General features: G+C 38.6%; 3 protein-coding genes across 3 annotated transcripts; all 3 read right to left on the bottom strand.

Annotated features, from left to right (window-relative positions):
• Window positions 1-17931: 17931 nt before the first annotated feature.
• Window positions 17932-22106, bottom strand: LOC140229683 (uncharacterized protein F54H12.2-like). The gene is made up of 2 exons (XM_072309926.1): window positions 21861-22106; window positions 17932-19281 (listed from the first exon to the last, which is right to left on the bottom strand). The coding sequence occupies exons 1-2, from the start codon at window positions 22104-22106 to the stop codon at window positions 17932-17934; spliced, it is 1596 nt and encodes a 531-aa protein (XP_072166027.1).
• A 25943-nt stretch (window positions 22107-48049) lies between these two features.
• On the bottom strand, window positions 48050-48595 carry LOC140229682 (uncharacterized). Its single transcript, XM_072309925.1, has one exon. It carries the CDS (start codon window positions 48593-48595, stop codon window positions 48050-48052), a length of 546 nt encoding a protein of 181 aa, XP_072166026.1.
• Window positions 48596-59607: 11012 nt separating this feature from the next.
• LOC140229681 (uncharacterized) lies at window positions 59608-60246 on the bottom strand. The gene has a single exon (XM_072309924.1). The coding sequence runs from the start codon at window positions 60244-60246 to the stop codon at window positions 59608-59610; it is 639 nt and encodes a 212-aa protein (XP_072166025.1).
• Window positions 60247-72089: the final 11843 nt, after the last annotated feature.

Here is a 72089-nt window from a genome sequence, read left to right as displayed (position 1 = left end):
AGGTACAGCATAGTAAGCAGGTATCTTTGGCTACATGGGGCGGTTCTTTTATGTTGAAATGGATATTTCGTGGGTGTTGGTTCTTATTCTAAAGGATTCGGATGTGTGTGACTTTGCAGCGCTCTTTAATCCATTATCATAATTATGATTTTATTTTCGAGTGTAATGGTAGTTAGATATGGATTAAATTTCGTTTGATTCTTCTCGTCGGTTTCTTTATTGCAAAATCATGTAAAATAAAATAATAATTAGTGCAGTGTCTCTCAATATTTTCCTATGATATAAACCTACTATTTCTACTATCATCTCAAGTTATTATCTGTTTATTCCTTAGATTCGACACTTTCATGTCATTTCTGTAACATCAACGGCTATTCTTCTTCCTTGAATTAGATTGTATAAGTCCGTACCACAGCCAACAACCCGCACAAATACTCAAAGGTGATGATGAAGATGAGTTGATGACTTCATCAATATTATGAATTTGTCATTCGTTTGCACACACACACACACATACATGACTAGGAAATAGAACCTGCGTGAAATCCTTTGCGCACACGGTGAAAATGACACCACCACTGATCTCTATTATAGAAAATCTTAAACAGAGATCAGTGGACACTACCGAGCGCCATCTTGTTTTATTCCCGTGGAGCAAAGTAATTTTCACATAATCAAAGAGCAGTGATTATTGGCCCTTCTGAGGGGAGGAGGGGTAGAAACAACGGATACAGGACTTACATTACGTAACAAAACCAGATTGTCTACATCAGATGCATAGCTTCATTCTATGCAAGTTCTACTTCTTTCAACCTTGTACATTATACCTGTATACCAAAGCCATCCAAAAGCCATTCGGCAGCATTCCATTAACAGCAGCTCACGAAAGCTAGGTGGCACTATGCCACGAATTACAGCTGCGCGTCATCGCGATTCATTACAAGACTTAGTGTACCCGCAATTGCAGTTCAAGAAATTATAAATGAAATTTGGAAAGGATGTGCAGGAAATGAATATGACAACTTATTTCTGAACAGGTACAGGATATCTTTTTTTTTTGGGGGGGGGATGGGCAATGAAACCAAACTGCATTAATTTGCTGTATCTTTTACTCTTTTCCCCTCTCTCGCCTTTACTATCTACGACTTCATTAGGATGTATAATAGTACGCATTAAATGACGTTTTTTGATGATTTTTGATGATTGATTCATCGCGGTCGTGAACAGACTGTAGGAGCAAAAACATATGCTCACTAGTAGAAGCCAGCCATCTAGCCAGCAACTGCCAAGAATGGCAGGACATCATGAAGCGGATGCCACCACTCAACCCTTTGTCAAGGTTTGTTGGAGTGAAAGGCATGGGTCAAGGCAGTATTTACATGAGAAATACAGTTACTCTTCATAGGTGCAGTTTTTTTTTTGTTGTTGTTGTTTTGTTGTGGATTGTGGTTTGACGCTTAAGTTGTTGATTGCTGCCAGTTTACAATAATTCTCAAGTACCTCATTTCTAAGAGTGTGTGCATGCAACCGTTGCGGAAGATATACATGTACTCGTATTCATTTTACAGACGATCGTTCAATGAACTGTATTGTTTGGAACGCGTGCTGGCGCTGCATCCTGAGCGCGGACTCTATCTCGGTCGACAGATTGGTCTTGTCAGTAGAGCATGTCTACGGTCTTGTCAGTTATGTAGAAATGCATATATGTGGTATTATTTCCCTGAAAGGAATGGAGACTTGCGTGTTAGAAAAAAGAAAGAAAGAAAAAGCACATGATAATTTCGTTCAACACAATTTCCTGGGTGAAAAAGATGGAAGAAAACTTATCTAATTGATAATTGCCATAACACATGACTAGAGCACGGTCATTTCTAGCCAAATGATAAGTTTCTTTGCTCTTTTTTCTTTCTTTTCCTTTTGAATCACTGATTGGATCCCTACTCTTGAATTCCTACGCAACATAATTCCTGGTCCGTTTTCAATTATATCCCTACCTCTTTGATGTTGTTGCTATATATTATACTGCCGCAACCGCCTAATAAGATAGAGAATGTTTGGGTATACAGCGCACTCTCGTTATAACGAACACGGTTATTACAAAATTTCGGCTACAACGAAATAAAAATTCACACCGCAAGATTAGCCTCTCTTTGTTTTTTATTGTTTATTTGTTCGGTTATAACGAAATTTCGATATAACGAAAGAAAACTGCCGGTCCCGAGGACTTCGCTATAACGGGAGTCCACTGTAGTAATGTTTTCTTTTAGAAATGTTTTGAGGTTTATCCTTGGACCATTTTTTTCCAATGCTCTCTCTCTCTTTGTTCTCTTTAATCATTTCTTAACGATGTATAATTTGATTCACATAATGTCACGTGCAACAAATAAGTAGAACAATTGATGTCACATGCGCTTGGCACAAGTGCATACCAGCTGATTTTTTTTTTATTAATGTAATAACAATCGTCATGTGATGTATATCATCACTGCGTGCACAACTTCCGACTCTCTACATACGGACAGTATTTTGTTTGTGAACGTGGAGAATTCTATGTTTCGTCAGGGCTCGTTGACAACACCACACACAATTTCACTTATCCTTCATGAATGTAATGTGCATGAGAATGATTTCATTTGATTTCAATTTTGTGCCATGTAAATGCTATTTGTACATACTGCAATTATAACTTATATTTTTTTGTGTTACTTTACATTGTCATGGATGGATGTTGTAAACACAACACTATATGATTTGTGTGGAAACTTGATAAATAAAATGAAATGAAATGAAATGAAATAAAAACACAATTATGTTACAAGAAAAAAGCATTTGCGACGATAAAAACAGTTTGGGAATTTGATTGCAACAGCCCCTCTTTTATAGGAACCACGACAGAACCTAAAATTCGATACGATCGATTAAAAAAAAGCAGAAAAAACCGAAAACATCTACACCCCCTTTTGGCTGTACAGAGCATCTATTGGGCTATTGCTTGTCAGCCGTGCTATACTGTACAGGTCATATATACCATGGTCGTATAAAACCAACTGTCTATTGCTGGATTTCCTCCACTCAGAAGGATGAATAAGCCAACTCATCCTCTGCCATCCCCCCCCCCCCCACACACACACACTCTCAAATTTTTTCTTCCACTTTCACTTAAAAAAAAAAAAAAAAATCTAATATATTTTCCGTTTATAACTCCAATTCCTTTTCTTTCTCCCGCCTTTGTGGGATATCAGCTGTTTCAGGCTGGCTAAAGCTGACATTTGGTTTGACCTTAGTGTCATCACAACGCATTTAAGATATCTCTAACAGCCTTTCTTAGCAAAAGAAAACGCAAATGTTGTATTTCTATTATGTTGTGTTTTTTTTAAAGATGTGAAATAAACTTGAAAACTGAAACTTGAATTACACATTGCATGGTTGTAGTGATAAAATAAAAAAAAATACCCTGATCATCATTTTTGTTATCATTATTGTTGTGTTAAATAGCTACTGCTAGTTAGTGACATTTACTAAATTTTTGTTATTGATATTTTCATATCATTATTCTATCATTCATTTTCATTGATGATCTTGCATTTAGTTAAAAAAAATAAATGAAAATGAAACTGATTGATAATCATGGAAAAAGGAGAGCAAAAATAATGACACTGGACAATTCACCAGCTGGACACTAGTTCCGAACCCCTTCAAAGCATACATAGGTGTTTTTAGTTATTGTACTTAGTGTACATATCATATCTCATAAACTTTATGATTCACATTGCGTTATTTGTGTTTCAAATTTATCAACAATACTGTTTTATGCATGCTTTGTGGGGGAGGGGGGGGGGGGGTTTAAAAAATAAAGTTCTAACTTGCCCTAAAATGTGAACCAGTGGTACTGATTATATTTTGGCATTGCTTGGATTATTTACACATTCATGGCATGATCTGCTTATGAATAGTGAGAGGAGTTAAGTTATTATTTGGGGAGTTTCGGGGATATGTGTTATTATCAATCATGAGATTCCCTCCTACTCACGGGTGCTTAAAGGGACAAGTTCTCTTGTTTCTCTGTGTCTACCATGTAGATGAGGTGGGGGCATAAATAAGGGCTGGGGGAAAACATTGCAGGTGTATCAGAAAATGTGTTATAGGGATGGGGAAGGATATTTTTGTTGTTTTTTTCACTTCTTTGAATGAAAATTATAGAGTGTTACATAGAATGCATATGTTGATAGTATTAAATGCGGGGGGGGGGGGGTTGAATATATATATATTTTTTTTACAACGTCGATACTATAGGGTGCACAGCTATGATTGTGAAAATAACGGCCAAAAATGAAAATGATGGCCAGCTTGTGTGTGTGAAGCATGGTTGCTACAGGGTCCATACTCTTTCTCATGAATTAAATCCCATAACTTTCCATGACCTTTTTAGCCAGAATTCCATGACCTTTCCATGACTTTCACATATTTTTTTAAAAACAAATGAGACTGAAAATCTAATCTCAAATCAAAGCGAAGCAACTTAGGGAATACAAACACATCTCACACAAACAACAGATAAACTTCTATAATTTTCGCAATTCCATGACTTTCCATGCCCTTTTGATGGAAATATAATTTTTTATGACTTTCAAGGCCTGGAAAAAAAAAAACTAGGCCAAATTCCATGACTTTCCAGGTTTTCCATGACCTGTATGAACCCTGTGCTATGAATTGAGGGAAATATGAGAGCCTAAATTTTGAAGTACTTATAACCTATAAGTAAGATGCGAATTCTTCCCCTTGGCCTATAACCTCTTGTCTGTTGTTCTTGTTTCATTTCATTTCATTTCACTTTATTGTTTTTGTATGGTACAATATAATCAACTACGATCACTTTCAGAAATAAACACATGCTTCATAATAATTAATGGCTGATTTTGCACATGAAAGGTAAGCAAATCATTGTGACAAAGAACGGAGGCATAATAATAATAATAATAAAAAAAAGGCAAGGTACCATACAGGAGGATCCCCAGTAAGCCGCGCTTAAATTAATATTTGGTCCACATGCACAAAGAAATGAATTAACAGTTTTAACAAATTATCGACTTACTTAGCTACAACAAAAACAAACTATTTCACACAACAAAACATACACGGTCATGTACACAGGTGATGCTAAGAAAGAAAATCAAAGAAGAAGGGGATGCGATAATCCATGAAAGATGGTGAGAAAGGACAGGAGAGAAAGGAATAGAAAGACTCCTCGTTAATACACTGTACAAATACAACACTATTAATACAACATTAATAATACACTGTACAAATACAACATTATTGCAGGTGCATTCAACCTGTTGCCAGGAAACGGGTGGGTGAAGCAGCGTACGGACCAGTTACTTACATCTGTACATGAAAATAGAGAAAACATTCCATTGTTGTTGTTCTTGTTGTTTTGTAACAGTTGTTGTTGTTGTTGTTGTTGTTTTGGTGGCTGGGCAAAATAGTACGTTATAATACATGAAATGCATGTCTCCGTGTTTTATCATTTTGTACAGGCACTGAGGACTTGCTCCTGTATGTCGTCGCTGGATTAATCCTTGTTTGCTTTTTCTGCTGTCTTTGCTTTACCTACTGGAAAGTCTGCAACAGTTCCAAGGGACTGGGGTGCCTTAAAAAGCAGGTGCCGGAAAGGACTGCAGGCTCTGTCGGAAGAAGAGGGGTGCTGGGGCAGCGGTGGCGGCGGAATGGTCGATGCATTTGAACACAACCTGGTGGTCGTGAGTAGTAAAGGGGTGCTTTTAGCGTCATAAAAATATTATTTTGTTTAGAACAAAAGAATATGATATTAATATTTTGTAGACAAAAGAAATATGAATTATGGAAATATGATTTATGGAAAAATGAAATATGAGTTATGGAAATATGAAATATGGATATTGAAAACAAAAGAAATATGCATTATGGAAATATGAATAATTGAAATATGAATTATGGATGATGAGAACAAAAGAAATATGAATGCTGAAAATATGGATTATGAATTATGGAGATATGAATTATGGATGAAGGGAACAAAAGAAGTATGAAATATGAAAATATGTTTTTCGAGGTATGGAAATATGGATGTATGAAATATGGAAAAATATGCATGATGACAAATGGATTATAGAAATATGAAATATGGACTATTGATTTTTTTTTAAGATGATAATTAAAATGTATAAAACAATAGGGAAAAAAAATGAATTTGTGAAGGTAGATTTTATTAAGCCAGGCTCTATTGTTTTAAGGAGAGTCTATTATTTTCCATCATGACGTCATCGAAATTATGACGTCAGCGAGATTATGACGTCATCGTTCGGACCAGCCCTCTGACCGACGCTTTTGCAATCGAAGACAAAAGAATTTAAGAAATAATCATGACGTCAGCGATATTATGACGTCACCGTTTGGACATCGTTCGGACCAGTCCTCTGACCGACGCTTTTGCAATCGAAGACAAAAGAATCTAAAAAAAATAAAGAAAATAAAAAAAAGTCGGACAAGCACAGACAGGTCGACAGAATAGACACACATACGTCAATATCAGGGAATGACGTCATCAAGCAGAATGAAGTCAGTAGGCAGACCAGTTGGAACATGTTGAGTTTTGACGTCATGAAACCTGAAATAGAAATAGTCGTCACACAAAATTCTCGATACAAAAGCGAAGGGAAGATATAAAAGCCAGCAACATTTTTGAGAAAGCACGATATTTGTTTGAGAGCGAAAGAAATTTGGCGCAAACCAACATGAGTCGACAAAGTCCTGAACGAGCCGAATTATCGTACAAGTCATCACCACCCAAGCCAATGAAGAAGTCAAACTCGCACGTTGAAGACACGGGTTTTCCACCAGAATTTGACGCGGGTATAGACGAAGCCGGGCTTTACAACGGAATTCGGAACCTTCGTTATCAAGACGAGACAGCAAACGATGCATTTGCCCTGACAGGTGTTAAAGGCTCCGAGATGCGACGCCACACATCAGCCCCACCAGGGTTTTACTACGAAGCCGGAAACCTACGCTATCAGGACGAGGCAACCAGCGATGCAACGAAGGCAAACACTAGACCGTACGCTTCAGCTCCCCAGGAACCGTTGCAAATCAACCACGAGGCTGGCCCCGAACCAGCTGAGCCGCAGCGATTTTTACTGGGCATCAAAAACAACAACTTCAAGTACGTCACGGTGTCTACATTCCGAAACAAGATATACATTGATATTCGCGAGTTCTTCAAGGGGAAAAGAGACTCGAAACTTTGCCCGTCGAAGAAGGGCATCGTGCTAACACCACGAGAATTCAGAGCATTGAGATGTGTCTACGAAAATGTCATCAAGGCTGCTCACGCGATGGAAGCAAAATAGTGGATTTCATCCCGAGATACGTGCAAAGTGCATGAAGAATTGAACACGAACTGATGTTTCACTCAAAATTTCTACCTTATTTTGACAAATTTCCATATGTGTTTTTTTATCATGTAAATGTCTAGTAATATGTATCATGTATGTATTCATACGTGAAATAAAAATGAAGGAAAAAACGAAATAGTCGAGCTAGTATCGAAGCGTGTTGTTGTTTGAGTCAGGTTACATTTGGGTCGCAAGTTTCTGATGGTGGAATGTGGAATGTCCGCATCGTGCCTACTCATACACTGTGTGTGTGTGTTTGTGTGTGTGTGTGTGTGTGTGTGTGTGTGTGTGTGTGTGTCTGTGTCTGTGATTCCGAATACTTGAAAAATCAGTATCCTCATTCACGAGACTTTTTATTCACTGCAGACATGAATTTGCAGCAAACTTGCTGTTCACAGCACTTACCCTCCCTATCCATACCAAACACCCCCATGCATATTAGACTCTCCATTCCCAGCAGACTCCCTAATCAATGTAGACTCTCCATTTACTGCAAACGCCCTATTCACAACAAACTCCTCCCATTCACAGCGAACTCCCTCCATGCACAGCAAAGTCTCCATTCGCAGCAAACTCCTCATTCACAACAAACTCCCTATTTAGCAGTGCAGGGGGGTGTTTATGGCATTTGGGAGGGTAGCTAATTATGTCTTTTCAATAGAGATCTCATGCACTTGGCTATTATGAGGCTTGTATTGCTCTGTGTTGTGTGACAGGTCCACACTAGTTGATCACCTCTTTCAAATCGGGTACGATAGGATTTGTATGCCCTGTAGGCCAACGCCCTTGTTAATTAAAACCACTGTTCTACCTCTATTCATATAGGTCTGTACTGGAAGTTTCAACGTGAGTCAAAGCGTACTTGATATTCTATGACAGGTCCAGGCTCGTTGATCCCCTCTTTCATATCGATGACAATAGAATTTGTAAGCCCTGTAGGCCAATGCCCTCGTTAATTAAAGCGTATTGTTCTACTTTTTATTGACATTGGACTCGGACTATCTCAGAAAGCTACTAATCCTCCAGAGGAGTTACACCCTTAACGTGTTCTAACTTGAAACCATTGTTTACGGTTACGGTATAGTGATGCAAGACCCCCAGAGCATGTGGGTGGAAGGGTTATTTAAAGGGGGATCATTTTATCGCATCTCACCACTTTACCTAGAACTTGTGAATTAGTCACGATGTTTCTTCACCATGGCTAGTCCATCTCATTCCCAGCGTACCAAATCTTTCAAAGCTAAATTGCAAAATATTCTGGCTGAAACTTTTGCGTTCACATCATCGCAGTTAGAGAAAGCAGTTGACGAGGCTGTGACCAGCGTCAAGCGAGTCGTCAATCGTTCCCCAGCACCGCAGTCATGGCAACATCACAGCGTAGATTCAACAATCAGAGTAAGTGAACGTGATGTATCTAACCTACACGTTAGACCTGTAGATGTGGGTACTACTAATGTAGCAACTACTGTAAGAGTACTTAATGATGTAACAAACCATGACGTTCCCGGGCCTTCTCACCACAACGGTAGTGACAGTTACGTGTCATCTCATCTCCCGCCACCTCATGTTAATTATTACGAGGAAGAATCGGCTGACGAAGACATGCCCACAGGGGTACCCAGCATGCAATTGGGCGGGGGGAAAAGGGTTCTCCGCGAAATGACCGAATCACCCACCAAAAAAGTGAAAGGGGATGTCGGGGGGAAGGGGAAATCAGATGCTAAAAAAGGGGGCAAGAAAAAGTGCAAAACAAAACACGTTTCGGCTACCGACAAACGGAACGGGGCAAAACCAGTGAACACGTCCAAAAAGAGAAGAAGTTTAGGCAACATAACGAAGAAGGGGGGAGTCAATAACAAAATGAACGGTGTTAGGCATTCCACCAATGACCAAACTCTCAACGATGTACCAGATATTCTCCCATCTTCATCAAAGTGGGAATTTGTAAATCAAAGAATTTCAAGACGGTTTGGTGTGCGTGAAATCTGGTATGATTTCAAAAATGATAAAACAGATTTCAGAACGCTGAAAGAGGGTGTGGATCAAATCTCATCTTGCCTAGAGGAATTGAAGGACTTGTTATTGAAGAATACTTCGGAAAGAGATTACGTTCGACTGGTTCTCATGTCCCCTCAATTAAACGTGCCAGTGGCCTTACCGTGGGCCTTGGTGAGGGACTTTGATATCGCTGCTATCCTACAAAGAATTGAGGAAGTGCTAAACAGCAATCAGAATTTCTTCATGAACCCTGACTTCACTATTCGTTTTTACCATCTGGAAAATCCTGTGGGGGGTGGGTACCGCAAGTTTGACGGTGTTCCCGAAGGGGTGGCAGCAATGAAGAAGAAATCTGTTATCACCATTCCCTCTGGTGATGATGAAATGTGTTTTGCTAAAGCGATTGTCATCGCAAAGTACCACGTGAACAAGGACAATCGATCCAAGCTATGGACTCGCAATGACCGTAAACCAACATCAAGGTTTTTAAGAGAGGCCCGGGAACTTCACAAAAAGGCTGGCGTATCTGTAGGTCCAGTCGACTCAAGCCAATATGGCGCCTTCCAACAGCAACTTCTACCCGACTACCGGTTGTTAATCTATCGTGGGCGTAAGAAGGAGTCGTTGATATTTGCGGGTCCACCCGCACCCAAATGTCTGTATTTGTACCTGTCGGGATCACAACATTATAACGTGATCTCGAATCCATCCGCGTTCCTTTGCGCGCATTACCTGTGCAACCAATGTCACGAAACATATCGAGACCCTCGTTACCACGAATGCACTTCGATGTGTGGCAGTTGTTTTTCAGTAGAGTGTGACAGTAGGGACGCTGATCACGCACCCATCGTGTGCCCGAAGTGCAATATGAATTTCCTAACTCAAAAATGTCACGATCTCCATCTCGTAACCCCTTTTTGTGGCAAGACGGCCTGTCAAACCATGTATAAGTGTTCAAAATGTGAAAGATGCTTTGACAAAGATTTGATCGGCGGCAATGAAAAATTCCACAAATGTTCAGATAGTTACTGCAAAACTTGTAAGCAGTACGTCGATGGCACCAAACACAAGTGCTTTATGAAAGTTACCAAAGATAGCCCATTCTACAAACCTACCCGTCCGCAAAAATCCAAATCAAATTCCAAAACAGCTAGCTCTGCCAACTCTCCAAAATCGAAGAAAGCAAAACCGAAGAAATACATTTTCTTCGATTTTGAATGTATGCAGGAAACGCAGTTACACGTTCCGAACTATGTTCATGTGTCATGGGAGTGCACAGACTGTATGGATGGTCACGACTCTGATTCCGAATGTTCCACATGTGGCCCCAAAGATGATAGGGAAATCAATTTTGAGGGGGATGACACAGTCGAGCGGTTTTGTGACTGGCTATTCGACGAAAAAAATCACAACTCTATCGCAATAGCCCATAATGCAAAATCGTATGATTCATACTTTTTGCTCAATCACTTGGTTTCTAAAGGCATTGTCCCACACGTAATCATGAATGGTGGTAAGATCATTAGCTTGAAGACCCTCGACCCCAAAATTGAAATCAAAGACTCCTTGAATTTTTTTCAAATGGGTCTATCCAAGCTCCCCAAAACGTTTGGACTGAAGGAGCTCAAGAAGGGTTTCTTCCCCCACTATTTCAACACGGAAAGAAATAAAGGTTATGAAGGTCCCCTACCTGACAAGTCATGTTACGGTACATCTGCTATGATGCCCGACACATTGGAAGAATTTAACCGGTGGTATGACGAACAAGTGGCCCAAAATTACATGTTCAATTTGGACAAAGAGCTGAAGGATTATTGTCGAAGCGACGTTCTTATCCTACATGAAAGCTGTAAGATTTTTCGTTCCGTATTCAAAACAATCACAGCCACCACGACAAATCCCCAAGGCATCGACCCGTTGCTCACAAGTCTGACACTCCCAAGCGCTTGCAACTATCTGTTTAGAACAAACTATCTGCGTCCAAACACCATAGCACTAATACCGAGGGATGGGTACCGGCGCGGTAAGCCACAGTCAGTAAAAGCTGGGGAATGGTTACATCTCGAGAGTGAATTGAGTGGCATAGACATCTCTCACGCGTTTAATGGGGGTGAAAGAAGAGTACTGGGACGGTTTTGCGATGGTTTTGGAGAAAACGAAGATGGTAAACATGTCTGGGAATTTCTAGGATGTTTTTTTCATGGTTGTAAAGACTGTCACGACCCCGAGAGTGTAAACCCGAAAGTGAACAAAAAGATGGGTGTCTTGTACAATGACATGATGCACCGCATCAAACTGTTGGAAGAGGCTGGATACAAAGTACACTATATTTGGGAACATGAATGGGATGATATACGTAAAATCCCCGAAGTAAAAGACAAAATTCAAGGACTAGGTCAAAAACTTAGGAAACCTCTTAATCCGCGCGACTCATTCTTCGGCGGTAGAACCGATGGGTGTTCGTTATACTACGAGGCCAAACAGGGAGAAAAGATTCTCTACTATGATTTCACAAGCCTGTACCCCTATATCAATAAAGTTTGCAAATATCCTATAGGACATCCCAAGATAATGTTGTCAAATTTTCCCCCTTTGGACGAGATTTTTGGTTTGGTTAAGTGCACGGTTTGCCCTCCGGATAACTTGTTCCATCCGGTGTTGCCTTACCGCTCTGCTGGTAAACTAACTTTCCCATTGTGTCGGGCATGTGCGGAAAGTTTAAACCAAGGCCCCTGTCTGCACAGTAAGGACGAACGCACCCTCGAGGGTGTATGGGTGTCGGAAGAATTGAAAAAGGCCATTCAAATGGGATACACATACCTAAACATTCAGGAAGTGTGGCATTTCGAACAGTCGGCTCAATACGATCCCAACACGGGGGAAGGGGGTTTGTTTACGGAATATGTCAATGCATGTATGAAACTCAAACAGGAAGCTTCAGGGTATCCAGCGAATATTCAGACGGAAGGCGATCGAGACAAATACATCGAAGAATATTTCCAACGTGAAAAAATTCTGTTAGACAAGTCAAAAATTGCGAAAAACCCTGGTCTCCGACAAATCGCCAAATTGATCGTGAATTGTATATGGGGTAAATTTGCCGAACGAGAAAATCTCAAAAAAACATCTTTCATGAATACCCCCGCAGAATTACTGGATTTTTTTCGAGATTCCTCTATCGATGTCAGAGATATACTTATTCTGAACGAAGATATGATCGAAGTTCATTACGTACAAAACGAGGGTTTCATCGAGCAAAACCTAAATACCAACATTCTCATTGCCAGTTTTACAACTGCCATGGCGCGCTTGAAATTGTATTCCGTTCTGGAAACATTGGGTGATAGGGTCTTATATCACGACACGGACAGTGTAGTCTTTAAGACCGACCCCTCCTTTGCCCCTTCCGATCCACAGACCGGTGCCTACTTAGGTGATTTAACGGACGAGATCGATCCTACCCACAAAGAGTATATACAGACGTGGGTATGTGGTGGACCTAAAAATTACAGTTATAAGACTAACCATGGTAACACCACGTGTAAAATCCGAGGCTTTACGCTGAACGTTACGAATGCTCTCACACTTAACCATGACACATTAAATGAAATGGTTAGGAGTGATCATGGTACGGTTCGTACCATAAAGGAAAACAAAATCGTACGAGATGCGAAAGCGAAAGCTATCTACACTACATCCACGAAAAAAGATTATAGAGTGGTGTTTACCAAACGGGTCAGAGTTGCTGACGGATGTACTCTACCGTACGGCCACAAGGACATTAAATGATTCCTTAAATACCTCGTACTGTGTACCCTGTTTTCATTTTTTACTTTGACCGTCTTTGAAGTCAGCCATACGTGAAAAAATGTCTCTTGCGGTAGATCTGCAATACATGCAACGGATAGTTGCTCGAAAATTTTCTCGCAATAGTACAATTGCAAATGTTTTGCTTTGTCTGACATTCATTTTCATTATCGTAATGTTGTTTTATTTGGACATTACTCTGACTATTAAAGATGATGGTAATCAGACTATATCTTATAGAGAAGAGTCATCGGCTGATGAAAGTTTTTTCGTAGAGGAGAACAGTCCATAAGGAGTTATTTGCCTCATTATTTAATCTCCGGATATGTATTGTAAGTGTCATTTTACGTTTGTCTCTGGACGAGCGATGTCTATGAATTTGGTATGAATGTTTATTCCTTATCGTAATTGCGAATGAGTAGTACCCACATCTTAACATCGCGTTCACTTGCACTCTCTATTATTGTGTTCTTTCCTGTGATTCTTAAAGTGCATGCTGCATGGATGTACGTTTGAGGCATAGTTTTACTTGTATGGTTGTAGGACCAACTTTTTCTGGTAAAACTGAATTCGTGAAAAACATTTTAAAAAACTCTTCATCGATGATTAGTCCTCCTCCGCAGAAAATTGTGTGGTTTTATTCAGAAAACCAGCCTGCTTACGATGAATTGAGGAGAAGTGTTCCACATATCGAATTTCATCAAAATTTACCTTACGATTTTTATGAATTTACACACCCGTCAAAACCTGCCTTATTTGTCATAGACGATTTGATGGATGCGGTCGGGGATAGCGAAAAAGTTTCAGCCCTGTTCACGAAAGGTAGTCATCATCGTAATATAAGCGTCATATACATAACTCAGAATTTGTTTCATAAAGGCAAGAAGGCAAGAACCATATCTTTAAATACGCAGTACTATTGTCTATTTAAGAATACCAGAGACAAGTTACAGATATCGTGTCTCGGTCGACAGATGTACCCTAATAATTCAAAATTCTTTATTGATGCGTATCAGGATGCAACGAAGAATAGGTGGGGGTATTTATTCGTTGATTTGAAACCCGATACTCCCGAAGAATTGCGTCTTAGGACTAATATATTTCCAGGAGAAACTCAATACGCATATGTTTCCAAATAATAAAACGAGTGATCAACTTGTATTTGCTTTAGTATAGACAAAATGTCCCGACGTGTAAAGACCCATGCTGTTGTGCTAAATACTTTAGCCCACTGTTCCCCGAAACAACGGAAATTGCTTTTAAAAACAGCTGACAAGGGGCTCATCAATGCCATTTGCGAGTGTGTAGTCAACCTTTTACGTGGTAATATAAAACTGTCCCCGGCTAATAAGAAAGCATTGGGGAAGCAGAAGAGACATCTCAGAAAACTGGCAGACCGTAAAACCCCGTACAAGACTCGGAAAGACATCATCGTACAACGCGGGGGCTTTTTTATCCCACTGCTCTCGAGACTCATCGGTCCTGTGCTAGGTGTCATCGGTAACCTTGTTGGAGGTCGTAAATAGAGCCTTCAAAGGAGGACGTATCTGATGGAACACGCTCGCAAAATGGTGCTTGTACCACAAAATATGGTACAAACTTTACATCAACCTTCTATGACAACAACTGAGAGACAAATGAACGAGTTGGATGCAGAAATGCAATCTGTCATAAATCGCCACGACTTGAACACTCATGACAAAGCTTTACTGTATACCCAGTATCTACAGAAGTTTCTGAAAACCACAGACTCATTAAAGAAACCATTGTCTCTAGAGATCGTCGACAAGTCTTCTTTGGACTCGATTCCAGACGGCATTACAGATATACCTGGTGTTAAGGAAGGTGATGCCAAAAAGGATGAAAGATTTATTGACAGAGAAATTCTGATGCATGTGCCCAGACCTTTTGTGAACAGAGCTTCGCAGCTCTTAAAAAAGATGAAATACGCACAAATAGTTACGTGGACTGACAATGGACAAGTCATCATACATGGGAAAAAGCTGCCTGGTACAAACATTTGTGACTTGATGTACGATATCTTCCGAGAGCGACGTGGATACACACCCGTCGGAAGCGAACAGTTTATACGTGTGTTGGCAGAAATGAATATCCCAGAAACATTCGTGAGCAACCCTAAGAGAAGGGGCGAACTTCAACGATATAAGAGCATGGTTGAAAAAAACCCCACTTCCCCGACCGACGATGGTGCTACGGACAAAACCCCTACCGCTCTGAAAACCCGACGTCTCACCAAACGTAGGAAGACGTCTAAGTCGGGTTCTCGGATCACTTCTTGGCAATCCTTTTAATCCTCATGACAGCGTGGGTCAGATGTACCATTGCATATTCATATTCACAGCTATTCATCGAATGTATGACACCATATATTGATATGTTTGTAGGTTCTGGTACGCGTATTGCGAATGAGATGGATTAGCCCTCATATATCCTATTAAAGGATACTGTCATTGTTATATTATTGGCGTTTCTCGTATCTATCGAGTTTTTTTTTTCGCTAACTTACAATCAAGCATCAATGTGTGATATAATATGTTGATCTATTTAAAATGTTGCGTGTTTGTTACGCGTATTGGGAATGAGATGGACTAACCTTCGTGTACCCTGTTGAAGGATACAGGCTTTTTTATATTATTGACATTTCATATAACTATCAAGTTTTACAATTATATCAATCACAAACTTGAAATTCACGATGTCTTTATATGAATTTTTGTATAGCAGTCTTTAATTGGTATATATTTGGTTTTTTTATATGTCTGTACAATTTCTAAGTAAGGATGTGATGAAATGCGGGTAAAATGCTGAAGTGTTTAAAAAATGAATCAACAAACCGATACGTTCAAGCGATGAAATGCTGAAATAATGAATCGTTGAAACGTTGAAATGTCGAAATGTTGAACTGTTAAAATGTTGAATCGATGAAATGTTGAATCGATGAAATGTTGAATCGGTGAAATGATAAAACGTTTAAATATCAAACGTACTGACGTTTTCACCAAACACATATGTACAAATTATGAAAATTATATTTTTCAGTTCGAATATTATGTCGTTTATTGCTAATCACGTCGGGTATTACTACATATATATTTGTGTATATACTTGGAGAATACGTAGCAGCAAACTGGGACTAACTAAGGTATTGAATCGTTTGCCAAAGAAATGTGTACAGTTGAGGAAACTGATACCTGACAAACGTCTGAACATTATAACGTATTTAACAGTGCGATGCTTCATACGTATGTATGTATATATATATATATATATATATATATTATTTATTTATTTATTTCTGATAACCGTTACAACACATCTGTAAATAACTTAATGTGTATACATTATGTCATCATTGTGAAGCGTTTAGTGTTTATTTTTAATGGTAATGTTGGGGTTGATGTTTTGTTCATAAAATGTTTGGTTCGTTTAGGGGATGTTCAGTTTCATATTAACGACGTATTCTATTAAAAAAAACAAGATCTTAAGTACAAATTTTAATATCTACGTATGTAAATAAGGATGTACACATGGATGAAACACGTTCAAGAAAAAAAAAACAATATTCACAAAAATTTGTTCTCTTCAACGAAATTTTATTTCAATCAATAAATACACGTACAAAGTGCATACATTCTCATTCATTTATTCCTTCAATTGTGTGCTTTAGGTAAGAAAACAGGACAGTGTGTCTATTCAAATGCTTGAATGTGTATGTGAGTGTGTGTGTCTGTGCATATTACACTGTTTATTTGTGTGTGTGTGTGTGTGTGTGCATATTACATTACTTATTTGAGTTTGTGTGTGTGTGTGTGCATATTACATTACTTGTGTGAGTGTGTGTGTGTGTGGGTGTGTGTGTCTGTGCATATTACATTACTTATTTGAATGTGTGTGTGCCCGTATCTGCAATAGTAAATAATTGTTATACTTTCGTTATCACTTTACAATATGCAAATATAATATGAGACATAAAATTAGTCAGGAAATAATTCAGAATCAAATGTAGACATCATTGTAACAATTACACAATACAAGTCAAACATAGCACATAACGTGAACTTATGTTTGATACAAAAGAGCTCTCACCCGTCATACTACTTCGACAATAACACATCATCAAAACTTCGAGCAATTTGTGAGAGAGTGAGCGTGACATCTTGAATGGGAAATGTGGTGCTGTACTTGAGGTTAAACCAATCATTGATACGGCGGTCATTTCTTCCATAATCTTTACCAAACCCAGAAAGAATGGCCCGATTAGACCACCCCTGACATCTTTTAATGAGATAGTATATACAATATTGACCACACACGGTAGAGAATGTATTTTGAATCCGAGTAGAATTATACGTCCATGATACACTATTTTCGTCTAGAAACTTTTCAAAGTCTCCGCAGTAAGATAAAGGTTCGTTTCCATAAGAATCAAAAAAATCTGCCCTCTGATTACAAAAGTAAAATGCAACCCAATGAGTCCCTGGTTCATCGCTGGGGTCTGTATTGACGACATAGCATGATCGAGGTTGATTAATACGTCGAGGTAGCTGATCCGATGATAACACTCCTTCGAAATAGTCACGGGTTTTGGGGTGGTTCTGCAAAACGTGGCTTATTTGAAAGGTGTTCATGCTGTCCCTCTATAAGCAGGTCACGAACGTGGTACGGTTCAGGACTAACTTTGATATTCATAGATGACGTTGCGGTGTTTGTCGATTTGAATCAGACCTTGGGATTCCGATAGCACGAGACAGTTGACGGTGTTGGTGAGGGGGACATCAAACTGTAACTCCAGACGTAGGTTCCCTTGTTTGACCAGATTAAGGTGACAGCCATCTGATAGGTCCGGTGTGAGATCAAAGGCAAATAGCGTATAGCCCTCGCAGTACTCTTCCCTGCTGATGTTTATCCCTTTATCCGTAAACAAACGATTTGTTCCCATGAAGAGAGAGTTGTAGGCGTGTATGTAATTCTGCGCTGATCCCGTAGCAAAGTTAGGACGGAGGGGTCTCATTGGTATGTTTTCCCCATCCACGGTGACTGAAATGAAGTTGAGGCGAAAATGTTTGAAGTTATAAGGGTTCTTGGCGTATGAACCATTGTATGCGTCATTGTCCACAAATCCCACGATGATTCTGTTAGGTAGATGGCCCAGAAACAGATTATCCTTGTTCACCGACATGCTTCCGGCGGGGATGGAGAAGGAACGGACATCAATTTTATTAATCGGATACTGGGCGTTACTCTTCTCCAACATCTTGGCGTGTGCTACCACGACCGATGGGTTCGTCTTGACTCTTCGGACATAGAGAGCCGCCTTTTCGATTTTAACTTTATATTTAGCGGCTTGGTTTGAAGACATGAGGCAAAAGGCATCCTTGCTTCGGTTCAATTTGATTTTCAAATCGACTCCTGGAAGTAAAAGTTTTTCCTGAAAGAATAGGTCTGCGTAGATAGGAACCAACATGGAGAGAAGTTTACTTCCGCCGATGAATTGACTGCGTTTTTTGAAGCCTCGGTTTCCTTCAGCGTCTGCGGCAGTAGGGTCGACAACATCCATTTTCCCCGCCTCATCTTTGTAATACAATTGTTGGGTTAGTTGCGAATGTTTAGCCTCTTGACCGTAATGTAGCATCGTTTCCATCAGTGCTCTGTAGGGGTAGGTATTTGTTGGTTGTGAGACCAGTTTTTCGTTAAGCATAACGTCGACCTGGCTGAATAGTGATTGTAGAAACAGATTTGCCGGTCCAACGGGGGCGTCTGCTGTGAGTTGCGCGTTATTGCCATCCACCACTCGGACGTCTACCTGTAACATGGTCTGTGACAGATCCACATACTCTTCCGCAGTGCCTGACACGTTGAATTCGACGGGTGCCGAATCTGTAATGCTGCTGACGGGGTGATATTCGACCCATGGTCCTTTTAAAATGCTCATTTGCGTGGATGGGATGGTGAAGAGGTCCAATTCTGACTTGCAACATGGGTCACTTTTTTCGTGTAAGAGAGACATGGTTGATGATGAGACCTGGTAAAGTACGTTGAAAATTGAGTACGGCTAATCAAATATGTCTTGGACGCGACGTCTTTTCGCAGGAGGACTTTTGGAACGAATGACTCTTTTCTTTGATCGTCTCTTCCTTTTAACTTCTCTGAGGACTAACATGCGACTACCCCCAACTTGTTTTCCATTCAACTTGTTTTGGATTTTACCCGCTGCTCTGCGGATTTAAATAAACCCTTCACTAAGCTCCCTAGACCGTGACCTCTCTGAATCACGGCTCCTTTAAAAACAGGTATCCCAGATCCCATTTGGCGGTGAAATATGCGAGGTGGGGGTTTATATCTGAAAACCATTTTGATCAAAATCAATTTATAGATTAGAAGAGCGTTCACGAAAGTGTAGTTTCACGATGACCTTCCCACGTTCAAATGGTACGACTTCGCCCGTTTCAGTCGTTAATATAATATCGATAGTTTCGAACTGGTGTAATTTAAGTGGTACGTAGTGGGGTGGTGTATAAGTGTAAACCATGTTATCCGAATCTTTGTTGGGTATAACAGCAACTGTTCGGAGAAGGGGTACAGCCGCATCACCAACGTGTTGGTATTGAACAATGTCAGAATAGATGTAAAATGTATGAAAACTCATGTGGACGTCCATGGGCATAATACCAAGGGTTGATTCCGTCAAATGGCCTTCCCCTTCAAAACCCATCATCCTTGCTAAAGAAGGTGACATAGTGACGTTGACGTTTTCAGCCAGATGAACGAAGCACTTTCGCATTGTATGTTTATAAAAGAATGAGACTTTGCCTCGTAGTGATGGATCTGTAAAAGCGCTAATAACATTCACGAGATTTTCGCCCGAATCGTAGTAACCAACGGGTATCGTGATCACTCTGGATTTTGTCACTACGTTGCCTTCAAGATCAGGGGAATAAACAGAAATTTTATTATTAGACTCATTCACATTGTTCCAAGTTTTTTGAAATTGTACTTCAACTACCCCTACTTCATAATCTTCCGATAAGGAAAGAGGCGTGTGGAGTTTAGTCGTGTATCGACATGTTTTGTTTTCAGGGTAGTAACTCATCGAACTATTGCTCGGTAAAGTGACGTAAAACTGAGAGTTCATTGTGCCTGTTATCACCTCCTTCGCGTGAAAAGGTTCGAATTATCAATGACGGTCATAACCAGATTATCACACCATTTATTTTGTTTCTAGTCTGTTAACCCAGCTGTCAAATTCTTTTCCGTAACCTTTCCACCTTACGAAATATTGTTTTTTTCCCCTCCTTTTGCGCGTTCGAATAATTTTTTCAATCGTGTACCGCGCATTTTTTGCCTTTTTAATTCCCAAAAGTTCGTGCTCGTAAAAAGTACCGCGTAATGGTTCATGGTTATAGTCCTTTAACCTATAGACTGGCACCCTTTTGCGAATGCGTTCGCTTATTACGAAAATCTCTTCCGACCAGTTTGCTTCGTAACCCTTTTCAAAACGTAGTTTATTTTTGCTGATGCGGACTTGTTCTCCAATTTGATATTTAAAAGGCTTCTTCCTTCGTTTTCTTCCTCTACTCGATTCACCGTAGAGGGCATCGTAGGCCCTGCTCTGATTTTCTATCGTTACTTCTGTCGGTCTCATACCAATGCTAGAGTGCACTGTATTGTTGTAACTCTCAGTCAACTTGTCTAACACATCGAAGTATTTGAACGTGTTCTGAAATGTAAAATACCTCCACATTTTAGTTCGTAATGTCCTATTGAAACGCTCTACTACGCACGCCTTGGTTTCATTTTCGGTTGTAAAAAAAGTAATGTTTTCAGACTTGAGGTATGTTTGAAATTCTTTGTTCAAAAATTCCCTTCCTTTGTCAGTGTGTAGCAAAATCGGGGCTCGTCTCTTGCGCAATATGGTTTTAAAACCAGCCACAATATCTTTGCCCCTTTTATTTTTCAGTGGTACCACCCACGCATATTTGGACAAGACATCGATACACGTTAACAAATAGCGATACCCTTTATTATACTTTGACAAATTCTGTACATCAACCAAGTCTGCCTGCCAATTTTCATCTATTCCACGAACTCTGACCACATTCCTCTTAAACCTTTTCCTAGCAGGAGCGTGTAACGTATAGGTATCTTGCTCAGCCAACCACTCTTTGACGTTTTCAAATTTCACGTCTTTCAACCCCTTTTCTCGCACAGCTTTCCATAGTTTCGTAGCACCACCAAAACTCGGATAGTGACTTGGATCGTAATAAATTTTCTCGAGTATTTCACTCAATGAAGACATAACCACACTTGCTTTCACGGACACAACCCAGTCAAACACTGATGACACATAACCGTTCACACACATTTTATAACTAACGACACAAATTGAATGATTCAATCGTAAACTTTTCTCCAGTTCGTTACATACACATTTATTATTTTCAACAAAGGTTGAGATGAACAAATTTCGTTGGATATTACCTAAACCATTATTCTATTTACATCCACATTCAACATATAATACAAAGTGTGCAGGCAAATGTCAAAAATGTTTCGAGATAGCAGTCCACATGTTCTTTTCGGAGCGTGGTCCGACCAGCGTACTTTGTAGCGTTTAAGTCCTTCAACGAATTGAGCTCGAAATTCAACTTTCCTCTCCTCTGGTAGACAGCAATATTGGTAGACGGTGACGAAATAGCACATGGCCATCAGCGAACGTTTGTACTTGTTGGGATGATCGGGGTCCTCTATACAGTTCTTGAGCAGTGTCCCTACACATTCGTCGAATCTCTCGTCGCCTTGCAGTCTGATACGTTGCACTCGGGAGAACTGCTCGGTGTTCACAATCATCTGACAGGTGCGTAAGATCCTCGCAGTGTCCACGAGGTGGTAGTCTGGGGGATATGTTTCTTTTAGCACCGCTAGAATGAGTCGCTCGTCTAAAGAACGTTCCATTGCGGGTCCGTCAAGACGATATCGGGCAGCCCCGTTTCCAGTCCGAAGGCCCTGTAGACCACTCGCACAGCGGCTTCTATCCCCTCGATGTGTTTCCCGATATTCTGCCTTCTTTCCTCCAACTGCTGCTGGGTCTCACTCCTCAGTATGAATTTGATATAGTGTAGAAACAAGCCACACTCCACCAGGTCAGGCCGCATCCAGAGCACCCTACCAACGTAGGGGTAGACTCTCTCTATAGTAATAGGGTCTAAATGTTGGACCGCTTGGAACACTTTTTGTTGCTGATCTTCGGGAGTACTGTCTATTGGAGAATCTGGCACGTTTTGCACCCTTTTCAAGATTTCGATTAGAGTTAGATACTCCGTCAACATCAGCAGGTCCACCTTCTCTACCGTCCTCTGCATTTCAGGACACCAACTGCTTGTAATGGTCTGCTGCGACATAGTGTAACGTGCGATGCTCTTCTAGAAGGGTCGAATTTGAAATGTGGTTCTCCAACGTTTTCTGCCAGGCTTTATAGGCCTACATCTTCGCTTGGAAAGGACGCCACCATCCTTTTGAATATGTATAAGTCCTCTATTGTTTGTTGTATGATCATATTGTCTCTGCCTGTTGGAGGATGTTAGTAGCGTCACGCGACAAGCGCATGTGTGAGGATAAGTCCGTACTTGTTGAAGACCAATTTTTCTTTATTTTTCTTTATTTTCGGTTCTTTTGTCTGTCATCCCGAACGTGTGGGTAACAGGGGCACGTCCAAACTTGACGGAGGTGCTGAGGTCAATTCTTTTTATTTTCTTTATTTTTTAAATTCTTTTGTCTTTAGTTGCATAACTGTTGACAAGTGGGCACGTCCGAACTTGACGGTGGAGTTAAGGTCATTTCTTTTTTATTTTCTTTATTTTTTTTTAATTCTTTTGTCTTTGATTGCGAAAGCGTCGGTCAGAGGACTGGTCCGAACGATGTCCAAACGGTGACGTCATAATATCGCTGACGTCATGATTATTTCTTAAATTCTTTTTTTAGATTCTTTTGTCTTCGATTGCAAAAGCGTCGGTCAGAGGACTGGTCCGAACGATGTCCAAACGGTGACGTCATAATATCGCTGACGTCATGATTATTTCTTAAATTCTTTTGTCTTCGATTGCAAAAGCGTCGGTCAGAGGGCTGGTCCGAACGATGACGTCATAATCTCGCTGACGTCATAATTTCGATGACGTCATGATGGAAAATAATAGACTCTCCTTAAAACAATAGAGCCTGGCTTAATAAAATCTACCTTCACAAATTCATTTTTTTCCCCTATTGTTTTATACATTTTAATTATCATCTTAAAAAAAATCAATAGTCCATATTTCATATTTCTATAATCCATTTGTCATCATGCATATTTTTCCATATTTCATACATCCATATTTCCATACCTCGAAAAACATATTTTCATATTTCATACTTCTTTTGTTCCCTTCATCCATAATTCATATCTCCATAATTCATAATCCATATTTTCAGCATTCATATTTCTTTTGTTCTCATCATCCATAATTCATATTTCAATTATTCATATTTCCATAATGCATATTTCTTTTGTTTTCAATATCCATATTTCATATTTCCATAACTCATATTTCATTTTTCCATAAATCATATTTCCATAATTCATATTTCTTTTGTCTACAAAATATTAATATCATATTCTTTTGTTCTAAACAAAAGAATATTTTTATGACGCTAAAAGCACCCCTTTACTACTGTCGTGTGAGCCGATCCACCGGCCTTGTATAGCGAAGCACTGCAGTACACAATTCAGAATGAAGACACCAGGCCAAAATACTCTGACACGTATATTTGAATCAGTGTGAAGGACGTATTAGAAAGTATAACATAGACCAAAGAGGAGTCTGCTATGATGTAGTCTGTATGCCCTTAACTTGAGATATGCCTTTTTCAATTGCTCTACTTTGTTTCCATAGAACAAAAGGCGATACATACTGTAGTAATAAAAAGTATATAGAAAAATGGAGAAGAATAAAAACTATGAAGTTTAGTACAACCTGGATATGGGAATGAATAAGTATGAGACAAATAATATAAGGCCTATGCATACTTTGCAGAAATGGCATTAAGAAGTAAATAAATCGATGGAAACTAGTGATTAACTGAAAAGCGGAGCTTGTATAGACATGGATCTCTCGGTAAACAATACGGAAGTAACATATTTATTAAAAAAAAATGTTGAACGTATAGGCCTTTTAGTGATGGGTACGACTATCCTGCTAGGTTCTATGCTAGGCAGTAGGCGACAGGAACTGCAGGCGTCCTGCCTGCGGCGTATAGCGTCAATTCGTCTTAATATTGTATTCCATCACGCGTTACACAACAATAGGCAGTAAAATGTCGCCGCCAGCCTGACCCTACGAGCCAACTCAACACACAATTAGCGATAACGATGCTATGTTAGTCTCAAAGCAAATACCAAGACACCTTGCGTATACAAGGCTTTCACTGAAGATTACAAATAGAAAAGACTGAACTTGAATTCCATTCGGGGGACGGCGCCACACCACCGAGTTGAAAGACATTTTTCAGAAGCGATTTTTTTTTTTTTTTTTTGCTTTCAACCCCTTTCGCTTTATCAGAAGGCGATGAGTACGTCAACCCATTATCAATGTACACAAGTCATCTATAAGTACGCCTATACAAAAGCGCTGAAGTTTTGATTTATAGGATTTGATTCAATCTATGCTCTGTATTCCTTTTCACACAAAATTATGACGCAAAGTACATTGAATGAAGTTATCGAGTAATATTTAGATAGAGGAAATTTTAGAAGATATTGACTTAAATGTACAGCACTGTTTTTCTTTATAAAACAAACGAAGACATGGAAGACTTGCTGCCTTTTTTCAGGCACCAAGAAGTTTGACCATATCTCTCCAATACTTCGTGAGCTTCATTGGCTGCCTGTGCAACGCAGAGTGCAGTATAAGATCTTACTGCTTACAGTACTTAAAAGGCTCTCCATAACTTGTCTCCTGGCTACGTGTCGGCGCTTATCAGTGTACGACAGCGACGACCAGGACTACGTTGTACTGGACTGACTCTCCGTGTTCCCAATACCCGCCTAAAAATGTATGGGGATAGAGCCTTCTCTTCTGTTGCGCCACGTCTGTGGAACTCTCTAAACAGTCCAGCTTCGGAATTGCAACAGACTCAATACCTTCAAGTCTGAACTGAAGACTTATCTTTTCCAGCAACTTTGTGAATATGATGTGTTATGCCTTTGAATGTTTCTACAGATAAATGGCGCTATATAAATGCTGTTTCATCATCATCGGCAAGACGAATAAGTGTCATTTTACGCTTAAAAAATTAGGATTCCGCGTACCTGCTGTTCAAGAGACAAATTAAGCAAATCCTCAGTAGTACGATAGCTGCTCCAAAAAGTTTATGTTATAACGCTAAATAAGAGAAACGAGTGTACATCATTGTCGAAGGAGATTTCAAGTTGAAAATGAAACAAATCAAACAGGGTATTAAAGTTAAATGAAAAAAAAATGTCTGTGAAATTTGAAAAATTATGAAATGTTAAGATTTTAACACAATACTCGAATGTGTTAACAATTTTAATAGATTCTGGGTCAAACTATGCAGCAATCCTATTCCCATTCACCCTAGAAAGTCTTAATTTTTCATGCATTAAGACATATTGCTTTGCTTTGCATGTGTACATTTTATTTATCGATTTTTTTTTCCAGGAAATCAAATTTAAGTGAAGATTTCTGGGCGGGTTAATGAGAGACTATTCAAGTAATGACTTTATCACCTCATGTGAGCCTATTTTACGTATTTTTTTTTTTTTTTTTTTTTATTGCCACAAATATAGATTCACAGTATTTTCAAAATGGAATTCTCCTGAAATAATATTCCGTTTTCGCCAGCGATACAAAATACCTCAGCACCATTTACGCAACGTGTGTAATGTATTAGAGTGATCCTTGCTGTTTGTTCTCAAAGGGCTAATTATGTATGTTAGGTCCTATTACCAGTTTCACAATTACTATTCGGTATATCGTTTACGGGTTTATTTATTGTGCCTCTTTTTTTTTTTCAAAAGCGTATAGACATTGTTAAGTTTATATCATGTATGCAATCATATACAAAATAAACAATTGGAAACAATGTCTCTATTATACCCTCTAAGATTTTTTTTTAAATGAAAATTTTCTAAGTTTGTTTGTTCTGATTTTATTAAAATATAAAAAAGGAGTATAGTTCAGAGATGCCCTGATAAAGGCCCACAACGGAAGAAGAAATTACAGAAATATTCCTGTTATTTCTGCAGCTGGATATTAGAAGGATATGATGTGTTGCTGGCGTAGCCGGGGGGGGGGGGGCGATGGGGGCGGTCGCCCCCCCCCCCCCCCTAAGATTTGGACCGGGGATTTGGTAGGCAGAAAAAAAATGCGTGTATACTGTATGCATGCACATGAAGCGGGTCTCCTTTGCAACCTTTCATCAAATAAGATTTTTTTTTAAATATTTCACTGAAAGTGTGCACCAGATCGTTGAATTTCAATTCAAAATATGCAAAATCTCTCGTGCTTGGGAGGGGGTATCCCCCTCCCAAACCCTCCCCCTCTGTGCCTCTTTCCCTAGCTTAGTACACTTTTTAGATTTACAATGATATGAATAATTCTGAGTGCACAAGACTTATCACTTATATTCCGAAAACTCAAGGTTCCCTCATGATTGTATAAGGGGAATTTCTCCTTTTAATCGACCCTTTCCTCCCTCAGCCCCCCCCCCATCAGTTTGTGTGTGTGTGTGTGTGTGTGTGTGTGTGTGTGTGTGATTTCCCAAATGTTGATTCCATCAAATATGCGTATACGAGATATCTCAATTTCAACCTTAAAAAGGCAAAAGCTCCATCGGAAGGGAAGGGTGAAGATAACACTCGCCCACGCCTTCTCCCTGCTCGCCCGCCCCTCCCCCCCCCCCCTTCCGCCATGCATGGAAGTAGTCTGTGGCTATACCCAGATCGCTTTATTTCAATTCTAAAAACGCAAAAGCTCCGCGAGCGGGAGGGGGAATCCCCCTTCCCCTAAGCTCTACCTCACTAGACTTTATACATACACACAGATGGTGCACAGTCGGAATAAGAGCTAAATTCCGTGATTTTAACACTTCGATGAAAAAGTATTGCACCAAAAATTTGCACCAGATCGCTGAATTCTGAGGTCTGAAAACGCAAAATCACCTTCGTGTGGGAGGGGATATGCCCCTATCTACACCTTCGTGTGCATGCTTTTTCTGTTTGATTGCTGAACTGCAGACAGCGTTCATGATATTCAGTGTAAGAATTAATACAAGAAGATTATTTAAATGATATACCATTTTATAGGCAAATTATTCAATAATATAATCTACACTAAAATATACTGCAACCTTAAACAAGTGGGACTGTTTCAACTCGTTAAAACACGCAAAAACATGCATCAAATTGCACCATTTGCACCATTTGCAACGCCAAAATGCAAAAAGTTCTTACCGTGGGAGGGGGGACACCCCCCTCCCACACCCTCCCCTCCCCCTTCGCTCACTCCGCTCGCTCGGGTTCAGTCGCGTTCGTGATATTCAGTGAAAAGAATTAACACAAGAAGTGTATTTAAAATTGTGCCATTTTATAGGCAAATTGTTCAATAATAATCTACATCAAAATATACTGCTATCTTAAACTAGTGGGACTGTTTCTCGTCGATAAAACGCGCAAAAACATGCATCAAATTGCACCATTTACAACACCAAAATGCAAAAAGTTCTTACCGTGGGAGGGGGGACACCCCCCTCCCACACCCTCCCCTCCCCCTTCGCTCCCTCCGCTCGCTCGGGTTCAGTCGCGTTCGTGATATTCAGTGAAAAGAATTAACACAAGAAGTGTATTTTAAATTGTGCCATTTTATAGGCAAATTGTTCAATAATAATCTACATCAAAATATACTGCTACCTTAAACTAGTGGGACTGTTTCTCGTCGATAAAACGCGCAAAAACATGCATCAAATTGCACCATTTACAACATCAAAATGCAAAAAGTTCTTACCGTGGGAGGGGGGACACCCCCCTCCCACACCCTCCCCTCCCCCCTCGCTCGCTCCGCTCGCTCGGGTTCAGTCGCGTTCGTGATATTCAGTGAACAGAATTAACACAAGAAGTGTATTTAAAATTGTGCCATTTTATAGGCAAATTGTTCAATAATAATCTACATCAAAATATACTGCTACCTTAAACTAGTGGGACTGTTTCTCGTCGATAAAACGCGCAAAAACATGCATCAAATTGCACCATTTACAACACCAAAATGCAAAAAGTTCTTACCGTGGGAGGGGGGACACCCCCTCCCACACCCTCCCCTCCCCCTTCGCTCGCTCCGCTAGCTCGGGTTCAGTCGCGTTCATGATATTCAGTGAAAAGAATTAACACAAGAAGTGTATTTAAATTGTACCATTTTATAGGCAAATTGTTCAATAATAATCTACATCAAAATATACTGCTACCTTAAACTAGTGGGACTGTTTCTCGTCGATAAAACGCGCAAAAACATGCATCAAATTGCACCATTTACAACATCAAAATGCAAAAAGTTCTTACCGTGGGAGGGGGGACACCCCCTCCCACACCCTCCCCTCCCCCCTCGCTCGCTCCGCTCGCTCGGGTTCAGTCGCGTTCATGATATTCAGTGAAAAGAATTAACACAAGAAGTGTATTTAAATTGTACCATTTTATAGGTAAATTGTTCAATAATAATCTACATCAAAATATACTGCTACCTTAAACTATAAGTGGGACTGTTTCTCGTCGATAAAACGCGCAAAAACATGCATCAAATTGCACCATTTACAACATCAAAATGCAAAAAGTTCTTACCGTGGGAGGGGGGACACCCCCTCCCACAACCTCCCCCCCCCCCTCGCTCGCTCCGCTCGCTCGGGTTCAGTCGCGTTCATGATATTCAGTGAAAAGAATTAACACAAGAAGTGTATTTAAATTGTACCATTTTATAGGCAAATTGTTCAATAATAATCTACATCAAAATATACTGCTACCTTAAACTAGTGGGACTGTTTCTCGTCGATAAAACGCGCAAAAACATGCATCAAATTGCACCATTTACAACACCAAAATGCAAAAAGTTCTTACCGTGGGAGGGGGGACACCCCCCTCCCACACCCTCCCCTCCCCCCTCGCTCGCTCCGCTCGCTCGGGTTCAGTTGCGTTCGTGATATTCAGTGAAAAGAATTAACACAAGAAGTGTATTTAAATTGTACCATTTTATAGGCAAATTGTTCAATAATAATCTACATCAAAATATACTGCTACCTTAAGCTAGTGGGACTGTTTCTCGTCGATAAAACGCGCAAAAACATGCATCAAATTGCACCATTTACAACACCAAAATGCAAAAAGTTCTTACCGTGGGAGGGGGGACACCCCCCTCCCACACCCTCCCCTCCCCCCTCGCTCGCTCGGGTTCAGTCGCGTTCGTGATATTCAGTGAACAGAATTAACACAAGAAGTGTATTTAAAATTGTGCCATTTTATAGGCAAATTGTTCAATAATAATCTACATCAAAATATACTGCTACCTTAAACTAGTGGGACTGTTTCTCGTCGATAAAACGCGCAAAACCATGCATCAAATTGCACCATTTACAACATCAAAATGCAAAAAGTTCTTACCGTGTCCCACACCCTCCCCTCCCCCCTCGCTCGCTCCGCTCGCTCGGGTTCAGTCGCGTTCATGATATTCAGTGAAAAGAATTAACACAAGAAGTGTATTTAAATTGTACCATTTTATAGGCAAATTGTTCAATAATAATCTACATCAAAATATACTGCTACCTTAAACTAGTGGGACTGTTTCTCGTCGATAAAACGCGCAAAAACATGCATCAAATTGCACCATTTACAACATCAAAATGCAAAAAGTTCTTACCGTGGGAGGGGGGACACCCCCTCCCACACCCTCCCCTCCCCCCTCGCTCGCTCCGCTCGCTCGGGTTCAGTCGCGTTCATGATATTCAGTGAAAAGAATTAACACAAGAAGTGTACTTAAATTGTACCATTTTATAGGCAAATTGTTCAATAATAATCTACATCAAAATATACTGCTACCTTAAACTAGTGGGACTGTTTCTCGTCGATAAAACGCGCAAAAACATGCATCAAATTGCACCATTTACAACACCAAAATGCAAAAAGTTCTTACCGTGGGAGGGGGGACACCCCCTCCCACACCCTCCCCTCCCCCTTCGCTCGCTCCGCCAGCTCGGGTTCAGTCGCGTTCGTGATATTCAGTGAAAAGAATTAACACAAGAAGTGTATTTAAAATTGTGCCATTTTATAGGCAAATTGTTCAATAATAATCTACATCAAAATATACTGCTACCTTAAACTAGTGGGACTGTTTCTCGTCGATAAAACGCGCAAAAACATGCATCAAATTGCACCATTTACAACACCAAAATGCAAAAAGTTCTTACCGTGGGAGGGGGGACACCCCCTCCCACACCCTCCCCTCCCCCTTCGCTCGCTCCGCTAGCTCGGGTTCAGTCGCGTTCATGATATTCAGTGAAAAGAATTAACACAAGAAGTGTATTTAAATTGTACCATTTTATAGGTAAATTGTTCAATAATAATCTACATCAAAATATACTGCTACCTTAAACTAGTGGGACTGTTTCTCGTCGATAAAACGCGCAAAAACATGCATCAAATTGCACCATTTACAACACCAAAATGCAAAAAGTTCTTACCGTGGGAGGGGGGACACCCCCTCCCACACCCTCCCCTCCCCCTTCGCTCGCTCCGCTAGCTCGGGTTCAGTCGCGTTCATGATATTCAGTGAAAAGAATTAACACAAGAAGTGTATTTAAATTGTACCATTTTATAGGCAAATTGTTCAATAATAATCTACATCAAAATATACTGCTACCTTAAACTAGTGGGACTGTTTCTCGTCGATAAAACGCGCAAAAACATGCATCAAATTGCACCATTTACAACATCAAAATGCAAAAAGTTCTTACCGTGGGAGGGGGGACACCCCCTCCCACACCCTCCCCTCCCCCCTCGCTCGCTCCGCTCGCTCGGGTTCAGTCGCGTTCATGATATTCAGTGAAAAGAATTAACACAAGAAGTGTATTTAAATTGTACCATTTTATAGGCAAATTGTTCAATAATAATCTACATCAAAATATACTGCTACCTTAAACTAGTGGGACTGTTTCTCGTCGATAAAACGCGCAAAAACATGCATCAAATTGCACCATTTACAACATCAAAATGCAAAAAGTTCTTACCGTGGGAGGGGGGACACCCCCTCCCACACCCTCCCCTCCCCCCTCGCTCGCTCCGCTCGCTCGGGTTCAGTTGTGTTCGTGATATTCAGTGAAAAGAATTAACACAAGAAGTGTATTTGAATTGTACCATTTTATAGGCAAATTGTTCAATAATAATCTACATCAAAATATACTGCTACCTTAAGCTAGTGGGACTGTTTCTCGTCGAAAAAACGCGCAAAAACATGCATCAAATTGCACCATTTACAACATCAAAATGCAAAAAGTTCTTACCGTGGGAGGGGTCCCCCCTCCCACACCCTAACCCCCCCCCCCCCCCTCGCTCGCTCCACTCGCTCGGGCTCGGTCGCTTCGCTCCCTCGCAGACTAACCCCCCCCCCCCCCCCTAAGATCAAATCCTGGCTACGCCGTTGACTCCAGGAGCAACGGATTGCTTCTTTTTTCCTTCGTCTAGCAGTAACGCCTTCCCTTGATGAAGATAAAGAGCTTCAATACCCCCACGAGTGGAAGTGACAAAGATAAGCCTGTATGTCTGTAAGCATTCTAGCAGAGGAAAGGATACGGTGAATGAATCATGGAAAGTTTACCTCTTGTTGATTGCAACACTTTTACCCATCTATTTTTACCCCTCCACCCATCTACACATTTTTGCTTGACATTACCAATCACAAGATCCTCCGTCATCAGTATGCTTGACTGTTTTTGGTGACTATACTTGCTTGACATTTTCAATGTTTGATTTCTATATTTTTTTGAGAATTTCTCTTGATAGTGTGTAGCCACAAATGTAACATATTCGATTGTGTTTATAAATGACACGCTACATTCAAGTTTGCAGAAAATTAACTTTATTGAGTTCCAATCAAAACCATTTGATACATCATTTACATTGACAATACAATCACCACTTTAGCACCTTTACCCCATGAAAGACAATGGACAAAAGACAGTAATGAGCACTTGGCAGCATCAATATGAAATGGTTATGACTACACTTAATAAATGAATCTCAATCAGAACATTTTCTGTCCTTTTTTTTTTTCTTTTTGTCTTCTTGTCCTTCTTTTCTTTCTTTTTTCTTTTTTTTTTTGCTTGTTAGCTTATGAAACCCGGAAGTGGGCCCCCACACTTTTGAAAACGCTGCGCCGGCCCTGTAGAAATTGATATTTCAGAAAAATTGGAATGCGACATGATTCTTAATAAATCCAGGCAGTTTCAACATGGTCAAAATGACTAGTATATGTCTCGAGATTGCACTGACTGGGTTTATTCGCTAAATTAAAATTCCCAGTGCAAACGTGCGCTGTCTCCTTCACCTTTTTATTTTATTTCTTTCTTTCTCTCTCTCTCTTTAGCAGGCCAATTATGGCCATCGCTGATGTCGAGCGTTGATAACGTGTCTTGAGAAGAAAAAAAGATGTTTATACAAGCGTGTGTGGATGTAGCCCTTTGAAAGTTAAGGTTGATTTCCATCGAAATGAATTCATATCATGAACAAATCAAAGAGAACCTCAAAACTGAACATGTTTCAAGTTGTACCACCATAGCTCGTGTTGACTTAATCATATGTAGGCCTAAACATTTAACCAGAACTAAGTGTTAGCTGGAATAATTACATTAATAGTATATATATATATATATATATATATATATATATCCTATCTATACTATAATATAATGTAATATAATGTAATATAATGTAATATAATATAATATGATATAATATAATACAATATGAGATGATATAATATATAGACACATACAAATTTGTCTGTTTTAAACCGTTATATGTTTATAATTTATATATTCATATATAATATGTTTGATATTAAATACAAACAGAAGACCTCATAACGCCTGCGGAATGTTATTACTTGTATCATCAATTTCTCATACAACAGACATATGCCATGACTTCTTAAGACTTGCAGCTATTTTCTGACTTAAATGATAACATGTAAGGATTTTATAGTTAATCTATAAAACACACATTATGATTGTCAAATTAATGGCCGTTCATTTGAAAACAAAACAATGAAGAGTTTGTTCGCAAAAACCGATAAGTCCATTTTTGAAGTACAAAATAATACCTTTTAAATGATATATTGGTCACTACATATAAAGGTACATTTTTTAGTTATGGTCAAAGAAGCAAAATTTTTCTTATTATTCTCTTTATTTTTCTTGACCTTTAATCGCAAATATCTCCATTTGGCAAATATGGACTTATCGGTTTTTGCAAACAAACTCTTCAAGTGTACGTTAAAATACCCTTGAGTATCCTTGCACATGATATTCAACTCCAATTAGTGTTCAACAGTGTTTATCATTTCGTAGTTCACCCTTGTAAATAGACCCCAACAAGTGCATTACGGTGGTTTCTTTCATTCGGCGAAGTTAGGTATTCTGAGATGCCACCCTTTCCATTTCAAAGGCTGCATTTGCTTTAACTTGTTGGCTGTTTTGATTGGAGGTACCATCGCCGTTAACGGTGTTCTTCATATATCCATCTCTGCCTGTCGGCCATGTCTCTTGCCCTAGTGGGAAAAATAGAAGCAAACGTAACACTCAGAAATGTTCGTTGCCTCGCTGTGAAATGTATTAACCGCACCAACCGAAATTCTGATACACGTAAGATTTAATCTAAAAGGAGAAACACTTCAGGAATTATTCATATCTGGTTTAGAATTCGGATCAATGATAACGCTCTCACAAAAACAAATAGGCAGCGGTCTTGTCCCGAATCACACCTTCATAATAGATTTAATTGAATCCTGGCGAGTAATGCGGAAAGTAAAGTGCACATGCTGCCTACAAAGGCTAGCAATCAAGGGATATATAAGCATGGAAAAGTAAGACATTTGAAACCTCCAATGACATCAAACATCAATACATAATTTGAATGGAATGCATCAAACTACAGCAAGGTTATTCCATTTAAAATAAAATATAAACATTCACCATGTGAAGGTGAATTCTTATCCCTGCTAAAGACTAATTTATGAGATAAAGAGCCACCAAAACATACTGATGGCGTGTTTTTCTCTACACTGGTCACCCTGTGCAAAAATGTAAGAAAGCCAAGGTAATAGGCAGCTTGTGAGCAGACCCCAAAACAAACAAACAAACAAAACAAAACACAGGATATAAATGCCTATGAATGTGAAATGTCTGGTAGAACACACAAAATAATGTGACTGCTTAACCTACAAGGTTGGAACGTACGGGGCACTATGTCAGTGTCCACACTGATAATTATGAAACGTTCAGAAAAGTCATTTGTTTAAAAAAAAAAATAGAAAACTAATTTTAATATGTGACAGTGTGGCTCCAATCATCAAAAAGTCGCACACTATGATTATCTGTAGTCGACCAAAATCGTTTTTTTTTTTCTTGTATCTTTATAACAATTCCTGTCCGCGAACCTTCATTCAGCTAAAGATAAGGAAGACAGCAATACGTTTACAGTGATAAATTTGTGACCCTCGCGCTATCTTTAATTGACTGGAATCATTGTGAAGTAAGCAACTTACACTTTCTGAATAAAATATTGCCCAAACCGGTTATTTGATGTTTCTATTTCCTGGGGGAATTTTGCTGCAGCATGATATCAACGCAAATACTAAACAGGCTACCACAGGTAAATGAGATTGTGTTTTTGGTGTTCAAGAGATGTTTTTGTTTTTCATATCTTAATTTGAGCATACGTATGAGATTGTACAATGTTCTCGAAGAAGGTAATTGAGAAAAACATATATTTCTTTTTTCCCGAGATCGACATCATGGCTCCTACTTAGGTTAGCACCGTAGCTATAATCATTCCCAAATTTGGTAAAAATCTGGTTATGCGTTTTCGAGAAGAAGATGAAAATTGGCATCTATTTGGTCCCCTTACCCTCGACCCATTTCCCTATCCACCACGAACAAACTTGATACTATAGGCAACAATAACACTCACAACACTAACTTAGCTTATCACTTGCGGTTTGAAAAAAAAAATGTAAAGATTCCTTAATTTTGGGGTTTTGTATGACCCATCCTGGCATAATTTTCCAGGAAGTCACAAGGTTTTGAATGGTACAAATACTTATTCTATCACCATAGCAATAACATCTACAAAGTTTGGTGAAAGCGTAATCATGTGTTCAAGAAGATGAAACTGTGACATTTAATAGGTCCAAAGTGGACCCTCCTCACAGGGTCGGGGAGGGTGTACCTTTGAATCCGCCATGGTCAAACTTGAAACTACAGTCATCCATGTACTTACTCATTACTCGAAGTATTAACTATCTATCACCTCTGGTTCTATAGAGAGAAGAAAATTTTAAAGATTTCTAAATCCCCCCCCCCCCTGCCCATTTGAATAATACAATTAAGAATAATAAAATTATTAAATAACCCAACAAGGAAGAAAAAAAAAAAAAGAAATAGACGAATTGAAGTTTGAAGCGGCACTCAAACAAATTATTTGTACTCTCGAAAATTGGCAAGGCCTGTCAGTCAATAATATTTCTTTGGAGAATTTACAAGACATCTTAAATGCGTTTCCGGGCGTTTCAAATTACTGCCTTCTGCGTACATAATATTATGTTATAAGAGTGGAATTTCCAAAATAAACAATGTGTGGGTGCAATGCACAGTCAACCGAGATGTCCATAAGTTTTTAAGACAGCGAATGTATCACATGTCCTGAAGTGGCAAGGTGTATGCTTTTAGTACAATTTATCACACTTATCGAAGAGAAAAATCTTCAACAAAGAGAGACATTACTGAAAATTGGATGAACAAGGTACAACCTTAAGTAACTGTTGTTAAAACCTTATTGATACATTGTTAAATGACTTGACGATATTCGGTCTTACTTTTTAAGCACGTGAATTCTTGTATCTTACAGTAAAACTCCTCGAACATTCCTCCATCACATAGAAGAAGTGATAATATTGATATACGATACTTTCATTATTTATGAATACCAAGTATAAAACACACTTGCCACTGAATAAGCAGCTTGGTCTCTTGTATCGCAGAAACGCCAAGAATGTTACAACGAACACCGTTGTAAATGCGACAGCACTGACGAATCCAATGAATGCAGCCAGTGCATCTGAGAAGGAAATGGAATAGAAGTAGAATATCTATCAACCTGGACATGAGCTTCTTGTGGCTCATATCATTATGTATATAAATACATATTATACAGGGCTCAACAACGTCGGGCAACCAAATTCACCTTTTTCAGGCCCGATTGGGCAACCAAGAACAATAATAGATTGTTAATTTTGTTAGTTTTTTAGGTCACAACCAGACCCCCCCCCCAAAAAGAAAAAAATATAGTGTTGAGTCCTGATAAGTATGTATAAATATTTATATGATATTATGTAACTCTGGATCCAGCTTTAGACATTGTGTTTGTAAGTTATTTCAGCAGTAAATCATGCGGTTGAATGGGATATGATATAATTCAAAACGTTAAGAAGGTACAAGAAATGTCTCCCTATAGCCATAGGTCAAAGGTGGTTCCATAGTTATAGATACTGTAGGCCCTATATACATATGATACTTTAATCCAACTTTACCTCATTTGTCCATTTCAAGTTCCGCCTGACCTATAATTATGGAGCAATGCTAACGAATCTTATATTCAAAGTTTTTAAATGCTTCAAAAATATGCGATATACAATTTATATCCCATGCCTCTTTTCTTGCCCATACCTATTACTTTTTCCTTGAAGATGTTGCTATAGAACAATGTGCATATTAAATACTACGATGTGAAATTTTTACCTTTTTGGATTCTGTTATCAAAGAAGTGTGTACATTTAATGATAAAATTCACAATAGCTGACTATTAGCGAGTGATTTCTCCATGGCTCTTATATCGTCGTTGACACCACGAAGTGGCACTTTGGCCAAAATCGCGTAGAAAATCAATTTTCTGTTTTCTTCATTTTTGTTATGTATTAGTTATTCTCTATCATTTCACAGAATCTCAGGTCAGAATTATGCTTATTTATGCAAAAACTGGTATTTCTACAAGTGGCACAAAGCACAAAAACGCAGATCAGTAATTTCACAAAGGTGGCACTATCGAATGTGCCGCTTCGTGGAATTAATTGCTCTGTGTGTTGGTTAGTTCACGAAGCGGCACATTACATAGACGCCCTGTGTTAAGACGTGCTACGCGCATCGTACGCGGACCACTTCCAGCCAAGCTACGATAATAATACGTCAATATCCAATGAAATACCAAGTACCATGTCATAAGAAGGTAAGAACTCTGGGTAGATTTTAGTCATCTATGATAAGGGTGTTTATTTTGTCATACTTGAAAAATTTGACTTGACATTGCAACGCTATAACGTAAGATTAGAGACGTTCAAGACAAGTGTCTGATGTTCCTACTGTACAACGCAACTTTCAAGTTAACCTGGGCCCACGTACTGCTATCCCTGTATGCTATGAGTTATCAACAACCCCCCCCCCCCCCCCAGAAAACATGTATTAAATTCACGCTTTGCCAGCATTACCATTTTTTTCCCCTGGACAAACGTGTGCCCATTTAGACTTTCCCCTCTTTATTTGCTTGTCAGTTGCGTAGAAGTAAATGTGTATGATGTTGGTGTAGAAACGTCTAGTTTGTAGGCCGAGATGAAGTATTAATACCTGTAGGCCTAGTTGATTACGGGCTGTAGTCCTACGCTGTTATTAAGAAGGGCTCAGAGGGGTCCGTTTTATGGAGTCATTACATATTTGAATCTCTCATAGATGTGTCTTATGAATGAAAAGTCTCTCCTTAATAGGCTTTCATGAAACGAATCACAATCTTGTAATTTACATAGACATGAAACTAATATGCCAGGGAGCAAAACATAATATGATTATCTAGGCCTACACCCTCATTTGACTTAGTATCAAGATGTAGATAGACCCTATAGCACGATTAAAGAAAACTCTAGACACCCATTTAAAATGAAGCCAAAAAAAAAAAAAAAATCACAGGGCTGTTTCCCGGAGAAAGATGGATTCCTAGTGTTCAGAGAATTATGCATTCAGGTTTTCAGGGAAACATCTTCACAGTCTTGTGCTACTTCATCTTTGAATACATTTTGTGCAATTCTGGCAATGCATTTACCAATTTGAAACGTAACAGAGCAATTCAGAGCAATTTTGAAATTGTGTTTATTTATTTTATTTTTTTTTTTTGGATAGAAAAGGCCCTGGATGTGGTAAGATTTCCAGGGTCACCAAGTCACATTATTCATGTAATAATTTACATGTCTGTGTTTCTGCAATTTAATTAATCCAGATACCAACAGTGCAGGGCACTTCATCTCCAGAATCACACCTCTACAGAAAGCAGTTCGGATTTAGAGGACAATGTTTCACCGCCAGTACTATGTAACAAAAGTGTACTTCAGCAACAAGTGGAGAAATTATACATGCCAATCGTTGCAATGTTTTTCTTTTTTTTTTCTCAAGACTCTCAAGCATAAACACCCCTCCCTAACATCTTTACCACCCATGTTTGACAGTGATGTCAGGCCTTACTTGAACTCATGTGTCCATGTAATTATGTCAAATGGTCTTTAGGTTTATAGTTATCCTCTTGTCGTAAGATTGATGATGAGTGACATGTTTAGCAAACGAAAGCACATACCTGGAGCAATGTAGTTTTCTTATTTAATTAAAAATATTCGAAGAACTATGAATCAAACAAAATTTGGTACTATGTTTCACCACTGTAAATGTGACCGTGCATCACAAAGCGAACTAAAAGTCGCACCCCTTGATTTTACGCGAGGACTCAAAAAAAGTAAAATGGGTCAACCGAGTCAGTCTTGAGTTTTTCATATTTTCTGAAAGAGCAATCCTTGTACATTATTCTTCAGTTTTTTTATCATAACATGAATGGGAGAGTGTGTTTTCAGCAGTTTTTCTACAACCATTTTTTTTTGGGGGGGGGGGGGTAACAGAATGATCAGGTATGTCTTAGGGTCCTCTTTTCATTTCCTGAAATCCTTTACTCACTATTCACTTTCAAGTTTAATAACTTTTGAAAGGATAATTGTACTGCTTTGAAAATCGGCATTAATTGAGGGCAGAATGTGTTAATAGAACATGCGCAATTTCAATTCAATCTGATAATTCCTTCATTGTTGTCCCGGTAGTTTACATCCTGCGTTTGTCCCTTTCATTGCATAGCTAGCACGACTTGGTAAAGATTAATTGCTTGAATAAACTCTGTTCTTCAAAGCCTCTTTTCTCAGTTCAATCTTTTTTCAGAGTGTGTGCTTTCTTTCTAATATTTAGATAGGTTAGGGAAGACCATTTGATTTGAGTTATACATCATTTTAAAGCTCAGAGTCTGTTCTAAAAGAATCTGCCCTCAACTGAAAATCAATGTCTGGCGACTTTTTGTCGGTTTTGTGATGCAGGGTCACAATGTAATATAGAATGCGCAGCACATTACAGTTAACTCCATATTTTAAATCAGTTAGATTAATGATAGTATCCATAATATTTATTATATATGATATACATTGTATATTATCTCTTGTGTATTTCAGTAAGTTAAAAAAATCATTCCTTGAATCATTTCATCTTTTTGCCTTTATTTCCACATTGAAAAATAATTCATTTGTTTAAAAAAAAGAAATGAAAATTCGTAAAGTTCGAATTAACTTATGCCATTCGATATACCGTTCCGTACCATTCTTATTGATTTAGTGCTTATCGATTCATATTTTGACAAACATTCTGAAACAGGTATAATGAATAATTACATATCCAAGTGCACGAAGAGGGTCCAACTGATATACTGAAAAAACAATAGAATATTTGTTAGGTAATAAGGGGCATGGTCAGTTTCTTGGAATTGTTCTGGTTTTGAGGTTGTTGTTTATATTTGACATTCAAAAAAAAAAAGGTTGATTTATTCATTTGATTATTTCACCTCCTGAGCCGTTATACACTGCTCAAAGTCAGAGATCTAATTAAACGTAGAATTAGTGATCGTTAGTGCGTTTTAAAGTGCTGATATGCAGGGTAATGGACGTTGGTGTTAATAAAGGGGACGCAGGTATGTGTTCCACAGAATTATTAATTTTCTTCCGCTTATCTGAATCTTAATCTGGCAGAGAAAAAAAAGGAAACTACACTGTATTGTTATTTTAACCCGTTCCGCAGCTAGCCTTTCCTACAACGTGTGTATAGAAATATAATCATCTATTCTGTCAAATACCTTGAGAATATGATTATGTTATAACAATAAGCGGACAATGTAGTTTACAAATGAACTGTCAATTTTTTAATACTAAATTTCGATTATACATGTTTGAAATGTAAGCGCTTATTCAAGTCTGAAGTGGTGTAAAAGATCATTTTCATCGCTTTATCAACTGACCATTTTTCTTTGTCAGTGAAGAACGAAATAAAATACCAAGTATGAAGTGTTTCAGCACTTAACAAAAAAATTGTGGGGATCGATTTTATCATTTCTTTCGTACATTCTTTATTCAACCTTTATCATGTGGATTTTGGTTTGTTTTGCTAGTTTTTTTTTTTTTCTTGAATAGACGAATGAAAGTAGTGAGTATTCTATCAGAATAATAAGTATGATAAAAAGAGACTGAATACGGGCAGTTGATGGGGTATGAGGAGGGCATGAGATTGCTTCCAGGAGAGAGAGAGAGAGGGAGAGAGAGAGAGAGAGAGAAATGTGAGAGAGAGAGGGAGAGAGAGAGAGAGAGAGAAATGTGAGAGAGAGAAAGTAGACTTAACTGTGAAATAAAGTCTGCGTGTGAAGTTATGAGACGTTAATCATAACTGTGAGCATCGTGAAACATAGAATTAAGCAAGAAAAAAGATCAGTATACATTACAGTAAATGTACAGAAGTGAATAATGCTGATTAGGAATCAACCCCTTGCCATTATATAAACACAGAAAGCCCTGAACATAACAGCAACACTGCTTGTTTTTTATTACATGGAATTGTTCTTGTGATATACAGCCAAGAAGACATTTGGGGTTTATAATGAAATGGCGAAACTGTCTACATTTTTACTGTAAAGGCTGCACGAATGATTGCAAGTACATGTAATTTCGGAAATTGCAACACGCGCGAATACCTCATTGTTGTGAACAAGGCGCACGTACGGTACGTCGTGCGCGCGTGCAATGTGCCACTTCGTGGAATTAATGAAACCTCGATTTGGGCGTGTGATTTCGTTCACGAAGCGGCACATATGTTTGCAACTTTATGGTGTTAATATATTTTCTCCTCGATTTGAAAAAATCATAGTAGCCGGTGAGAAAAATACCCTTCTTGCTTTTCTGGTCAATAAACCATACATATATCCCCTAAAACCGATCGTAAGAGCAATTTCAAGATCGCATCTCAGAAAACCTCGTATTGTACTCGAGAATACACAGGACACAATGGGGCGCGACCCAATGTGCCACTTCGTGGAAACAATCGAACCGCGGTTTACGCGTATGATTTATTCCACGAACCGGCACAATTGTTTCCTGCCTCGCCGTCGCAATATTTCACCTTCATTATTTAAAATTGGTATGTGACTGTAAAGATGAAGTTCTCCTCTTTCCGTTCATGTACAATTTATCATGTTTAGTTACAGAAATCCACTCGATTTGACGATTTCAAAAATTGTAAAACTTCAATTGCGTTTTTCTCGAAACGCGTTTTTCGTGAACCCCGCGCCAAAGTGCCACTTCGTGGTGTCAACGACGATATCTCGACCTTCATTTTATTTACTTGCAATCTATAATTGTTCTTACCTTACAGCGGAATTCTCCTGTGCATACGTAATTCTAAATCTCAGGATTAATTTCAGTTTGATTATGAAAGTAATGCTTAATAATCATACCCAAGATTTATAACTGCACTGACGTGAAAAGTGTTACTCAATTATCCATTATGTTATGAGACATCGTAATCTGTTTGCACCTGTGTGTTTTGATTTGTCTTTGTCATGGCCTGTTCTGACATTGTACACTGTATATAGTTGCCTTTTAACTCATAAATTAGTGAGGTGAGCCATCTAGTGTCATATCCTTTATAGCTGCTGCCTACCTTTATTTGAAGCAAAGAAATCGAAACTAAATCCTAAAGCAGAGACAATAATTTAACTCTATAGTATTTACAGCTCCGTCGTCATTTTATTCTCTTATTACATCTAGAACACAACCCCTAATACCCCCAGAAATTTCAGTTTTCATAAGAAACAGCATGTGTAGTTATTTCTTTAACGCAACCCTATCTTTGAATAAAATTCCTTACCCTCTCCCTCCCACTGAACTTAAAACGAACCACAGAGTAATAAAAAAAAAATACCATCTGGTAATGTGTGGAGATGATAGATTGTGCAAAGTGCAAGCACCGTGAAGCTTTGGAAACGTATTTTTAAGTAGTTACATCCTGTCAAACTTTAAACATATTCTGAGATGTAAGCAGTGATGAAAGTAAGTACCATCAACTTCAACTTCAACTTTATTTTCATTTCTATTGAAAAACAGGGAAAATTATATAAAATGCATTAACAGAACATATTTGTAACAATTTCAAAGAAAACGTACATGTAATCACGAGTAACAACATAAATTCATTTTCTAAGGTATAAAATACAAACGCACAATACAAGGATTAGAATGGAAATGGAGGGTCCCACTAAAAAGCAAAGCTTGTAGGGTATGGGACCCTCGAAAAAATACATACACAAAATCAAAGAAACCAATGTCAATGAAATTAACTTAGGAAGGGAAAAAGAGAAATAAAAAAGAAGAAAAAAAAAAGGAAAATGAGACTGTGGTACAACACGCGCCATCGTGGACAAAAGCAAACTGGACTTCATGATTCAAGTGCAATGATAAAACGCTCCCTGGAATGGTATTACGAAGGATTGGGTATATATACCGATATGAATGCAGAAGAACGGATGTATATATATATATATATATATATATATATATATATATATATATATATAAAGAAGAGACACACTATTGTATGGTACAATAAAAGTAATATCTGAGGAAAACTTATGTTTGACAGTTTACTTTTCTTAATGCTTGTAAAAAGATGACTTGATTGAGACAATAAAAACGAACCTAATTCGGTTGTATATCATAAGATTTCAATAGGAAATTTCTATTGAAATCTTATGATATACAATCGAATAGGTTCGTTTAATCATTGAATGATTTTAATTTGTTCTTGAAAGAATTCAAAGTTTGCGCTGATACTATGTCGTTGGGAAGTAAGTTCCAATACTTTGGCCCATTGTAGATGAAAGTGTGCTGAGCCAGCAACGTCCTAAAAAATGCCAAATGGAATTCATTGGATCGTCTTGTTGGATATTTGTGAAAGGATTGATTTTTTTTTTTTGGAAAACATTGTTTCATCACCATCTGAGGAGCATGTAGTGTGCTATACATTTTCCTCTTCATATAACAATGAATGGATGTTTGATATACAAAAAAAAACATTGAAAGGAAACAATTATTGAAACAAGAGATAAAAGTAAGGGTCTACTTTCATGTTTATTTTCATACATTACAATTAATGTGTCATATATGAAACCTTAACAGCCAAGATTCAAATTATGAACAAAATATTATTATGAAAAAAAAAAGCAACAACATAGTAAATAACGATCAAACTTCAAAAAGACCTCCCACCCTCTCTCTTCAAACTTACATGACTGATGACTCCGGCTGCAGACTACAGTGGGTTTCTCTCTCTTTGTATTATAAACAGTTGAGAGAATCTCTGTTGGGCTTGCGTTCTCTGTGATGAAGCCTGTTGTAGCAACCTCGGTAAGAACTGGTGAGGGGGAATTATACGGCAACGATTTGTGTTAATAAACACGTAAAACACGTGAAACATGCGTTCCTCCAAAGCCCTATACCTAAGTCCCGTAAGTTGCGTACTTTTACATCATCTACACAATGGAGACAGAAGTTTACAAACTACAATACTCCAGAATCAATAACATTCAATAAACGAGACAATCACAGTAACTCGAAGATATTTCATTGGTTATGTGGAATTGAATTCACCAGTTTTAAAGCACTGTAGATTTTCAATCATTGATAGTAGCTTTGTTTCATTTTAAAGTATAGCTATTGGCAAGGTACCTTCTGCCAAACCTTACATGCAAACAAATTGATTGGTCCATAAGGTTCCTGACACGTTGTTCCGCTCTCCTTGAAATGCATACAGGCATAGGGAGCTTTATTTTCAAGACACCCCGTTTAAACGTAATCAACAGCGTAACATTCTGTAAGTAACATGACTACAATTAAAGAGTATGTGATATTATAATGTACATTATCATATCAATATGATACTGACGACACTATAGTGGTGACATAACTGTATCTTCTGCCAGCGGCGTCAATCCGTTTCCGTCAGGGGGGGGGGGGGGCAATACTTGGAGTTGGAATATCTGTGCGAGGGAGGGAAGAGACAAAGCAAGGGGAGGGTGTTGGAGAGGGGTATTCCCCTCCCACACCAGGAAGATTTTGCATTTTCAGTCCTGAATTTTAGTGACATTTTTGGATTGGTTTGTTCATAACAAAAATGTAAGACAAATAGATATTCACAGAAACTTTACGACTAAATCGCGGCATCTTATGTCGTTGTTGTTCGTGTAGACCTATAGTGGACCCACACGACACAACGACACATTTTTAGAACTGAAAAAGAATGATCTGATCCACACTTGTGTGGAATATTCGGAAAATTGTCAATCCCCACAGTGTGCCGAGTCTAAATCTATTGATGGGAGCCGAGCGGAGTGAGATTTTGCCTTTTCAAAATTGAAATTCAACAGTATGTTGCACAATGGATGAAATATTTGGAAAGTTTTCTTTCAAAAAAGCAAAAAAAAAAAAAAAAGAAGAAAGAAAACTTCACTTCGGGAATTATGGAGGGGGGGGGGGGACAAAATTACATGTCCCCCCCCCACCCCTTGTCCTCCGGGATTGATGTCCCTGGCAGCATACGACAGAGCATGTGCAATTTTAGACTTGTAACAAAAAAAAAATATCTCCCAAGTATATCATCTCTTCTGTCCTTCTGTCCCCCTATTTACTTTCTCCAATTATATTTGTTGTTGTTTAGATTCTTATGACAGGTCAACAATCAAGCACAATTGGACTAGATTAAGTTTTAGGAATATTTTTGTGTGGAAAAACACTGCCAACACTCTAGAGCTTGCATTGTAACGCACCCAGCTGAAAAGTGAATATTATGATCAGTCCATAAAAGCTCCACTTCATCAACCACGTTTGAAGATTTAATGAAGTGCAAAACACATTTTCAGCGCTTAAAAACAAGATTGAGTTATACTGATTCCTTATTGTTGTAGCATTTTTATTGAATATAGACCTACCCCTCGCTTGGACAGAGACGTTTGTTTCGCTGCCATATGTGGACGCCGTTGAATAATCGAAGATCTGACACAAGTATTGGCCAGCATGCTCGCGTTTGACATCATTTATGACCAGGGAAAAGTCGTCTGTGATGTTGAACAAGCCGGCCTCGTATCCCTCACCACTCTTCTCACCTGGATCACTATTTTGACTGAGTATTACCAGATACTCATTAGGGGGGTCACCGACTTTCTTCCACAGTACGACAGATACCATCCCCTTCACCTCGCAGGGAATTACACCTTGTTCTCCTTCCACCACTTCTACGGACGTAACATCGACGTCGTGTCCATAAGGTTCTCTTATTTCACCTGAAAAAAGGAGTATGTCCATCATTTTCTCGTTATCATCATAATTAAGTTTGATAGAAATAATGCGTTTAAAAGAAGTCTAAAAATATCCGTATAGGCAAGATAGGGCCTGCATGATAACAGCTATACAAGAAAGGTCAGAAGCCACTGTTAATGAACCGCTTTCCATATCAATATACTAAATGTATGAAAGGTGCCTGTAGTTCGAAATCTGTTCGGGGTATACAATCACCCCCCCCCCCACCTCTACAGACAGCCTGTACAGGGGCTCAGAACATTTCGTACATTTATAGTGAAGCGCACAATATCCCATCCCCTAATACATTTACTATATACATGTTTGACACTTTCTCTCCAACTGAAAAGCAAAATTCTTATCCAACTTGATATTCAATCACCTCCTTCATAAAGAACAAAAACAAAAACAAAAACAAAAAATCAAACAAAAAAAACAGATATTCAGAAATCTGTATTATCTGAGGGTCAAGGCCATTAAATCGGCGCCTATGTGAATTATTCGCGTTGCCTATGTATTCCCCCTCAATCTAAATTTTGTGCCTGTAAATATTGTCGTTTTCTTTATGAAATATTAACGGAGGATCTATTGAATACTTGTCAATAATTTTTACTGCGCTGTCGACCTGATGTATGGGAAACGAGAAGTGTGATATACGAAAGAAACCCTGAAATACCCCTTGTTGCTTGAAAGAAGTTTTCCGAATTAGCATCTGCTGTGTACAACGGAAGATGTTGTATTGGTTCATCTGCCTAAAAGCCCCCTCACTCCTGAGCGAATGTAGGGGGACGAAGGTGGACGAATGGGAAAAACGCACGAAATGCGTGCGAATTCAACGATTTTAAATAAAATTGCCTTCACATCATCCTATTATAAACTAAAGTCAAATATGATTAACGAACTGTAAGGGAAGGATAAATATGACATAATAAGGATAACGATTTTTCGGTTCACTTCTTTGAGTAAACTGCGGCCGAAGGCGAGCGAAGGGTTGATATGACTCGATAAGACGAACGAACAATGAGCAATGGTTTGATATGGCGTGCGATTGGAAACGAAGACGAAAGAATAGATCAGGCGTTCTCGTACGTGTGTGTCCGCTCCTCGGGGAGTATAAAAGCGACCAGGTCCGTCCAGATTTCAGTGCGGTCAGAGAAATCATCCACGCAACATGAAAGGAAGAGGCAAAGGTAGAGGGAACGCACGAAAGACTGCATCAACCGGGTAGAAATCCACAACTTCGGAATGCTCACAACCACAGTTTGAAGTGCCGCCTCTTCCTGACAGTCCCGCAGAGGCGCAATCACAGTCTGCCAGTCCACAGTCATGGTCTCCTACGCCCGCACGGTCTCCAACGCCACCTCTACGCCAACATCAAGAGGATGCTGCCAGTAATGCCAGCGGTGACGATGAGGATGGAGATGCTATTCCACATTATTAATTATTCTTAAAGCACGTTTTTGAAGAAGAAGAAAAAGGGTATCAAACAAAAACTGAGATGAATTGCCCCAATTGCTATCATTTTATCAGAAAAATAAATATTGAAACAGTAACAATGGAGGTGAGGTGATAACAGATCTGACGTACTCCTAAATTGACTCGACCTACCCTCTTTCCCCTATTGTATCATACCTACCACCAACATCGCAACAGACAAATTTGTAGGCACTGTCCACTATAGCCAACAGGATTATACTAAAAAAAGCCCTTGTAGTTGTAATATAGCGAGCCAGACAGAGGAGGCTTTCTGATGGCCACATGCTTGCCATCAATAGCTGCCACACAGTGGGGAAAATTCCACCGCTTGTAGAATCCACCAGCAAGTTGTCTCCATCCATCAGGGGTTGAAGGGGCTGTCATGATTTCATCTGCATACTCGTCACATATGGTCTGACACACTTCCCTGACCCCTACAGATAGGGTGTTTTCAGGCACCCTCCACCCATACTGCATGTCGGAGTACTTGGTGCCAGACACAATATGACGGAGAGTAGCTGCCAACTTGAGACCTTCTTCCAGCGGCTCCCTGTACCAGGTGTACTGCCTCCTGATTCTTCCTCTGACCCTCTCCAGGATTTCATCGTAGAGTTCAGGGGGCATGCAGAAAAATTTCTTGAAAGTCGAATGGTCTTCTCTTCGGAGCTCAACCAACAGCTGGTCGTAGATTCCAAAAGCCCTTCTTCTGGCAGGGTTCAGCCACGTCCTTCTCCAGATACGACGCGTCTGAAGACTCGTCTCCATCTGAAGCGACCTCTGATGAACTGGTGTAGGTTCAGCTGCTGATGTATAACTTCATTCGGAGCCATTGTCAGTAAATACTGGACTCTGAGGCGGGCTGCATCTTCCATTTTTCTGAAGAAACTTTGAAACTTTCGGGTGGAATGTTTATATATGAGTAGCGTGGTGAATGGCTGGTCACAGAGAGCAGCTCAGCATTCGCCAATTTTTTCGTCAGGTCATTCGCTCGTAATCGTATCACTTCGCAATCCATAGTTTGTCATAGTATCTCTTAGACTTGCCTTCGTGTATGCATCGCTATTCAAATATAGTAAAAGTCAATCTTGGTTTCCCTTCGCATAGAAGATTCGTTTGTCATCGTGGTCATAGTACCTTCGTTTTTATGCGCAAGTCATATTTAGTCATCGTGTTGCTTCGTTTTGGGTTCTTTCGAGATCGGTCCACCTTGGCAAAAGCGCGATGAGGAACTATGCGTGACAATAGCACACGAACGATAAACGAACGATTACCGCAGACTAAATAAGAGATGCAGATTCAAGCAAATGACAGACGATTTTTCAATTCGTCGGGAAATATTTTAAACATGTTCAAAAATCCCGTGCGAATTTGAATAATCGCAACTATTAGTTCACAAGGTGTACGAACCCAAACACGAAGGGTAAATATGATTTACTATCAATTACCATTGAAAATGATTTTTCAAAAATGCCTTTCGCCAGCCACAGCAAGTCATATTTCAGTCAATTCGCTCAGGTGTGAGGGGGCCTTAAGGCTGCCAACGGTCACAACCCCCAAAAGCAGCTTGCTCGGCGACCGGTCGGCGAGTTTTTAGCCAATTTCGGTCGGACAGCGACCGATGATCGACCAGTGACCGACCAGGCACCACTGATTTTTAAGGCATCGGTCGATCGCCGTTGAAGTTTTAACGCAGTGTTAAAATTTCAGCGGCGACCGACCAGTTTCCACTCGCTACCAAAAATACGCTAGGTGTCCGAGCGGCAACTGCCCAGGCGCTGACCTTATCGAGCGGTTACCGCAGATTGAGGGAACAAAACTAGAGACAAAAATGACAAAAGCACAGAAGAAAACCGAGGGAAAAGATCGAGCGGTTGCCGTCGAGTGATATAGGGACTAAAAATGATAAAGTTAAAAATGACAGAAGCACTGAAGGAAACCAAGGACTAGACAGGAAGAGAAGCCAGGGCAACGTGGAAAAAGCAGGGGGGATAGAGGCAAAGAAACCCACCAGCATCTCAGCGTCTAAAATCTCGGCAACTATGCAACATGAGGGACATGGAAGACAGTGACAACCACTTTAGGGCAAAAGAGATGAATGCTAAAAGTTATTGTCGATATGTAGAATTAGTATGGTTTGGTTATCATACCATTTATTAAAGGCCTATGAATGAAAAGTCATGAATGACAAGATGGGGAAATGAACATATGAAATTGGATAGGAATAGAAAAATACTGTTACGTATAAAGAAGAAAACAAAGATATTTTGGAAAATTCTAATCTAATCCAATCTTTGTTCATCTTGGGTTTTCCTCCCTTTTTTTGATTTCCATATTCCTAGTTATCTGTGGTTTCACATAACTGAGGTTTGGTAGTTGGTAATTCAACTCTTAAATCTTTATCCTCGAGTTTTATCTTGATTAATTAATTGACTATCACAAATCACATTATATAGTTAGATGAATAAACCCAGGTAGCTCGTGAGAAGTTTCCGGCAGAGACCGGCGGGCGCCTACGGGACACTGGTAGATGACCTATAGATCACCCGTCGGTCACTGAGCGATTTCGTAAAAATCGGCCGGTGGATGGTGGCCGGTGGGAAATCGTCCAGTTGCCAATACGGCATCGCTCGGTGACTGCTCAGTCTCTGCGCGGAGAAGATCCCCATATTTCGCAATTTTTTGTTTTCTTTTGTTTTTTTACCTAAATTCGACCGACAGGAAATCGACAGGGCATTGCTCGGGCATCGCTGGGTTTTTATATCCGGCTCGACATCTCCTAAAACTGCTGAGCGGTGCCAAAATTCAGAGGCGACCAAGCAGGCTACAAATCGGTCGATAACCGCTCTGAGTTGTGGCTGTAGCCCTATTTTACGAACATCTATTATGACCCCTTTCATAATGTATAAAAATGGAAGATTATTAGCTTTCTGGAAAAATTATGTTTGCCGTAAGAAGTCTGTCGCCAAATTCTCTGAAAGCTACGTTACCAAAGAATTAGGGGATGAGAATGATTTTCGCACTCATTTATAACCTACAAATGAATTTACGAAAGAATAACCTTTTCCCCGAAAACAACTGCCATAACCATAGATGACCTTAATGTGAGGAAATCTCTAAATAATTAGATAAAATGTCGGTGACTTGAATGTGTAGTTAAGGCGAGTAACCTACGTTACTCCCATTTCTGAAATTAACAGTACAATCATAATACGCCTTATTCTTCTTGAATCTGGCACTCAATATTACGGTCACTTTATCAAAGAAAAGTTTTCACTCTTCAATCGCAATTCTATTTTACTATTATTATTATCATTATTATTATTATTATTAATACCATTATTATTATTATTGTTATTATTGTTATCATTATTATTATCACTATTTTGCGGACGGAAGAACTAGGGGAAACATACGTTAACTTATAAGTTATTTTGAAGTTAAAATCGTCTGTACTCCCCTTGACCCCGTGACCCTTTCGCTACAAACTGTTTCATGCCTTCTATATGGACCACTGAATCCAACTTACCAACGTATGTGGTTGGGTTATAGCAGTGTTGCAAGTATTTTGTTGCCTGACATGTACGTTTTCAAAAAGGTCTGGTAAGTTAGTCAGTTGAATTCTATTTCATTTTGGCAAAATAAAGATTTAATAACGACCGTTTTATTTGAATGTGTTAATAATGACTACGAGAATTATTCCAAATAACTTGGCAAGAATAGCTTCAAGTGTTTAATAATGTTCTTTCTCAACATTCAATAGTAACGTAAGTTTCGCTATTGTAACTCAAATTTCATGAAGTTAACAAGTTTTATCAAGATTCACAAAGTCAAAATATGAAAGGAATTCTGCTATTCTTAACATCAGTAAACAAATTAAGTGACATGACAGTATTACTTTCAAGCAGTCTTGGATGATTCTTTTGATTGAATTTGTACACTGAAGCAAATTCTACATTCAGTTTAGATAACATTAGCTAAAATAAGTTATTACTTTGATTTTTTATATCATGTATTACATGTTCCCTCGCTGTAACACACACTGAGCTTCAAGTTAAGAAATTCTTAAAATGATTTTTGGATAGATGATCAACAGCTAGTCAAACACACAAGCCAGTACTTCACTATCAATGAATTTAATAGTCAATTTCTTTTCAATAAGGCAAATCAGATTAGTGTTCATTTCAGTTTAATCCATCTCAATTCAAGAAGCTTAAATAAAAAAAAATGAAACGTTTGAATTATTTTGAAGTTCCCTCAATGATTTTCCATTTTCCGTAAAAGGAGTTACCGAAACATGGTTGCACACCAATTCCCCGGACCTATTTGGCATTGAAAATTACAATTGTATTAGTAATGACAGAAAGCGTGGCAAAGGAGGTGGGGTTGCCATGTACGTTAATAATCAAATTAAATTTAAAATTCGAAACGATTTGCGCATTCAGGGAGCAGAAAGTTTACTTATTAAAATCTTAAATGATAATGAGAAAAATATTATAGTTGGTACCATTTACAGTCCTCCGCAAAATGACATTCAATCTTTTTTTGAAAACTTCGACCAATGTGCTAACGAAATTCTTGGAGAGAGAAATCCATTTTTTTTAATGAGAGATTATAATATAGATTTATTACAACCCATCCATTTCCATGACATATGTGACCGTGCACCTCAAAACGAACATAAAGTCGCACTCACTGATTTTGCGTGAGGACTGAAAAACAAGTGAAATGAGTCAACCTAGCCGAACTTGACTTTTTCATATTTTCTGAAAGAGCGGGTCTTCTTTTACATTATGCTAAAATTTGGTATCGTAAAACGGGCAGGAAAGTGTGTTTTTTAGCAGTTTATCTCGAACATTTTTGGTAGAATAGTGTGATAAGGTGTGTCTTTAGAATCCCTTTTTCATATCTGAAAAACCTTGTCCACACTCTTCACTTTCAACTCTAATAACTTTTGAAAGGATAGTGCTACTGCTTTGAAAGTTGGCATCAATTATGGACAGAATGTGTTAATGAGGCATGCTTAATTTCAGTTTAATCTTATAATCCCTTCATTGTTGTAACTCTGGTGGTTTACTTCCTGTTTTTTGTCCCATTCATCGCACAGCCAGCACGGTTTGGTAAAGATTAAGCGCTAGAATAGACACTGTACTTCAGAGCCTCTTTTCTCAGTTCACACTTTTCCTGAGTTTCTGCTTTCTTTCTAATATTTAGAAAGGTTAGAAGAGTCCATTTGATTTGAGTTATACATCATTTTAAAGCTTAAAGTCTGCTCTTTCAGAATATGGTCTCAACTAAAAATGGCGACTTTGTTTGTTTTGAGGTGCAGGGTCACATATTACTTCCCAACTCACTGCATCCCCACATCAATAAACCCACCAGAATAAACAACACCACCCATAGTAAAACATTAATAGATAGCATATTGTTTAACGTTATAACTGAAACCTGCACGAACGGCATTCTTTATTCATATATATCCGACCACCTACCAATTTTTATGATTAATGATAAATCTGTAACAACCCCAATACGCCGCCAACCCAAACAATACTTGAAAATGAATAGAAATGAAACGCCACAAAATATTGATTCATTGAATCAAGATTTATTCGAAGAACAATGGAATTACGTCTTTGAACTCCAAGATGTTAATTCTTCTTACGAAATTTTCTTACAAAAACTATTAGATTATTATGATAAACATATTCCTTTTACAACCCTGGATTACTTAACGTCTTATACATTCCATTCTTACTCGAAACCGTCTTTATAAAATATCTCTGAGAAAACCTACTCCTTAAAACGTGAAAAGGTATAAAACATATACAAACAAATATCTTGATTCGAGTTTCACGTATATCATATATTTCAAATAAACTCGAATCTAATAAGGACGACAAAAGTGCTCTTTGGCGGACCGTTAATAAAATACTCAAAAAGAAACCTACGGAATGTCCTGATAGCATTACTCATAATGATAATGTCATTACCAATCCTGACCAAACTGCAAATATTCTTAACAATTTCTTTGCCTATGTTGGTCCTTCTTTAGCAGCATATATTCCCATCATATATGATATATGATATCAAAAATCATAAAGATTACTTACCTGAAAGTAATCAAAATTCTTTGTTCTTTACTCCAATTAATGAATCGGAAATTATTGGTACTGTTCGATCTCTGAAATGTAGTAAATGCTGTGGGACTGATAACTTAAGAGTGAATTTGTTAAAAAAAAATAATTAACCCCCCTAGCAGACCCTCTCACCCATATATTCAATCTATCCCTACTTAAAGTATCCAGACTCCTTTAAAATCGCCAAAGTTATCCCCATCTATAAAAGAGAAGATCCATCAACGGTGAAAAATTATAGACCCATCTCATTGTTACCTGCAATATCGAAAATTCTAGAAAAAGTAGTTTACAAGCGTCTGTCCATGTTTCATGAGGAAGCATAAACGAAAATCACATAAATTCGAGTTTAAATTACGTCATCTCCATCGCTAAAAATAAATACTCCTATTTCTTATCATTTCTTATCATCAGTTTATATTTATATCATGCCTAGACATGCATGTGAGCATGATACACCCAACTACCTAGTTAACCAACTACGAATTTGTGACATGTGTAATATTTTTACAGTCCAGGTATTTTTTAGGGCTTGTCTGTTTGTTCGCTTATTTGTTTGTGGGTTTTTTTTAACATCCTGTCATTTTTTAATCTTCTTTGTAATTACCTGATTTAAATTATCGCAAACTTGCGTGGTGAAACACGTATAACTCTTACTTAGATTATTATTCATGCAGCAAAATGTTCTTCTTATCATTTGCAATAAATTATGGAGATACCATACTAATGTTGTAATGTTGTAATATTGTAATGTTGTGTATCGATCGTACTTCGGGCAAAATGTACAAACTTAACAATAAATTTTACTATATCATACTATATTGGACTCTATATTCATTAAAACAAAACACGAAACTATCCATTCTTATCCTACCCAGCAAGCAAATTGATTTTACTTGCCTTTATGTATTAGCCAAGACTCTTTTTTTTCAAAAGCTGTATTGTCGTTTTCTGGGCCGAAATTTGGGAATTGTCTTCATATCAATAAAGAAGATGATTTAAGTTTCACTACAATGTATATCATATATTTTTTAATTTTGAATTTTAAAGATTTTAGAGAACTTCTTACATTTCAATATGACTGATATCTTGTAAGCTTTAATTTCAAGTCCAAGTTTTACTGCAATTATGTATCATCTACTTCAACTTCTCTTTATACTCTTTATATTTACGTGATTTTTGGTATCTCAATGCTCACGTGCCCTGGTTTTAACCCATCATCTCTTCTTCTTTCTCTTTTCCTCTTTCTTCGATGACAAGAGAGATGTCTCGTGTTTGTTTACCGTTTGTCTCTGTCTTACTTTACTTTTTTACCTTGTTTTATCAGTTTTGTAACTAAAATTTTCAATGAGGGGACTGTTGACTAGACGTTCTGCTTTTTATCATTCCCCTCCCTTTCAAACGTACTTTTCGGTATTTGTCTTGAAATAAAAAAAAAGAAATGTGTCACGGTTAATAGTTATGTTTCCATTGCAATTTTGTGTTATTATGTGTATTCATATGTTGTAATCATTTTGATACAACGTGTGGGACAGCCAGCAATATGCATTCATTTTTTTTTTTGTTCTTATGCATACACCTCATTCGGCGATTAGGAAAGCTGAGGATAAGAAATTATGAATAAAGATTTTGGTATTTATTCATTGATTGAAGTGATTTGTTCAATAACGTGCAGAGTACAGCAAAGAAGCCAATAAGCTTAACTTCTGTTTACTTCACAAATGCATAAAATAATACACTAAAACAGATAGATCATAATTACAAACGCCTTTATAATATACACATATCCCTTTCTACAAGCTACCCCCTCTCCCCCCAAAAAAATAAATAAATAAAAATAAAATGTGAAAAATTCACAGATGAACAGATGAATAGGTACAAATTGCAATTTATATCCTTAGAAAATATACACTAAATTGCAAGTAAGAAAGGACAAACACATACAAAAGACAACAAATCAAAACAAACAGGCAAATATCGAAAGAATTATTCAGCTGCACTTTGAATTAAAAAACAATCTATATTTACGTTTAAAAGATTACAGTGTAGGCATCTTTGATAATTGCAGGTATCTTATTCCAGCACTTAGCTCCAATACTAATTGTAGTCTTTGAAAGCTTATATCGATAAAAGGGTAAACATAGGTTGTTAGCACATCTGGTATGAATTGCACTATTTTGGATGAATGACTCATGGAAGGTTAGAGGCAAAATGCCTTTGAAATACGAAAACAAAAATATGGCCACTTGTAATTGCACTGTTTTATCAATTGTTAAAATTTTCATTTTCTTAAATAGTGTTGCAGTGTGCTCTAAAGGGTTTACGTCACAGACTATTCTTATTGCACACCTTTGTAATAATAACATACGGTTTAATATGTACAGTCATGAAGTGTGACCCCATATCATTACTATTGCATTGTGTGATATATGGTTAAAAGAATTTTTGAAGGAAATATATGTATATATATATATATATATATATATATATATATATATATATCATAACACCACTACAATATTGTCTCTCCGTGTTAAGCCATCAATTACCACACCAAGAAATTTTATATTATTCACTTGTTTAATTTAAGCATTACCTACAAATGCTCATATCATATAACTTTTTTTTTTTGCTATGTTTGTTACCAGACGATTTGCAACAAACCAAGAATATACTTTCTTCATTTCTGTGTTAATCATGTGATTGACTTCATGAACATCCCGGCCTGAGAAAAATAAGTTTGTATCATCTACAAATAATATAGAAAACAAAGTAATACTTACAAATTGCAGATCAATGACAAATAACAAAAAAGGAGGGGAACCACCCAGTACAGAGCCTTGTGATTCTCCTGTTTTCACATGACGCAAATCTGATTTTATGATATTTACAATTGTATTTTTTGAACAATTGGATTCATAACTCTTCGTGCCCTTAAACCAATTCAAAGCACTCCCTCTTTTTCCATAATACTCCAATAGATAATATAAATACTTGTTTTTACACATCTTCTGTCGTGTTTTATCAAACCATGGTTGATCCTTCTTTTTCAATCTGTGTACACAGATTTTTTGCAAGAAAGGATTCAAAATGATCATCCGCATCATTTCTGTTTACAGCATGTTCCTAGTTACAAATTTTAAGCATATAACAAAAATACGGTATGGCGGAGTCATCAAAGACACGTTGAAATCTGTTGTGATCTATATATATTACTCTTATGATCTTATAACAGCAAATATAAGTAAATGATCACCTACCTATATCACATGTGAATATCCAAGAGACAGCAATATTCTCAATTTTATTAATAAGAATATTAACGAGGAGCATTGATGACTGTGCTGTTATTTAAGTGTTAAATGTTTTGAAGTTAACAGAGAAAGTGAATATGATGAAAACATGTCAATAAAGGAATCACGAGAGACGACATAGATGAAAGTAAATCGCCAGCCACACAGAAGTTTTGCTTTCCCTTTATAATCTCATGAAAAAGAAATTGTAAGGCATTCAGAAACTGGGAAATAGCTGCAGCAGGTGGCCTATATACAACCATGTTTTAAAAATGACAGTATATCTCAATACAAACTTTTCAATGTTTTCATCAAATATTTCTAAATCTTGTCTCCGTTTGAATTTTAATTCACTACATAATAAAAAACCACTCCTCCACCAAATTTTTCATTGCGTCTATTATCTATAAATATAATTTGGTAGTAGACAAGATGAGTATTCTTGTTGGTTAAGCCAAGTTTCTGATATATCAATGAGTGAATACCTCTTCTTAGAGTTTGTAAAAAAAAAGTGTCCATATAATTAACACTCTTCTTTATACTTCAACAATCAAAGTAACGCAGCGAGAATGTTGCTTGTTGTTGTTGTTGCTTTTTTTTTCCGCCCGGAAGAAAGGCTATAGTGTCATGCGTACAGAATAAAAATACATTAAAGAAAAAAATCAAAAAGTTAAAAAACCTATTAGATCATTCAGTCATACCAATGTATTCCTTACAGTCCTATAATTACGTATTGCATTTACACAGGATTAAAACTGGATACACATGTGGTGATATTGCTGTAAACATACATATAGATGCAGACATTCAAAAACAGACAATATACATGTACTGTAGCTAGAGCAGAATAAATTTCCACATGCAGCATAACGAATCAAAAAAACAACATTAAATCAGCGGATGTATAGTACCATATGTGGAAAAAACGAAAATGCAACAGTTCATATCCTTCAAAAAACAAACAAACAGACATTCTACTAAACCGATATCAAATCACCTTTCAGCACTATATCATTGTTATCATATTACTATTGCACTGCACTTCAGAAAAAAAATATATCACATGGTGTTAGTATGCAATTGGACATACCATGTAAATAAACTGTAGGAAATACATGTGTGTATACCATATATAAAATATATCAAATATGAAATTACCACGAATCCAGAAAAAAACCAAATCAATAAAACATACCCCTTTTGCTAAAATATTATCTTCATCAACATAACCATACACAGATATACACTCATAACTATTATATAATAAACAGATGTATCATGTACGTACATATAAACAGCGTAAAGATAGAAACGCCAGTTTCAATCTATTTATACATTATATCCTTATTAAATAAAGACAGAATAAACTGACCAGAAAGAATATAAATTATTAGTGGAAAAGTGAGCAAAGAAAATGGGATTCCATCGGGATTCGAACCCGAGACCTCCGGATTGCTAGACCGGTGCTCTACCGACTGAGCTATAGAAAGCCCTAGTGCAGTGTTCGTCCCAGAAACCCTTAATTCTCAATGCTCGGGTGGTCAGAAGCTATAGCAGTGTGTTTGTGTGTGACACACACGCACACACTTGAACCTGGCATAAACCCGAAGGATAATTCAACTTGGGGATAAATGCGAGGGATCACCGAAGTGATCCCTCGCATTTATCCCCAAGTTGAATTATCCTTCGGGTTTATGCCAGGTTCAAGTGTGTGCGTGTGTGTCACACACAAACACACTGCTATAGCTTCTGACCACCCGAGCATTGAGAATTAAGGGTTTCTGGGACGAACACTGCACTAGGGCTTTCTATAGCTCAGTCGGTAGAGCACCGGTCTAGCAATCCGGAGGTCTCGGGTTCGAATCCCGATGGAATCCCATTTTCTTTGCTCACTTTTCCACTAATAATTTATATCCTTATTACTAACATATATAATTTCAACAATATATAATATCAAAATCAGATTTCATTCAAATATAAAAATTGCAATTCAAATTTTCAAAAAATTGATTCTACACAACTATTTATTTCTTGGTTTATCAAATTACAAAATGCATTGGGCACAATGAGGCCCTATCTGTTCCACTTGCCAATGAGTAATGTTATTGCAAAATGTTCAAAAGTTTTACAATTACCGGAGTACTTGATTGCCCAACTCTATAAAAATATAAATCATGAGATTCCGAATGCAAATACATGATGAAATAACAAATTTCTCAAAAATTTCATAATTGTTGAAATATTTGATTGCACACATCTTATTCTTGATACAAATATATCAATTTACATATGAAAGATACATAATAAAATTTGTTATTGTTCTAATTATAGTTGAGTGATGTATATACAATTACAGAGAATTCAAGAGGTCCACAATTGCTGGGATGCTTGATGGTGCGTACCTTTTTGTTCTGATTTTTGGCAGTGTTAATTTGTGACCATTTCTGAGTCCGGTTCGAGATACAGATTGTCTACTTGAGGTAAGCAGACCTCTATGTCTGTCAGAGAGCAACAGGGATTTTCCAAAGCTCAGGATGAGGTCTGTTCGACGAGACTCCAGGGTTGGGATGTCATACAACACTAAGAGTTCATCATAATTATGTTTCTCAGGAGAGGCGATCATGCGAAGAGCCCGCTTTTGAACACTCTCGATTCTGGTTGACTGATGTGCGGTGATGCTGCTTCCCCAGACTGGAGCACAGAATTCCATCAAGGGGCGAATGTATGTTGTGTAGACGAACACCAAATCACCACGAGAAACTCCGAATGATTTCAGCATGGTAAGAATGTACAGGCGGCGAGATGCTTGTGAGATCATGTGATTAACCTGAGCATCCCACTTCAGGTTGGCTTGTATCGTCACACCAAGCAGACGAAGGGCAGGTACTGCTTCCAGTGCTGTGCTTTCAGGGATGATAACAGGCGGAGCTGAAGCATTGCGTAGGAAGCTAACATGCATGATCTTGCATTTCTCAGGTTGGGGCGTCATACCATTGACGGAACACCACTGTGACTAGGTGTCTACCTGCAACTGGAGCTGACCAGCATGAGATTTGTGTCGTATGTCTACAAGTGACAGGTCATCAACATACTTCCATCTCCTCTCGGTGCTCATTGCAGCATTGTTGATCATAATGAGGAAGATTATGGGCCCCAACTTGGTCCCCTGAGGAACTCCACACGTGAGCTTCTGCTTGGTCGAAGATGATGTGCCACAATACTTCACTGTTTGAGTGCGACAAGACAAGAAGCTTGAAATAACAGGAATGATAGCTGGGCGGACACCATGCTCCATCATCTTGCCAAGTGCTATAGAGTGATCATTTAAGTCGAAGGCTTTTTTAATAGGAAGTCAATAGTGCAGAGATTGGCCTCGTATCCTTGTCTCTCAAGACATCGATAGACCTCATCGAGAAGACTCACAAGATAGTGGCTCACAGAACTGCCCCTCATATTCCCAAATTGCTGTGGGTCAATCATCTGCTTGACATCTGCCATCATTCATTCTGCTAGGAAACCCTCAAAAACACGGGCAAGGATAGCAGTAATTGAAACAGGTCTCAGCTGACTGAAATCGACAACGGGTGTTGTTTTGGGGACTGGACATACAGATGCAGTTTTCCAGCAGGATGGGAAGTGTCCTGTCTGTAAGCAGTTGTTGAAGATGGTGGTCAAGGGTTCACAGATTTCATATGCGAATTCTTTGACGAGGCGAATAGGTATGTCTCTGGGATGTCCAGCCTTGGATGCATTCAACTTCTTGAGACGCTTGTAGACTTCATGTCGATTGATCTTTGGAGGAGGTAGGGAAGGTAGATATGCGGGCAAGGCAGATAGATCAAGGCTAGAAAGTCGGTTGCAAATACGGGCAAAATGGCAGTTGAGTTCATGGGCAAATTCAGCAGGAATTTTATCAGAAGAGCTTAGAGACAGAAGACTTGCGTATCCCTGTAAGGCTCTTGATTTGTTGGTGCCATTTTCCAGGCTCAGTCCGCCTTAGGTGATGTACTTTTCAAGCTCCAAAGTTCTTTTTTTGCCTGAGCAATCTCTCTTTGAATAAGGTTACGAGCCTGCTTATAAGATTGCATATCACCCACATCTTGTCATTCATTCGACGTTTGATGGACACCTCATCAAAATGAGAATGATAGCGAGCAGTAAGGATTTCCTGGAGCCGCTTTTCTTGCAAAGATGCATCGGACTGTTCATCAACATTCGATCAGTTGGCATGTGTTATCCGTTGTCCAAAGGAGCGCACGGATGAATCACGATGAGGTCGAACCGAGAAAATGACATTTTGGCGTGGAGCCTGTCGAGTCAAAGGTTGGAGTGATACGATCAGGTGGTCACTCTTACCTAAGGGAGCACACATAGTAGGCTCTCTGTAGTCACTCCCCATGTCAGTGAAGATCTTATCAAGGATGGAATTGCCTCTCGTTGGCTCCAGAACGACCTGCCGAAGCAATGTGTGCAGCTCGATGGGCTGGGTATCAAGATCATTGAAGTCTCCTGCTATTAATAGCGTGGTACTATTGGACTGTGCTCGAACTGAGTCTTCGACATCAACGATGTGATCGTACATTTCATCACATAGGGACAGCGTGGTGGGAAATACACAGCACCGACAACTATGTCATGTCGCCATGCTGTATCTGAAGATGACTTTAACTTAACCCACATGATTTCCAAGGATGGAGGGTGTTGGCTTCAAATATCATAGTGGCGGTGATATCATTGCGTACATACAGTGCCACACCTCCGCCAATGCGACCGTCGCGTCGGAGCGATCACGATGTAGCAGTTGGTATCCGGGAAGAAGACATGCTGAGGCAGGCTTGTCGACGGAAAACCAAGATTCTGTAACTGCAAATAGACGCACATCTTGAAAGTGTGTGTGTGAACTTGCAAGGAGTTCATCTGCCTTGTTACAGAGAGATCGTGCATTCAACAAGATGGTAGACAGTAGATGGCGCTGATGAGTTTACTGCAGACTGACTTTGTTCCACTTCTGTGTTCGGGTGGCACGGAATAGAAACAAGATTCTCAATACATGTCCTCCTCTCTGCAGCTAATTCACTTGTTTTTGTAAAAGTCCTGGATGGAGATATCACTGTAATAGGATGCTGACTCTTCTCAAAAGCTCTCCTTCCACGTTTGGTTGGTTGAATTGAGCACAGGCCATGCTGTTTCAATGTATGGTACACATCCAGTGGAACTCTATGGTGCTGAGATGAGGCTCCTATTGACAAAAGCTGCTCTCCAGGGTAAGAAATACCAGGCATTGTCGTGAGGAAGGACCAGAGCACTATAACAAAGGCAAGCTTCGTATTGACGGCCATCACTGCTTTACCCATGACCGAAGAAAATCACTGAAGTAGATGACAGACAAAGGCATGTACTGGAGCAATGACCTCCTTCCATGGAGTAGGTCTCTTTGCTTGCAGAAATTTCTGAAAATGTCTACTGGCATTTCCGCTCATTCCAATGTTGGAAGACCTGAAAGTGGTCTAACGAGATAGCCAGAGAGGATGTTACCAAATTTGCTGAAAAACAGAAGCAACTCAGGGCGAAAATAACTTCCTTTGGAAGAGCTCTGCTGCAGTGCAACCTATGGCGCCACTGCACACTTTTTTAACTTATATTTAATTTAGTGTGGCAGCTTCCTGCTGAACAGCTTTGACCTTCTGCTCAAGATCAAAGATCAGCCAATCTTGCTTCTCCGCTCTTTCAAGGAGGCGCTGGTATTTGGTTTCCATCACCTATAGTAACAACTGCTTCCTCGAGGCCCCATTCACATAATATTCTGCGTCAGGAGTTTCGTAAAAAAAAAGTTGTTTTGTTTTGTTTTGTTTTCCATACAAAAGTTTAAGTTTTGGTGTTGGAACCGCTAGACGAGGAGACTACTACAGTTCATGACGTCATGTGTGGGCAACAATATAAAGAAAATATACAGGGAATTACACAACAATTCATTTTTCATGGAAATTACACATTGCATCAACTTGATACTGATATATGTTAAGGTTAATAATCTTTCCTCCCGCTTTGTAAAAGCGGTAAGTCAAGTGCTTTTTCATTATGCTAGAAAAGTGAAATTATTTTTTTTAATTTTACATATTTTTTCTTTATAATTGTTATCCACACAGCATGTCATAAATTCAATTAGTCTCCTCGTCCAGCGGTTCCAACAGAAAACTTTAAAAATTCTTTGCCTATAACTGTCGGTCTCGTGGGCTTTGTTTGCGTAATGTCGGTCTCGTGAGCCTTTTCTGCGTATAGTGTCGAGTTCATGGGCTGTTTGCACTCGTGGGCCTATTTTACTTAATGTCGAACTCGTGGGCTTTATTGTAGTATTATAGTGTCGACCTCGTGACGTGCACCCGAAAATATGTAGAAAGAGAAAGAAAGTAAGAAAGATGAGAGAGAGGAAGAATAGGTTAATGATGGAGTAATAATATATAAAGAAAGATAAGTAAATAAAAAGAGTGAGCAAGAAAACGGGGGAAGATGGATAGAAGAGAGAGGGAAAAGAGAGGAGGCATAAAGAGCGAAAAAATAACATGGAAAGTAACCTGAAATTCAGAACTGAAGGCAAACATAATGATAAGGACCGATTTCTGGTTTGACAATAAACATAGGTTACTTTCTCCACTCTACGCCGCGACTGTAATACGCACTGCATTAGTCAAGGGGAACAAATGGAATACCAATACGCAAGAGTAAATAGATAAACTCAAACTTTTCCTACTATATCGGTGTTCTCTTTGATAGTTTACAGGTATGTAGAAAGTCACATGACATGCACGTCTTCTATGAGAAGTGAATGCGCGACTTCGATAACATGGCAGTCATAGTCAGTTTTTGGTATTGCTTCTTCTTTGTGAAAAGATAAGGTGATGATAAATGAAATTACATACTCACACGACGAAAGGAAGATTATGACCGTTAGACAAAGTGTCCTGTAAACATCACTTAAGAGCTTCGGCCTGTCCAACATGTTGAATCTCACAAATAGTATACGTATATTCTTATCCACGGATAGTGAAGGAGTCCTATACGACACTCCCTCAAAATATGTGAAACATTCGAGTTCATGTTACACACAGTGAAAAAAAGAAAAAGAAAATAAAAATAACAGTGAACTGAGACTTTGACACGGGAAGCAACCCATTTGTACCAGTACTTTCCATTACCCCTCGACATGTGATCCAGGATATTTAGTCTGGCTTCTAGACCATCCCCATTGCATGCATGGCCGGCGGAACCGGGGTCTAGGTGTCACCACTTTGGCCCGAATTCACGAAGCTGGTAAAAATGAAACCATGGTTTAAACCATGGAAAAAAACCATGGAGCGCCAAGTGTTGCATGGAATATTTCGTTACGAAATTGGTCATTTTGTCGACAAAATGACCGTTTCGTTAACGAAATTATCGTTTCGTGGACGAAATTATCATTTCGTTGACGAAATGTCCATTTAGTTACAAAATGTTGTCATTTTATTACAAAAAATCATTTCATCGATGAAATGACTGATTTCGTAACGAAATATTCCATGCGACACTTGGCGCTCCATGGTTTTTGTCCATGGTTTAAACCATGGTTTCATTTGTACCACCTTCGTGAATTTGGGCCTTTGGGTCCCCACTTTTTTACCCCTGAAGTGCGTATCAAAGTGGCACTAGAAAGTAGAAACCTTGAAGTGTGAGCGCGGTATAGGGTTATGTATTTGCGCTGTAGACCTTTTTGCTTGTCAGCTGAAGAAGCCCGAAAGTTGAATGAAGAAGATGAGCTGAAGATCTTCCTTTTTTTTTTTTTTTTTTTTTTGCTTGTTAGCTCATGAAACGTACCCGGAAGTGGGCCCCCACTTTTGAAAAATGTTCCGCCGAGGGTGCATTGTGCCAATATTGTTCAGTGCCCCAAATTTCAATGCCCTTTAATAACAATTTAGAAGGAGCGGAAAATACCTGTACGTTATGTCCTATAGTGATCATAGTACAGGCTTCGCAATTTGTAAAAAGTGTCTACAGTTGGCAATGTCGTGTCTGAAAACCAGACTCTCCATAATGGTATCTATGGTGCGAGCGGAACTGTGTAACTGGATATTCACTTAACGAGAGTGATCAAAGTCCACGGTGCATGCATATGGTCATATGACAAGTCTTTCCCTGCTCACCGCAATACTTTTTTCGAAACCAGGGTCTTTATATTACACAAAGAAGACCCTGCAAACTCATCACTGCATTAAACATTACTGTCACAGACGCCTACTATGCAAAGGCTGACTGAAGGACTGACAATCCCACTGTCTCTCTTTCCCAGATTTCACTTTCTTAGGCCTACATCCACACTGAACTCGTACTGAGTGCTATTAGACTGACTTGAGATTTTCTTCCATGACCTATAAACGATTGCGCTTTGTTGTTCATACCCTGCTCGATTTAAGAAAATTTTTGTTCGATCCATTTGCAATAAGGACTCGTGGCTCTATACATGGACTGTTTGATTGGGGAAAGGGTTTCCTGTTTTCATTGCATGCTCTCATCCGTAACTATGAGTATTATAATACCTAAACAAAATCAATGTCAATTTAATGAAACGAGGGTATATGTCACATATAGAGTATACACCGCAATTTAAGTGAGGTATGAGATCATAAGCTTTAAGACGGGTATATAAACACCTTATGAGAATACTTTGGGAATTAAGTTATACAGAGTAAATGGAAGTCTGGTCTGTACTACTTGTCCATGCAGTTACTGCAGTATTTGCATGCTGAATAGCGCATGGATATCATTCCCGAGGAGAATTGAAAGGAATTCACGTAACATTAAGGGAACTTTACCCAAAATATATGTGGATCTGGAGAATCTAGATATACTAGCAGAACATATCAATGACGTTTTACGAATATAACGGCAAAATACGACTTCTAAGGGTATGTCTAATATCTTCTTTCATCGAGTGATACTGCAGCATCATCTTACACGCAAACGATATTTTGCAATTTTGAGCCTTAAGGCCGTGTCACAACTTTCCGCCCTGCGTGCCGCTTGCGAAGAACGATTTTTCCTACCCGGAGGTTCCCTCAGATGCCGCACGTGACAGTACCTAACACGTATCTCACCCGTAGTGTACCAGTGTACCAGTCGCGTGGGGCTGACAACTTAGTTAAGAATTCCTCTGAAGGAACGGCAGAAGTCCCATAGAATGTTATTATCTTGGCTGCATGCGGGGACTGCGAAGTACCTGCGTGGGAGTTACCTGCGAGGTGCTGCCGCTAAGGGCCTCCTACTGGCGTTCTGCGTGAACCTCTCCGGGCATCCCCGCGACTCACCCAGAAAAAGTTTTGGTCATGCTCAAAACTTGGCTGCGGTTAAATCGGACTTCCGTGCGCACCTCTGGGCAACTACAGGCGAGATACGAGCTAGGAACTGTAAGGTGCGGACCAACTGCGGAGAGCTCCGGGTAGCAAATTAGATTTGCTAGACTTGCTGGGAAACAAATTTGTTTCCCCGCAAGTCAAGCCGCAAAACTTCCCCGGACAAGGTATGGCAAGGCCTTTAGCATGCTCAAAACTTGTTCCGAGTGAGTCTTGGGGGTTCGCTCGCAGAGGTACACGCAGAACACCAGTAGGAGACCCTTACCGGCAGCACCTCGCAGGCAACTCCAACGCAGGTACTTCGCAGTCCCCGCATGCAGTCCGTCGTAACAGAAAACGGATCGGTTTCAAAGCTCTCACGCAGGTCACACGGAACGTAAGTAGCATGCGTCTAGTGGGTAAGATTAAGAAACAAGTGCGAAACTCGCAAACATTCTTGTCCGCCGCGGAAAATTCTCCTGCGTGCTGGAAAATACCTTCTCGCAACAATCCCGCGTGGCTTGCCCGGAAAGCTGTGACACGGCCTTAAAAAGTGGAGGAGCGGTCAGTTCAATAGAATGATGTACAAAAAGAAAAGAAAAGAAAAGAGAACCAGTTAACGTCATAACGGCAAACTCAAAGGTGATGGCGTGCGTTCGTATCCCATCGCTACCACTACGGAAGTGAAGTAAGAAACTAGTCAGGGTCCATCAATTGAGTAGCACAACCATTTATTTCACAAACATCACGGGCGAGCCAAGTCAGACAGAAACGTGCGACCGAAGAATATTGCTCCTGTGCCAACATTTGCCATAGATGGCGCTACAATATTGATATGTGCTAAACAGACCCCAGTAATACTTCTCAAGTACTGGCTCTGGTAGGTCAAGAAAAAAGGAAGCTTTGTGCATGAGTTCTCAAGTGCTGGCTCTGGTAGTTCAAGAAAAGGGAAGCTTTATGCATGAGTTCTCCTGGCTCTGGTAGGTCAAGAAAAGGGAAGCTTTATGCATGAGTGACCACATCCCCCCCCCCCCCCCCAGCACGAAACTAAAAAATGCCAAATTTAACAAGTTGTCATTTATAAGAGCTTCCATGTACCAATGAGTACAAAAGAAAACAATGAAACAATTGTTTTATTTCTTTGCACCCCAAAGGATAGTAAATAGCTGGGCTTGAAATAATTGAAGGCAATGTGGAATCTTCTGTCATTACAGCTTCAAGTTGACAAAAAAATCGTATTTTAATCCCTCTAGTTTCCCACTTTATTTTTGTTAGGGGACATAATCAATACACTGTAGAAGAAAACTTTAATTTGCTATTTTACTCATGTCTCTTATCGCGTTAAATAGTCTTTTACTATCATTTCTAACTTGAAGGATATCTTGAAATAAATGAAAAATGTCAATTTCTTTAATTTTGATTTGTGTGCTCACTCATGCGTAAAGTTTCCCTTTGTATTAACTTTCATTGCCAATTAGATTACCTTTTATACGGTAAATGATACATTGAATTTCATCCGAATATTCCATGAGATTATGAACTTTAAAAAAAAGTGTTTACTTTCTGTTTGTTTTTTTAGCTGAGTATATATATATATATATATATATATATATATATATACATATAATATATGTTATATATAATAATATATACAAATATATACTTCCATATATAGCAATGTCACAGTAGAGGAAAAAACTGAATGTCAATGGTCTCGGTTTTTATTCAAAATCCAAATTTTTTGGGCCCTCCCCCTAACATTCGTCAGGGATGAAAGTGCTTATGAATTATAGTTTGTATCTAATAATATCACTGTTAAAATTCATTGTGAAAATTCAGTATCTTTGAATAGATCTCTGATGACCAACTTACTTTTAAAATGAAAAAAAGAAAATCGTGTGTTTTTGTTTTAGCAGTTAAACTTTTCGCTTTTTGCTCTATCATATATACTCATACAGCAAAATGTCTTGTGTGCCCACATCATCACTGTTGTTGACCAAAATGGCGACTTAAAACCTTATGACCTTATGACCACAGGAGGGCATTCGCTCATAGGCAACTGCTGCGAGCTCTGAGCAGCACCAACGACAGAGCCCTGAATCGTGAACGCAAAGTTCAGCGGTTCGAGCAGCATATACATGGTCATGGTAGCTTGTTTATTTATTAAATGAAATGAAATATCATCTAATCATAAAGCATATAAAACAAAAGTCAATCCCGTCCCCAAATGTGTGCTTAAGTGTAAATCAGAGCTCTATCTTGTGAAAATGTTTTAACCCTATAAAGCCCAAGCTATTTTGACCCCTTCCAGGCCCAAAGGGAGGGGGGGGGGGCATTGCGCCAGGTCAGTTGAATGTGATTTCCTGATCCCATACTGATCAGGATTCAAAATATTGTATTTGTTATAAAAACTATCGAGTCTATTATATGTGACCATGCATCACAAAACGAACAAAAAGTTGCACCCCTTGATTTTACGTGAGGACTCAAAAAAGGTGAAATGGGTCAACCACGTCAATCTTGAGTTTTTCATATTTTCTGAAAGAGCTATCCTTCTTCTACATTATTCTTCAGCTTGGGATCATAACATAAATGGGAAAGTGTGTTTTGAGCAGTTTTTCGACAACCCTTTTTTGGTGGGAGAGTATAGAATGATCAGATATGTCTTAGAGGCTCCCTTTCATTTCTTGAAATCCTTTGGATACTCTTCACTTTCAAGTCTAATAACTTTTGAAAGGATAATGCTACTGCTTTGAAAGTTGGCATTTATTATGGACAGAGTGTGTTAATAGAGCATGCTTAATTTCAGCTTAATTGATAATCTCTTCATTGTTGTTGCTCCGGTTGTTTACATCCTGTTTTTTTTTTTTGGTTTTTTTTTTTTTTTTTTGTCCCATTCCTCGCACAGCCAGCACGGCTTCGTAAAGATTAAGCGCTTGAATAGACACTGTACTTCAGCGCCTCTCTTCTCAGTTCATTTTCCTGAGTGTGGGATTTCTTTCCAGTATTAAGGTAGATTAAGGAAGTCCCCTTGAATTGAGTTATACATCATTTTAAAGTTTAGAGTTTGCTCTTTCAGAAAAGTTTTTTTTTTTTTTTTAGAAAAGGTGGGTAACAAAGAAATAGGTCGGTAATTACTATAATCACTGAATTACTAATTGTGACCGTGCATCACAAAACGAACAAAAAGTCGCACACACTGATTTTGTGTGAGGACTGAAAATATATAGGTGAAATGGGTCAACCTAGCCAGTCTTGACTTTTTAATATTTTCTGAAAGAGCAAGTCGTCTTCTACATCATGCTAAAATTTGGGATCATAAAACTAGCAGGAAAGTGTGTTTTTAGCAGTTTATCTCGAACATTTTGTGGTAGAATAGTGTGATTAGGTTTGTTTTTAGAGTCCCTTTATCATTTCTTAAAAACCTCGTACACACTCTTCACGTTCAACTCTAATAACTTTTGAAAGGATAATGCTACTGCGTTGAAAGTTGACATTAATTATGGACAGAATGTGTCAATAAGGCATGCTCAATTTCGGATTACTCTGATAATCCCTTCATTGTTGTAACTCAGGAGGTTTACATCCTGTTTTTTGTCCCATTCATCGCACAGCCAGCACGGCTTGGTAAAGATTAAGTGCTTGAATAGACATTGTACGTCGGAGCCTCTCTTCTCAGTTCGCATTTTCCCGACGGTGTGCTTTCTTTCCAGTATTTAGATAGGTTAGGAGAGTCCATTTGACTTGAGATATACATCATTTCAAAGCTTAAAGTCTGCTTTTTCAGAATATACTCTGAACTAAAATGTCATGTCTGGCGACTTTGTGTTCGTTTTGTGATGCAGGGTCACAATCACTACGAAGCATCATTTTTTATACTCGGGAATAACTTTTGCTATCTTGAGTAGAGTAGGAAATACTCCAGAGAATTTGAGAGAAATTGAAAATATGAGAGAGGAGGATAATAATCGATCCCATGATCTGTTTTAACAAAACAGTGTTGATTTCATCATAACCAGTAGAATGTGTTGATTTTATAATAAGAAGCATAACAGTGAAATGCACCGTTTAAATTTCATGGTGGATGGTAAATTATTGCAAGAAAAAAAAGTGTCAAATTTCTTAGAATATAAATAAATGAACATATGAAATGGAACGCTCATGTGCAATACATCTCTGATAAAGTGTCTCGTAAAGTTGGTATACTCCATAAGCTTAAGTATTATGTCCTAAAGAATATTTTATTTATGCTTTATAACTCGTTGATGTTATCGTAAATATCATCCTACTCATACTGAAACATTGTTTGGACAACTTCAAAAAGTCACATTGACAGTATATCGCTTCTACAAAAGAAAGTTATACGTTTATTCACCAATTTAGATTATCGGGACCATTCAGATCCTCTGTTCGTAGAATCAAAAACACTCAAGTTAAACGACAACATTTTTTTGTTGTTGTTGCAAAATCCGCTCTTATGATTTGCTTATAATGTAATGATTATAACGGCCAGTTGCCATCTTCTTTTTTCTCATAACTTCGATTAAACAAGCCAGGACGTACATTCTCATCCGACTAGGCAGTCTGATAAAATTCATTTAATAAATCCTAAAACGCTGATGGCTCTGAAATCTATCAGATACACTGGACCCGATATTTGGAACTCTCTACCTTCTGAAATTCGAACTTTAAAGTCTCCGCACTCTTTAAAAAAACAAACAAACAATGCTGCTGTATAAATATCAATGATCTCATAAATGTCATTGTAATTGTATTTTATATGAAATTCCCTCGTGGAAATATCGCCGTTCTTAATTTATTACGTATTGTTATGCAACCGACCATGACCTGTATCTGTTCATCTGTTCCTCGGTGAGAAAATACTTTGTCATGCTTTACTGATTAGTGATTAAGGTGATCTAACTTTCTGCAAACTTTTAGCGAAAGCAGACAAACCTCTCCCTTCCTTTCTTCTATCCTATCTCAATGCAATTAAAGTCATCCCTCCCTCTTATTTTTCTATTATGTTATGTATCATGTACGATGGCTGCATGCAAATCAAGCAATGCTTAAGCTGTAGCCCTTCTGTATTATTCATTGCTTCGCTGACATGTTTTGGTGTACATTGTTAAGGCAATGAAGAGACTGTAGGGATGCCTATTGCTGTATCGATTATTATAAAGGCAGTGACGAAATTTATTTTGTTCACGGCAAATGTTTATGTATATGTATGGCACCAAAATGTACACTGTATGATAATGCATGTGCAATGCAGGAACCAATAAATCTAATCAGATCAAACCATATCAAAAGTAAAGAGTGTACAAAGGTTACACTAAGTTATTACACAAATTTCACAGTGACATTTTGAAGGAAGAGCATTTATGAAGGAACACTTTTATATAAGAAAACCCCCCCAAAAAATATTGTCAAAACCTGTATCTAACCAATGATAAAACAAATCATGCATTGG

Source organism: Diadema setosum, chromosome 6 (assembly GCF_964275005.1).
Source record: "Diadema setosum chromosome 6, eeDiaSeto1, whole genome shotgun sequence".
Lineage (NCBI taxonomy): Eukaryota > Metazoa > Echinodermata > Echinoidea > Diadematoida > Diadematidae > Diadema > Diadema setosum.
This window is presented reverse-complemented; position numbering and strand designations above follow the sequence as displayed.

What these genes read in the sequence shown, in the direction of transcription:
- LOC140229683 (XM_072309926.1), bottom strand. Translation starts at nt 22,106, where the DNA reads ATGATTGTGAACACCGAGCAGTTCTCCCGAGTGCAACGTATCAGACTG. An exon ending in AAGGACTTAAACGCTACAAA is followed by an intron (nt 19,282 to 21,860) that starts GTACGCTGGTCG and finishes GTACTTTACCAG; the next exon opens with GTCTCATCATCAACCATGTC.
- LOC140229682 (XM_072309925.1), bottom strand. Translation starts at nt 48,595, where the DNA reads ATGGAGACGAGTCTTCAGACGCGTCGTATCTGGAGAAGGACGTGGCTG.
- LOC140229681 (XM_072309924.1), bottom strand. Translation starts at nt 60,246, where the DNA reads ATGACGCCCCAACCTGAGAAATGCAAGATCATGCATGTTAGCTTCCTA.